Here is a 72,089-nt window from a genome sequence, read left to right on the forward strand (position 1 = left end):
TCCCGAACCTGATTTTGTATTTGATTCCCAAGCCCTTTCAATTCGCAGTCTTTATGTGGGTCAGAAGTGCTCAGTGGCAGGCTGTATCTTACAAGAGAACAAGAGTGAGTGGTTCTGTGCACCTGGGATGAGACAAAATGTACAGAATGAGGACTTCAGCACGATTCAGAACATGCCAACTAACATTTAGTATATCTTGAGAGAAGACACTTTTCATACAGTTTGGGTGAAATGTTTCAACAGTGATTGTGAGAGCATCTGCTCTTTGTACATATATTTGCCTGCTCTCTTAGTTTATGCGTCTCTGTGGACACGGAGCCAAACTAGAACTGTTAAATCAGAGTGTGCTGGTTTGCTATGCATTTCTTACAGTAAAGCCCTGTTTGCTAGGTTCTAGAAGCTCTGGTTTGCTTCCAACAGCCTGCCATGAGAGGGACAGACAGAAGTTCATGTGCCAGTGCCCTGCTAGCTTTGGCTGGATGGCCGGTTACATCCATTTTTCTTGTCCTGAGGTGTTAATGCAACTGCAGAAGCATGACTGGAGTTTTTGTGATTCAACATCAACAAAACCATTGGATTGGCTATTAACTGTATATTTATAACTTATAATAGAGAATGCAAATTAGGCCATGATCGCTGGAGGTATGAATCCAAGGAAAGCAGATGAAATGTGGGTGGCAGAGCCAGGAAGCTTGGTGCAAATCCTGCCACTTGCTCCCAGTGAGACTACAGATCACATTCTCAGGTCTCTGCATGTCAGTTTTCCCTGCTGTAGAAAATGGTGAAAGTAGCAATCTTTCAATGGGTTGCTTTGGAGATTAAATAAGAGAATTGACATAAAGCACTGAGCAGGGTAGGAGCACATCATCATTTTCAATGGAGACTCTTGAAAGAACCTGGTCCTCTATGTCTGACTATGGATGAAAGGAATGGATATGCTATTCCTTCCCTTTGTCTTTGATCTATACAAAAGGAAGACACAGAGTGTTCCATTACAATCCCTATATATCCTTTTAAGAGCTTTTTCTTGTTATTATTTTTGAAGCAATTACTCCAGAACTGAAATAGAAGTAACAGGACTTTACCAAAGAGGTAGATATTGTCAGTATAGGAAGAGAAATTCTCAAACTCTCCAGAAGTATGCAAAGTAGACATTTGTGATGAAGAAAATGCAGACATAAGATAAAAGTAGGTTGGTCATGCCCTAGGGTGTTACATATAGTCTTGAGCATACTTTAATAAAAGCAGCCCCTTTGTAGGAAAGGGGCAGAAGTATGGTATGCAAGAGTGATAATCAACATTTTAGAACTGGCAGAGACTTTGATCAGGCTTGATTGCCCACATTTTATAGATGAGAGTGAGCCTCAAAGAGATTACATGATATTCCGTTCAAGATGACATAGGGAGGGAGTGAGAGATTTAGGAGGCAGACCCCTTCCAAACAAGCCCAATGATCCGTGGGAGACAGAGAAGTGTTCTAGAGTCAAATGGACCTGGATTGAACCTTGGCTCTGTCACTTGCTAGCTAAGTGACCTCACTGAACCTAAATTTTCCCATGTATGAATAGAAATGATAAGATCTACATTATAGAGATATATAATGTGGCAAAGAATTGAGCCCAGCATCCTGCATAATTAGTGTTCAATAAATGATGGTCATTACTATTTCTGGCTTGGTCATGAGGTTCTGTATGACTATGAACAAGTTATTTCCCATGATCCACTTTCCACTAGTGTAAAATGACTGAAAGACCTAGATGCTGCAACCAGCTATATGGAGGACATTTGTTTAATGTTAAAAGGTGTTTGGAAGAAAAAGTGTAAAGTAATAATTAAATTTGTATTGATGTGGCACTTCTTTGGGGGTGCAGATATCACAAAGATTACATTGTGTGTCTGTACAGGACACAGGTCACAGAAACAACCACAGATAAGAGAGACTGTGGGGAATAATTCTGGTGTTAAGACCAGTCCTAAATGCAAGGGTAATACACTCAACATTTTGAAAAATTTTTTTTCAAATCATTTCTATTGTACTCGTGAGCTTACAATGAAACAAATATGCAAAGTAGTCTGATGGCTGATCTACTATGGCTTGTTTTAGGAGGTAGTTTGTTTGAAGATAAAGAAAGCAAACTACACTTAACACAGCTGGTAGCTAACCAAATAGAATTCATTGCCCCAAAGGGGACTATGCCTAGGTTGAAGAAAGGTTTAGATAAATCCATGAGTAATGGGTCTTTAAGGAGTTATCAAGGAAAAGCTACGAGCATTCAGTGCACGTGCCTGAATTTTGAGGTCAGTATTGTTAAGAACAACAATTTGGCTCTTCTAATGGAATTACAGTTAGTACCCTGGCCTGGGTGGACCTTTATTTGACTCAACATGGAGTTTCTTCTGTCCTAATGTAGGGCAAAAAAGATTTGTAGAGCAGTGATATGTGGCAATACTTGCTTGGCTTATTAAGTGGATTGCCTGTGGTTTTGAAAAGCTTCCTCCTCTTAATAGTCATATTGGAATCCACTGGGTGGCCAGAGCACAGCATACTACCTTAACGGTCACTCTTGCATAAGACGTTAATGCATCAGTCCCTAATTTGGAAACCTGTGGTCACTCAGCAAGGCAGAATTTGTCTCTCTCCCTTGGCGTAATGATTTTTATTTTGTAATCTCTCTTGGGGTAATTCCTTGCAGGCTTGGCATGTTGAGAATCAAATACTGCTTCTAACAATATGGTCATGATTCTCTGCTTGGCTGATTTAGCTCAGCATTTAAGTAACCACTAATCTTCTGAAAGCACCAGGGTCTACTTAGAGAAATCCCTGTTGTCTGCAAGGATGGAAACAAAATCAGCATGAAGGAAGCATTAGTTACTAAACACAAATCAATCTTTTTTTTTTTTTCTTTCCACCTAGTGGTACTCGATGTCACCATCAAAGACACATTTTCTGGGCAGTGAGTCTTCATTTTGTAGGTGCAAGAGCAGTTCGTGGTAAGCAGGGGAGATGAGTTGGGGAATCAGAAGGAGTAAAAAAGAGAGTTTACTGAAGTTCCTGAGTGGGAATCAGACCACATTCCAAAGGGTGAATCTCACAAACACAGAGTAAAAGAAGCCAGATACAAGAGAACATTCTATACAATGTCCTTTACTAAAGTTCAAAGCCAGGCAAAACTGATCTTTGTTGGGTAGGAGAGCAACAGGAGAGGGGTGCAGGGAGGCTGTCTGGGTGCTGGAAACCTAAGTGAGTTCATCTTGTGAAAATCCATTGAATTTTGACTTGTTGACTTCATGACTTGTATGACTTGATGAGTTCTGCCTGGACTTTGATGAGTGTGTGTTATACTTCAATAAAAATGTTATTTAAAAAGAACACATGCTAATATAGTCTCTTTAACTTGAAAGAAAATTACTTTGACATTTTCAAATTATTACACCTATGAGTTTATTTGGGTGATTCTTGCCTTGATTACCTTGGTATTCTTGGTTAAGATTTAGTGAGGTCTGACTGTTCTAAAATGATTCATTTCATGCAAATGGTACAAACTTGTCTCCTCTAATGAGAAAGAAACTATCCAACATAAACTTCAGACTTAAGAATATTTACATATATAGCACAGAGCCAACTCACAGGCCCATTTGTGTATGAACTCGTGGAGATGGGAACACAATGACTTATTATGTGACTGTCTCCCTTGCAAAACATCTGCTCAAAGAGGAGAGGAAGTGCATGCATTAAGAGCAAGTTGGCACTGAGTCAGGAGCCCTAGGATCTTTTTCTAGCTTTGCAGTATGGATATAAAACATCACATCTCTCTTCTCCATACCTCAGTTCTTTGTGTATAAAATTAAGGGAAAGCATATGAATGAGAGACTGTCTTGGAAAGAGTTTTGAGCTCTTGATGAAATGTTAAGAGATGTAATTATCATTATTTAAGACAAATGCTGAAGATTATCACTAACAAAGGCGATGACAAGAGGTGGGATTGTCATTTGTACAAAGATGGAGGAGGATTTTGATATGCAGAAAGAGATGGGAAGGAAAGAAAAGGAACCACAAGCCTGCATTGTATAGAATTCTTTTTGCCAATAAATTCTATTAAGTTGAAAATATGTTCCAGAGGGAAGGCCTGGGAAGAAGGATTCTGATGGGAACAGGTCAAACTGATAAATGACTGCAATCCTAGTTGGCCATGAGCACTTACAAATGCTCCCTCTGACATCCGTGTTTTTTCCTGATTTAGCAATTCTAGTTGTTAGGTCATCCTGATGTATGGTTACAGAAACAAGCCTTAGTTTCTATATCCCTTTGATTCTAACAATTATGTATATATCTTTTATATAATCAAAAAGTTGCTTTTGAGATGTTTAGGTATGTTCTGACTACAGTTACTGAATTTTTACTGTCTTCTTTGCCTTAAGAGCCCAGAGAATTTGTCTTTTAAATCCTTGCCAGGGATATGATCTTGAACCTGGCTTCAGCTCTAGAGGAACAGTGATTGGTTTAGGGAAGGAATGGATGACTCTTCCTATAGCAGATGTTCTCAAAGGTCCATGTTGCAGCAATTGTTCACATCACCATCTGTTATTAGCTCCCTGGAAGCCGGATTTGAGGAAGACTTTTGGCAGCAAAGGAAAGGCAGAGAAAATGATCACCGACACTCCACTTTCATGGAGGAGCAGTAATTGAGGCGTCAGGGAGAATATCAGAGAACAGAATACCTTAGAACAGAACAAAGATTGCTTCTGCAAAGGAGTAAAGAATTTCCTTAGTTTTAGGACTTTTCCAAAGAATCTATAAAATGCACATGTCTACTTGGTTGGGAAGTCCCACGCCCGGACATAAAAAAGTTCATCTGTATATTGGCTGAAATACAGAATGCAACTTGACTAATCCCTTTGTTATTTCGAAAACACCAGTAAAGAACATGGCTGAGCAATTAAGAATTCAGGGTTCAGGAAAATCGCTTTCTTCTGGTAAGCTTACCTTTTAGCTTTTGCTGAGATGGGCACCAAGCTTTTCTTTCCTGATCAAGCTTGCTGCATAGGGGATCTGTAAGATAAAAACAAGCAAGACTATTCAGATAAGCTAAACTTGAAGATAGATACATACCCTTCATCCTGCCTAACAATTTGAATGCCAGTGAATTCCCCTCTAAGAAGAAAAGGTCTATCTGTTCATCAACAGATATATATATATATATATATATATATATATATATATATATATATCAACAGGATATAGCAATTCCTGAGGCCTGTTAAAAAGCTTATCAAGGACAGTGGCACCTGGGTGGCTCAGTGGTTGAGCGCCTGCCTTTGGCTCAGGGTTTGATCCTGGGGTCCTGGGATCGAGTCCCACACTGGGCTCCCCTTAGGGAGCCTGCTTCTTCCTCTGCCTGTGTCTCTGCCTTAAGAGCCTACAGACCTCTCTCTGTGTCTCTCATGAATAAATAAATAAAAAAAATAAAATCTTAAAAAAAAAAAAAAGAAACCTATCAAGGATAGAACTGGTGATCACACCAGACTCTTGCTAGAGCTAGTCTCTGAGGTCAGGATGTGACATTTCACTTTCAGAATGTTTTATTTATTTAAAAATATTTTATTTATTCATGAGAGACACACACAGAGAGAGAGGGAAGGGGCAGAGACACAGGCAGGGGGAGAAGCAGGCTCCATGCAGGGAGCCTGACATGGGACTCAATCTCCGGACTCCAGGATCACGCCCTGGGCTGAAGGCAGGTGCTAAACTGCTGAGCCACCCAGGATTCCCTTTCAGAATGTTTTAAATTTGCATTTAATAATATGAAACTGTTTAGGTAGAAAACAAAGTTACGTTATAATATACATCCCAAGTAAAGAGAAAAGGATGTGATTACAAAGTAGTTCAATGTTATCCTTCATTTAATTACAGTGACAAGATATGCTGTCATTATAAATCACAGGTAAGCTGAACTAACTCAACACGAATTATTACTCTCAGTAATTTCCCAATAACTACTAAGAAGCATCAGAAATAATTGCACTGAGTGGAAAATATGCCCCTGAGAATGCTACCTGGATAAACTTGAAAAGTACTTTTCAGTGCTGGGACTTTGAAAGAAAGCCTATCCTATTTGATATGCTACTTTTCATTAGAAGATTCAAATAGCTGAAGTTGGACTACATGTATTATTTAGATTTACCTCTCCATTAACCCCAGTTAAGTTACTCTATCCTTATGTTACTTACCTTCATCATTATAAGGCTAAACTCAGGATTCTAAAGATTTGAATCTATTTTACACTTAAAAGAAATGAGTATTTTACACTTAAAGAAATGAATATTCTAGAATATAACTTGAAATGTGGCTGTTATGTAAAAGTGGTGAGGGAAATACAATTATTTTCATCCAATTAGGCAATGCTTTTTGAATACGGTATACATGTACATTCTCCACATTTCCAGTCTATCTGTGCTATGTTCTCCTGGTCCTATCCATAAATATGAGCCTTTTCCAATGGGAAGGAACTATGAATCTACAATGATGCGAGTGACTAAAATTATCTGGACCATTTTGCCGTAATAACTGACCAGTTGAATCAGTCTTTTTAATGGTAAAAAGAGGGAGAGAGAGAGGGAGAGGGAGAGAGAGAAAAGCCTAACAACCATATCAGTATTTTGATACACAAACACAACATGGATGCATCTGATAGGCTCATCTCTAATAAAGGCCTCAGACAACAGCATTAAAATTAACGATTCATCTAGTTAGTGCCATAAAAGGTTCAGAGTGCCAATCTCACATTTTAGGATGTGAGCTGAGATGAGCTGGATAACCGTGACACGGACAGTGACATAGGCACCTACTCTAGTTACCTCTTCTTCTCCCTCTAGGTTATGCTACACCTGCTATTAACCGAGACACACATTTTCCATCACGGTGTTTGTTGTGATATGCCAAAACACAGGGATCACCTCTCTCTTTAGATGCATGATATAACAGAGCCTTGAATGGAATTCTACTGCTTAGGATAACAAGCAGAAATGATATAAACCTTGAGGTATGAGAAATTACCTAATACAATGTATTTGTATGCCACATTCATTGAGAGTCCTCAACATCAAGATTTGGTGCCACAACAATTTAGAAAGTGTCTGTTCCGTCCCAGGCACACACAAGGTAACATCACCATGGACTGTCTCATCAAAGCCAATAAACTACTCATCCCAACCCGAAGAAAAGTGTCTGAAGGGCTCTGCTTTCAGATTTAAGTCAGAATGCCTACTTCTTTCCTTCCTTCCCTCTTTCCTCCCTCCCTCCCTTCCTTCTTTCTTCTTTCTCTTTCTCTTTTCTTTTCCCCTCAGAAACAACAATGTAGCATTTCATTAAACTGGGAAGCTGAGATGGAAAAGAAATAAAGGACCCAGGGGAGAAAAAAAGGACATTTCCACAAAAGCACATTTGAGTCCCAAATCTCCAGACTGGAATTTACATCTGTTTGAAGTATCACTCCCACTCAAACATTGTTGCATTCATTTCATTAAAACAAAATGAAATAAAAGCCAAACAAAATCAAAGACCAAAAAAGCCTAAGGTTGTGAGCTGAAGATCATATATTCTTAATGCTAAGTCCTAAATCATGAATGATAAAAAATATACTAGCACATAGCTCAGCTGTTCATGGAAATTACCCTATTTCCTCGATTCTAAAACATACTTTTTTTCCCCCTTCCCATCTTAACATCTCTTAAATTAGGTGTCTCATTATTGATGGTATCTTAGAAAAATAGTCGGGAGTTTCTTTTCTTGTGATACATCAAGTAATGGTGCTGCTTATCATTGGCAGTTCTTTGGATTCCATGAAATGCAATCCTGGATTCACAGAGACCTTGGCAAACACTCCCCAACCAGGTAGCTCTGGCTACTAGAGCTCCATTTGAGCAAAGTAGTCCACGTAAATTTCCTGTACTAGAACTTATAAAGCCTTTCTTTTCACCTTGACCAGCTTAGAAATCACCAAGATTGGCATAGAAAAAAAAATCCCTCAAAGTTATAGAAGTTCTAAATTAATTACCTAGTTGGTGTTAGTCTATCAAAAGTATAAAAAGATAACATCCTAGTTTGTGCCAAGAAAGAACTAGCCTGAGTTCAGACATTCAGGTGGGTTAACATGTCAAAAGGAGAAAGTGGAGTAGGCCGCATAACTAGGGAACCGTGATTGCCTTGTCAAGATACGTGGCAATCGATCAATAATCAGAAAAGGAGCCACTGTAGTCAAAGTCTGTCTCCTGCTGGAGAATGTGAAGGCAGCATCAAGTCTTCTGACTTGCAGGGACCTGCTTTTCTCACATATTTAGCCACAAAACCAACATCCTCTAGTGGCCTAGGGATGTTTTCCTAAAAACTTAGTGCCAAAAACAGTGCCTAACCTTTCAAAAAACATGTTAACCCTGTTTTAACATGGGTTGAGATGGCAGACGTTTGGACAAGTTCTCATCCTAATGAATCTTGGAGAATCTCCAAAGAAAGACCCCATCACCAAAGAGCTGTGCCCCTGCCAAAGAAGGAAGGCCCCATCCAGCAACAATCAAGACCTTGTTCCTTTCCCTGCGAGAAAGCTCTGTGCTCCCACCATTGGGAGGTTGTAAAACAGCTTTTTTACAAGTCCACAGTGAACAAAACATTAGTACTAAATCTATTGATTGAGCATAATTTTAATTGAGGCTTTTAATGAAGAACTTTGAGACCAGCCCCCCCCCTCCGCCCCCCGGCTGCATGCGGCTGCAGTGTTCTGGAGAAACAGCAGAGGGCACTTTGACACTAGCACATTTTCTCCAGTGCCTCTACCAATCCCGCAAGTTCAAAGGATACGAATCTGGGGTCTAGCCATTTATCACAGGCTCTCTTTTGCAGCTTCGCAATGTCCTCAAGAGCTATGAGTCCAGAAGAGCATGTCTTCAACAAACCTACAGTAGTAGCTTCTATACAGAAGCACTCACTTGAAAAAATTGTTGCCAAGTTAACATGAAACAAAAATTACCCAGGCATCATAATGTGTAAATTATATCACATTTCAGCCTTTGAAAAAAAACCGTAACCAAAAGTTTATACGCTGAGTAAAATATCCTTAGCTTCTTTTTTTAATCTTTAAAAAATTAGATAAAATAAAAAAGTTAGATAAAATCGATATGTAACATTGCATTTAACTTCTTCACTTTCTTAATGGTACAGGATGATGGGTTTTGTTTTCAACATTGAACAAGGTTTTCCTAGAATCACAATCCATTTGTGAATGAGATTTTTTTTTTTGCTCTGTACTACATACACTACATGCTAACATTTTCATGAACTTGTTACATTTTAAAACCTTTGTGTTTGGGTTCATAGTGAGAAGAATATATTTCTTTGCTTGTAGAAATAACTCTGGCTTAAGGGAAACATTTTAGGCATTTGTGTTTTTTTTTAATTTATTTATTCATGGGAGAAACAGAGAGAGGCAGAGACACAGGCGGAGGGAGAAGCAGGCTCCATGCAGGGAGCCCGATGTGGGACTGGATCCGGGAACTCCAGGATCACGCCCTGAGCCGAAGGCAGAAACTCAACCGCTGAGCCACCCAGGCGTACCCATTTAAGGCATTTGAAAGCCCAGGGCAGGAGAACACAAATGTGTGAAGTACTATATACTCTAATGTTAAGCTATTTTTTTTAAAAAAGTTAGCTTGCTGTCCATGTATAAATGTTAAATAAACTGCATATGCTTTAAATCTCACATTGAGAGATGCACATTTATAAATGTACAGACAGAGTCAATTATTTGACTATATAGTCATCACAACTCTGCATTTAACAAACTGAAAAAGGAAGCAGTGGTGCAGAAATTATAGTCAGTGGAGAATCTAAAAATGCAGAAGCCAAAGAAATTCATAAGTTTTCCTTCTATAGCAATGATACCCAAGATGCTTTCGATATAATCTTTTGAATAAGAACACTGTGTAACAGCATAGGATAAATGTACTGTGGGTCTATGGGAATTGTTATAAAATATGATGGCTTTAATATATTTGAATTCTCTATGATTGTAGGATGGGATGGGTTTTTATTTCATCTAGAGGGGAAAAAAAGTGCCTATTCTGTAGGCAAATGACTCTCCTGTAATATATGCTCTGTAAGCCTTAAATATAAAATAATTTAAATATAAAACAATCAAATAATATTGAGTGAATTCCCCTATTCTCGGGAAGCAAACCACGTAAACATATTTACTGTTGAATTAGATCATTTAATTAAAAATATTAAGAAAGTCAATAATTGTGATACTTAGTAACTTACTGAAAATCTTTAGATAGAATTTTCTAAAGATATTACCCTCTCTGGCTCCCTCCCCACCCCAAGTACTTAACAAGTAAAACAAGCTGAATAAGGGATGAGATACATTTCTGTTCAGGTAATCTTGAATCTGCTGCTTCAGTTCTAAAGCAGATGGCATAACGTGAACACAGGTCCTTTTTGCACAAAAATCTATCTAGCCACCAGGACTTGAAAAATCCCACTATTAGAGGTACTGCTTTGAAAGGGGGAGCATGAAATTGATTCCTCATACTGGCATAACACTGGATGACGTGCACGGGCATTTCAGGTTTATTATGCACGTGTGCCTTACTAACTTACTCAGTCAGACCCTACAATGAGTTGCTTTGGTGGAAGAACTGACTCTTCATGGAGTATATGGGAGCAGTCTTGAACTGAAGTGTGCAGATCCCAAGGACAGTGCAGTAAAACAGAAGCTCCCCCACAATTCACCAGTATGCCTTCCTTGAGTCATTTTAGTAGTTGTTTTTTAGCACAAAAGAAAATTTGAGGAAATTAAGAACAAGCCAGGGAAATTTGGAAAAGAATTAAGAGGATTATGTGATGAGAGTATCAGAGTTGACTCAGGGGTCATCGCTGGGTGGTGATTCATTCAGCAAATATTTATTGATAGCCATTTGATGCTACACACCATGCTAGGTCCTGGAGGCCACGTGAAGACCCTCCCCATCTTAGGGAAGGGGACACAGGAGAAGAAGCAGCAGGAGGGAGAAATCATGCCTTGTGCACCTATTTTCATGTTGTTGGCGTGGATGTGCTTTTATGGATTTCAGAAATTATATGGTACCTACAAGGGCTGGGGGAAAATTTTCTGGCTTCTCCCAAAGAATTTAACTTGTGACCAGGAGTAATTTACTATATAGAGAAATCTGAATGAATAATGCTTGCCTAGGTAAATGAATATATGATGATGAAGTATTTAGCAATACAGTATAATAAAAATGTTTAGTAATATCAGTTTCTATCTTCCAGGTACCAAATATCTCAGAAGACACTTTTTCTTCCATCAATACTGCCTGCCTAACACATGGATGCAGTATCATTTCTTCTTTTACTAAAGAAACCAAATGTCAAAGATAATTAAGACATTAAAGCTACATAACTGACTTTAAACAGTAGCACTGAAATAAATACTTAGTCTCCTTTCCTAAAGCCCATGGTGCTATACTTGACAACTGCCTCCCTGCAAATCACAAATTTTTCGTTGCATGTGTGGCAACTTTTGTTTTAAGAATCTGAAAGTGAAATCAGTAACATCTTAAAATTTTTTCATCCCTCTATCTCTAAATCTATATTTAAATTCTTCCTTTGGATGGGGGTGCCTCTGGCTCAGTCAGTCAACATGTGATTCTTGATCTCTGGATAGGGAGCTCGAGCTCATGTTGGGTGTAGAAATCACTTAAACATAACATCTTTAAACAAAAATAAATTCTTCCTTCGGACAACGAAAACAATAAACATATGCAGAGCAAGTAATTAATAGCTCTTATTACCTAGGTATCAAAAGCTAAGAGCAGTACATACATTTTATTAAACCTCTTTGGGGGCTTAGTTGTCAATCAATTAAGAAAAGTCCTTCTGCACCCCATCCCTTCCTGTGATTTTAGCTGCAAACAAAACGAACACAAACAAAGCCAAAACAAGAAGAAAGGTCCTGTTTAAGAGGCATCTTATGTTGAGGTGGCTTTCAGAACAGAGAATGTTAACCAGTACTTGAGACCAATAAAACCAGTGGGAATGTTAAGAGTGTAAGTAGCACTTTTAATGGAGCCCCACAATGGGGAGAAACCTCGTGAGCTACAAGGTTGTTTTAAAAATGACTCCCAGCAATCTCCATTAACACATGCATGATTTCTCCGATGCAGAAAGAAAACATTAATACCTATCTTCCTTGAGTTATTCTGATAGAGAGCTAGATATCTGGCTCTCTGGACATGACAGGCAGGTATGCATAGGTCCATGCTTAATAAGATAAAGGTAACGTGGACCAGCTCAGAAATGTCAAGCAACTCAAATTATAATAATCATGCTGGGAATATCACTAAGGATCAGTGTATGTCTTTATCCAGGTGATTAAAAATATCTTACAAAATGGAACAGAAATTGTTTTTCCCATTGTACTCATGTAAATGAAGACTATGGGAGACTGTTTCAAAAGCACTAATGATTAATACCAGATATATCTGCAAGGGGATGAAGGGTAGCGAATTCAATAAAAAAATCAAAAAGGCAACCAAAGCCCCCACTACATTTATTTACCAGGCACCTTCCTGCTTCCCTGGTCCCACATAAATACCTCTTAGTGTCCACTTTTCAATATGATTAGGAATAACACACTTCATTTGGAAAGAATCATTTCTTTTCATCACCTTTCAAGTGAATTTAATTGATTAAGTGTATTTATACTAAGTTTATTGGCAGCAGAGGGACTGGCTCAGGTCTGGGTAACAAAAAGAGAGACAGAAAGAAGACAATTGCCCTTCACTGAGCCTCTAGTGCATCCTAGCACCGCGTTCACACGTTTGCACAGTGGGAGATGACGCAGGTACCTCTGGTTCACCCACAGAGACAATTTACACATCTGTCTATTAACACATGGTAGGTAGTTACATTTCGAGGAAACGTACTGACACATCTGTTTATCCTGTATCTAAGTAAATCTTTTGGTAATTAGCATCTAAACCAGCTGAGAGGTAAGTGGTAGGTGGACCAAAGGGTTTCACGGCAAAAATGTGAATAGTTTCATACAATTGAGTGGTTTGAAAACAAACTCATCAAGTTGCATAGATTTTTAAGTAGAAATCATCTTACAATTTGTAACTGTTGCACCATTTCTTCTCGGTAGGCTAGTTCCCTCTTCATCTGATCCTGAAAATTATCTGGTAGGAGAGAGAGAAAGAGAGAAAGACATCAATTAACGTTGCAATATCTTCTCTTAGTATTTTTAGTAAAAATATTACTGATGGTCCCAGAGAGGCCCATCTCCCCTTTTTGGTATTTTTAGAAAGGATTATGGTATTTTCTAAAGTAAATAATATGGCCGTTGGAAGGGATGTTTTAAAGGCTCTACAGTCAGAAGAGACAGCAAATTTTGAGAGAGTAAGGTCTGTATCTCATAGTTCACAGCATTCCATAGCTCATCTAGATAGAGGACCCCTCGCTTACGATAACTAGTCAGGAATGTCTGGTGCAGTCATGATCTCTACCTTTGCCTTCCTGAGCAGGTCACAGGTATTGAGAGCTTCCACTGTCTGTAGAAGTCTAGTGTGAGTGGGTGAGGGGGTGAACCTTAGATACTTCTATGTTGATCATAAGAAATGTGGACCTTTGTGCATGCCATGCCTCCCGACTGATATGACAAAGCCTTGCTGCACTCACAAGAGAGTGATAAACATCCTCTGACTCTCCCAACCTGCAAACTCTCTTACTTCCTGTCAGCCTTATTTTGTAGTCCTTGTCTGCATCTGAGAACAGAGTGGGGGGAGCTTGAGGAGATACTGATAAGCAAACTATCTTTGCCATTCTACATAGTGATAATTTTCATTGGGAAATGACTTTCTAAGGTGTGTTGTGTCATTGCAACCTCTCCATGTGGTCTTTTTAAAAGAAGTGTGGACCTTAAAAAAAAAAAAAAAGCATGGACCCTGGCTAACTTTGGCATTTTCTGCCTTAAATGAGAACCTTGCACTATTTCCTATTGCATCTGTGGTGGATAGTCAAGGCAGTAGTTGGGAAAAACCAGAACTTTGTCACATCTTTCCCTCTGTTCTTCCTTTCACCTCAGTCTCTGGTGTGTGAATCCTTCCCAGTCTGCCTCCATACTCCACTCCCTTTGCCACTGTTGCCTCCCCAACACAGACCCCTCTTCCCTAACTAGCTTCCCAACTCACCACCTGGCTTCTGGTTCCTCCCTCTGCAAATCCGTTTCCTTCTTCTGCTGAAAAATCCATGATGGCTTCCTATCTCTTTCAAGATAATAAATCCTTTACCATTCAACCATTCATGAGATCATGGGTATTTGGAAATTAAAAACATTGTCCTTTTTATATTTTTTGACTTCTACCTTTCTATACTATTTGAAATCCTTTCCTACCCTCAAGCATGTTTTTTAAATTAGTTAATTTATTTATATATATATATATATATATTTTTTTAGGGTAGTTTTAGGTTCACAACAAAATTAAGGGGTACGTACAGAGATTTCCCATATACCCTCTGCCCACACCCCTGCATATCCTCCCTCATTATCAACACCCCCACCAGAGTGGGACATTGATTACAATGGATGAACCTATGGGGACACATCATAATCATCAGAAGTCCATAGTTTATCTTAGGGTCCACTCTTGGTATTGCACATTCTATGGATTTGGACAAATATACAATGACATATATTCACCATTATAATATAAGAATATCCACCAGTATGATAATAGAGAAAACATAGAGTATTTTTACTGCCCTAAAAACCTCTGTGCTCTGGCTATTCATCCCTCTCCTTCATCCACCCCTGGCAACCATTGATCATTTGTTGTTTCCACAGTTTTGCCTTTTATATGCATTTAAAAGACCCATTCCCTACTCTCACCTCTGAATTTGATGTGAAGGGTACTGTGATAGGGGTAAGTAAATGGCATAATGCAAAGGTTATCCTTATCCTCTTGGGGAGTTAGGGAGCAAGCAATGCTTGAGCAGATATATGTAGAGAACATTATTTTATACAAATATATGGGAAGAGGCACTGGAAAGAGCAAGTGGCTCAGTTGGTTGCAGCAAAGGGGGTAGAAGAAACCCCTGTACCCCATTATCCACCAAATACTGACTGTAACACCTTCTTTGGGATTCCAGAAGATGCTAAAAACAATTCAGAGTGGAATGGTGGTACTTAAGCCTTACTTAATTCATGCTCATTCGTCTATGATGGTACATTTAATATAATTCTTTAAGTCAAAATGAAAAAAAAAATAAAGCCATTAAAGTGTTAGAAAAAATGGTGAATATTTTTATAAAATTTGGGTAGGGAAGAGTATCAAAGATAGAAGAACCAGAAAAGGAAAAAACTGATAGATTTCATCAAAAATTTAAAACTTTGGTATGAGAATAAACTACAAACAAATTGAGCCCTCAATACACAAAAGGTCATGGTCAACATCTAAAGGTAACTGATACAAACAAAAGAATATTTGTGATGTGATGAAAAATTAATATATTAGTATTCAAAGAATTCTTGGAAATAAATATGAAGAACATATTAAAAGAAATACTAGAAGAGAATATAATGGGCATTCACAAAACCTACAGATGGAAAGTAGACATGAAAAGTGCTCACCATCCCTAGCATTGAAAGGAAATGATATGAGCTACCATTTTTTAAATTAGCAGAGATTAAAAGAAAAGGCAGGATGTGGTGTTCCAAGAATGGGAGTATAAATTAGTACAAATTTTCTGGAAAGCAACTAGAAATGATATATCAAGAACTGTAAGAAATCCCTAATCTTTAACACAGCAATCGTTTCAGGGGTTTATTGTAGGGGAATCATCATAGATATGTGCAAGGATTTAGTTTCAGTGATGCCCATTATCTAAAACTTTGATAACTTTAATGTCTAACATAAAAGTACATTTATAAACTCAAAATGAATTAAATACCTAAATGTGAGACCTGAAGCCACAAAGAGAACACAGGCAGTAATTTCTCTGACATCAGCCATAGCAACAGTTTTCTGGGTATGTCCCCTCAGTCAAGGGAAACAAAAGCAAAAATAAACAATTAGGACTACATCAAAATAAAAAGCTTTTGCACAGTGAGGGAAGCCATCCACAAAGCAAAAAGTCAACGTACTGAATGGGAGAAAATATTTGTAAGCGATATATTTAATGAGGGGTTAATGTCCAAAATGTGTAAGGAAATTTTACAGCTCAATGCCAAAAAAAGACCAATCTGATGAAAAAATGGGCAGAGAACCTAAATAGACATTTTCCCAAAGAAGATAGCCAGATGGACAAGAGACACATGAAAAGATGCTAAGTATCACTCATCAGCAAGGAAATGCAAATAAAAAACACGACGAGATGTGGTTACACCTTACCCCAGTCAGGACAGGTAAAACCAAAAGCAGAAGAAACAACTAATGTTGGTGAGGACATGAAGAAAAAGGAACCCTTGTGCATCATTCATGGAAATTTACACTTGTGCAGCCACTGTGGAAAACAGTATGAAGGCTCCTCAAAAAATTAAAAATAGAAATACCATCTGATCAAAAAATCAGGGATCAAAAAATTCCACTACTGAGTATTTACCCAAAGAAAACAAAAACACTAATTCGAAAAGATATATGGACCTCTACGTTTATTACAGCATTATTTACAATAACCAATATATGAAAGCAACCTAAGATGAATAAAGAATATGCGGTATAGATACATACAATGGAATACCGCACAGCCATAAAAGAGGATGAGGGTTTTTTTCTCCCCATTTGGGACAACATGGATGGACCTAGAAGGTATTATTTGTTAAGTGAAGTAAGTCAGACTGAGAAAGACAGGAAATGAATAAGGTATGGGAACTTAAGGCCCAGCATAGGGAATAGTCAATGGTACTATAATAGTATTTTATGGTGACAGATGGAAGCCATTTTTGTGGTGAGTGTAGCATAGCACACAGAGAAGTTGAATCACTACACTGTACACCTAATGCTAATGTAACATTGTGTGTCCATCACACTCAAATAAAAATGTTTTAAAAAGAAAGGACGTTTGTGACAGCTGTGTGGTAATGGAAAGAGGCTCATGTTAAGAGAAAAATAAGAGAGCAAAAAATGGGGTGTATACTATTTCATTTTGTTAAAAAAATATAGGACTCACTATGCATTGAGAAAGCTGAAACTCCAAAATGTTAACATTGGTTATCTCCAGATGACAATATTATGGGTGATTTTTTTCTTCCCTTTTCTTTGTATTTCAGTGTTTATGGTTTCCTACAACAAGCATGGGTATAACTTTTGAGATATAAAAATTGTTAATTGGCAAATGGAAAAAAAACACTTAAATTTCTGCTATGTTCTAAAGGTTGACGAAGGCACAATTTAAGGGGAGATAAAAAAATCATTAAGCCAATTTCTCTAATGAGAATCATTTAAAATCCAACTATTTCTGGAAAACAATAGAATAAAAGGAGGTACAGAGGAAAGCACTGATGTGCAGTGTGCCAGCCAACATAGTGGCAAGGGCTATGCTCTGCAGACACGGATAGTTTGAAAGCCCGGTATTTCACAAACAGCAAAAAAGTATATAGGCTATGTTCCCAAGACCAGAAAAAAGAAAACTCATATGGTACATCTGGTCCACCCAGTAGATCCTACTCATCAAGGAGTAAGCTTTGGGGTTTACTTTGTTTACATCTTTTTCATTTTGTTATCCCTACTTTTAACAACTGCAGGACCTTTTCATCTGTACCGTGATTTAGAATTCCCTCATCACTCCCTCTCTGGAGGATGACACAAAAGGAGAGAGAAAACCACTCAACACAGAATGATTGCAGTACCAGCTAGAGGTGAAAGAAAGATGGGATAACCATATTCAAGTGGATGAAATGTAGTTTGTTTTTTAATAAAAGTAAAATAAAACCTTAACAGTATCATGGAAGAGTAGCTTTTATAAGAATCTAAAATGTCGACATAGTCAAAATCTACTCCTGAAATATTTCTCGAAGCCCCTAGTCGAGGAAGTCCGTAGGGCCTTCCCTGTTGTAACTGACTGGACTTTCCTTTAATTCTCTCAAGTGTCATGAATTTGTCACATGCAAATTCCAAGGACTCCACCTATGAGCCCTCACTAATCTCCTACAAACCAGTTTTCAGTTTCCCAATCTTATCCCTCATTGTCGGTTTTAATCTTTTTGGATGTAAAACCAGAATGTGTATCATTTACTGAGAGGATGTCCTGTGCTCACAAGAAATGCCTACTGTAAGAGTAGGAAGGCTTCCTGTAGGTGGTGGCTCAACCTGTGTCCCAAACGATTAGGAATGCTTCGATGAGGGGAGGCATTCCAGACTAGAGAAACATAATCCGAGAAGGTGGAAAGCAAGGGGAGAGAAGTGATCTGTAGGGTGACTGGAGCTCAGCAAGGAAGGAAGTGGAAATAAGAAAAGAGAGGTTAATTATTGGCCAATTACAGAGGGTTTTGAAAGCCAGTCAGGGGTTAGATACAACACGATCAACAAGAGGCATCACTATGCTTTCTTGGGTGGAAGATCTGAAGCCAAAGGTAGAGCTTTGTAAGACTGGGCTCATGGCAATGGGCAGAAAGAGCTGGAGTGGAGAAGGGAGGAGAGAGCCCAGGGCACCCCACTGTAGTGACAGGGGAGGGAGGTAGCGGCCTTCTCCGCTGGTTGCCTCATCCCAGCAACTTTTTGGTAGGTCTCCAGTTCAGGGCCAAGTTGGTACCCGTGGCTAGTGGCAAGAGAGTAAAATGAATGAAAAAAGACCTCCAAGGACGGATGCCATAACAACGGAAGGTATAGGATGCCGGCAGAGAAGGGAGCATGGAGTGGGGGGAAGGGGACGCAATGATTTTGGTGGCAACAATGACTTCCAGACTGACAGCAAGTAGAGATCCTTGCTTATTCTTCCTCCACCAAATATCTGCCCCCAAGGATGGAGACTTGCTTTCTCCTCCCCCTCCTTCTGATCTTTGCCTTATCCTCTCTGTACCCAGATTTCACTCCTGCAGTCCTTATTAGCCTTCAGAACCACAGCAAGAAGGCTACAGGAACTCCGAAATCCGAAATCCGGAGCTAGTTTAGAAACGCTTTTCTGGAGCTCAGTGCTAAGAACCTCCTCCTCCTCCTCCTCCTACCTCCTCGCCACCACCAGCCTCACAGCTGACAGTATTGAGCCCTTCAGGCCCTTCCTCTCATTTACTCCTCGCATCCTCCCACGAGATAGGAATTATCTGGCCCACTTGACGGTTTCCAAGGTCCCACGGCCAGGAAGTGGCGGAGGCCCAGAGCGAACCCAGGTCTGGGTTCCTAATTCTCACACACGATAGCTGGGCCGATAGCTGGGCCGAGGTCCAGGGTGTTCTAAGTCCACCGCAAGGGTCCTGACTCAGTGTCCCCTTCCTAGTAAAAGGCTCTTTGAAACTCTGGCCGGGATCCCTCTACGCTTTCTTCTGATGTGGCTTCACCAAGTTCCGTGCCTCCCGCTCCATCTGAGTGAATCTAGATCCGCCTGCCAGCCTCACGGCCTCTCACATTTAGTTAACAAGCACGTAATGCACATTTGCTATTTCCATCGGTGTGAAATTAACTGCCTCTTTGTGGTGTGTCTAAACCACGCATTATTCAAACTTGGGCACACACATGCCACTTCCTTGGTCAGCGGAGGACGTTGCAGATAAAAAACAGGAACATTTTTGTTGTTGTTTAATTGAAGTGTTTCATGTATGTGGCAATCATAGGGGATTAGTTTTAATTCAAAAGGGTGAATGAATGATAGGTCTGAATCAAAATGGGCCAGTCGTACTATAACATTTGAACATCTTTTTAACAGAAACGTGTATATATAGGATGGCAGAGCAATTAAGAAGAAGTGCCAATCATTATAAATTACTTAATTCCTTAAAATGATTAATTGACTTTTATAAAGGGGATAAATTATGGATACACTGACTTTATGGGGAGCTAGGTGGGTACTTGAGCAGTTCAGTGGAACTTTGACCCTCTCTGCTGGATCTAAAAGCTAGGATTGCAAACTTAACAATGAGATAAGTATCAGCTTGTAGGGGAAACAAATAATTCAATATCTCCTCATTGCTGCAAAGAACTGGGTATTAAAATATTGTTTTAGAAATGAGAGAGGATCGTGGATCCTTTAGAAGCACTTGGCTTTTCCGATGTCAGAGATATTTTTTAAATGTTTCTTTCTCTTTTTCTCGAAGCTACAATGTCACGATGATCCTAACACACTATCTAAAGCTATAGGCCATTCTCCACCCTTCCATCTTACGTGGGGCCTCAGCAGGCAGTCTCGAGATTCAAAACACTGAAGCACTGCAAATTCCGAGCCTCCCCTGTGGCTACTGAGAGATCACAAACTTGGCAGACCCTATTGCTCCTTGTGGTCAGAGCTCTCTCTTCCATTGTGCATCCTCCTTGTTTTCTACCCCTGCTAAGTGTTCGGTGACCTCAGTTTGAGATGTGCCAGGAACCCAGTCCTCTTCAAAGAGGCTACCTGAGAAAGCATGTCTTTTAGCTGTGCTGACAATCTCATTTGAGTAGCCCTGGTGAACGCAGGCCTTCATGCTCATATTATTAAAATTGTCACAAGTACTGAAAAATCTTCTCCCAGATGCTGGTCTGTGGCCCTAGCACAGGAATTGCCAATGTGAGTTTTGTGATTCTTGGATTAATAAAGGAGGGGCATGCTGACATTTTAAAAAAGAGACCCAGAAAAAAAGCTAGTATTAAATTTACAGAATTCAAAACATACATTTATATACTATTTTCTTTCCTGCTTTCCTTTCTCTGGAACAAGGAATATGACTAAAGGAAACTCCAAAAAGTTTGAAAAAGCACCACTGTGACATATTTGTCCAAATGTGATCCAGCCCAAGGCTGGTGAATTTTAGAAATTTGGACACCTAGCATTAAATTCTAGGACTCTGGGAATAGAATTGACACATTTTATGCTACAGTATCTGCCACCAAATTTGGAATGGAATTTTAACATTAAATATGAATGGAGAATCTCAAATTGCTAAATTATACTAATCTCAGTCAATAAAATAAATATACGTACATTGAATCATTAAATTATAAATCTTCATATTTATATACATTTCAAGCACCAGGAAGCTCTCCAGCTATAGCCAAGAATAAAAAATAATTGTTCTTTTGTTTTTCCTACCTTGGAGAATAAAAAACCCTGAGTAATTATTTTGTTTTAAAATATACAATCTAAAAATAGAGTATTTAAATACGTCTACATATTTAATGATATATTTGCATGCATATTTTAAATATACATAGTACATACACACAGATACACATATATCAATATAATAAATACCAAAAGGTTCTCAGAAGAAATTTTATCTGTGAGCTGATTCAAAGCAAAAGTAACAGGCTAAAATTTCCAAACATGTAGACGGAGGCCATGGGAAGACCCTATGGCACTTTATACAAGCACTTCATACTCAGAAGCCTATTTTTAAGCCTAATAATAGAAACGTCATCACATATCATAATGCAATAAAATAAAAGTGATTTCTTACTGAATACTGGGAAAGACGTATTTCCTTTTAACACTTGGAATTCTTGTTCTAGTCGTCTCCGTAAATCTATTTGTTCAAATAAAACCTTCTGAAGTTCTTCTAATAAAGAAAAACAGAAGAGTCATTTTACTAATCTTTACAAATAACTCTCCAGAGAACTGTTATATATGGCAATTTATTATTATAAGACAAAATATTTTACCAGTTTAAAAAGTGTTGCATAGACATAGGATAGATTTTGTGCAGAAATCCATGAATATAAATCAATGTAATATATTATTTTAAAGTATTATATTACAGTGTCATGTATTGATTGATATGCATGCATTAATCTCAATTATATCCACCCAATGGTCCATATATTATTCATATGTTGCTTGTCAAGCTTAAAATATGGTGTAGAACAAAAATATCCTCCTATTATCTCCATGGTCTTTTGAAGCTATGAGAAGTTCTACAGAATTAAAACTTTTCTTTACCTTTCCCCATATTTTCAACATCCTTTTTGAGTGAATGAGGTGAATTTGTCTCTTGCGTGTGTTCACCTTTAAAAAAAAGGAGAAAAAAATATTGGTTCTGTGTAGTCTGTTTTCTGATTTTCTTTTTAAAAAAATATTGTATTTATTTATTTGAGAGAGAGGGAGAGGAAGAGAGAACTCAAGCAGACTCAGCACGGAGCACCTGCCCAACACGGGGCTGGTTCTCACAACCCTGAGATCATGACCTGAGCTGAAACCAAGAGTCAGATGCTCAACTGACTGAGCCACTCAGGTGCCCCTCTTTTCATTTTCTTTTACTATCTGTGAAGGAGCTTGGTTAATAATGACTTGAAAGTGGAAGTTCTCAGAACCAAATGTTGTCCTCACTTTCTCATGTGCAAATCCCCTGATGCAGCACGGGAGCTACAAGAGGATGCCGTCCACCTAACCTGAAGGGGCAGCCCCCTCCCAGCCCCCACCACTACCCACCCTCTCCAAGGCAGGTACTTGCTAGCTGGGCACAGAAGGAGGTTGAATTGTTAACACATCTGGAAGAATTCTGAACAGAGTTCCTCTCTTCCAGAAGCGAAGGAGCCTAGTGGCAAGTGGAAGACTCTCAAGGTTGTGGAAGCAGAAACCACCTGCCTTCTTGGGTCATCACAATTTGGGGCAGTTAGAAAGAAACAGGAGGCGGCTTTTGTCGTCCTCAGGAGAGAACGCATAAGCCTGGAGCGATTTCCTAATAATTGATCGTTGGTTGTTTTTTTAATCAACCTAAAACAGAGGCGTGAAATAAGTCATGTTACTTTGTAGTATCTCATGCTTGCTGATTGTTTTGGAACTACTCAGTCTTCAACCAATAAAGACTAGATTGTGGGTAAAGGTCAGATACCGTTCTTACCTATTTTGTTTATGTGCTAACTAGAATGATGACAAGCTAAGAAAATGTATTTATGGACAGTCATAAGTTGAGTCTACATAATCTAGAAGACATAAATAAACCAAAGGAATCCAAGCATTTAGCTAGCCAGAATTTGTTTTTCTAATTTCAACCTGCTATCTGCAAACATCCACACAAGGATATAATTAAGCTTTCCATTTTCATGTACAATAGTCCAGACAAAGGTGCCTTCAGGTTTCACAATTCCCTCTTCGTTGACCCCCTGGAGTAGCTCCTTCCTCTGTTTCCATGGTCTTATCTGCTTACTCACATTCCACATCCCCCAGTCTTTGTGCTACTTGAAGGCAGGGGTTCTGTGTTTCCTTCACGGCCAGTGCCTAGCAAAATACCAGACACTGAATAGGTATTCAAGAAAGTGTTTTCAGTTGTTACTGAAAGGAACCCCAAGAGGTCATAAGTTCTACACTATGGTGGGTCAGAATGCATCATTTCAATTTTCTCCTCACTCTTCACGCATTTCCCTTCCTCAGCAAGAAACAGAATGTAATGGCCCCAGGCACTTGTAGGAATACTGGGCGATTTCGCCATCAAGGTAAACATTCCTGCAAAAAGGGAAACAGAATTTCTTCATGAAGCAGTGGCCTACGGTGTCAAGGACAGACAGGAATATTTTTAATGTGATATTATAAATGGTGATTCTGCATTCTATCCAATGACCGTGGGGAGTGAGTATTCGCAGAAATGAGTGGATGCATATACGTCTATAGGTAGATACATGTATGTGAATTTACATATATGCAAATATTCCTGCATACGTGCATAGTGATGAAAAGGTGCTTCCTCTTCCCATCATCAGGACAATCCTATCTTAGGCATCCCCGAGTTCCTTAACGACGGGCATTTTCTCTACTACCTAGATCATAAATGTACGACCTCATTCTCACTTTGGTCTTGGACATGACCTCTATCGGCTTTGAGCATTAAAACCTTGGCTTTCTTCTTCATATAGAATAATGAAAATATCTGTGAAGCATTTTATATATACACTTCAATCTAATTCCTATAAAATTCTACCATCTAAAAGGAGAGTAACATGAAGGTTGATAATAAAGTATAAATATATAAACCAAGAATAATGGTATTTTGAAATGAAAATAAATGCATATTATGTGCAGTTTTATCTCTGTTTACTCCAGTCTCAGTCAACCACTTAAATGCATAGCTGTTTCATACTCACATACAATACTGAGTCTGAACAAGAGAAGAAACAAGCATGCGTGTACCTCTGCATCCACCTACAGGGCAGAATGAGACTTCACCATCCCAGCCACTTGAAACACGATTTAAATGAGATTGTTTGTTTCTGAATAGGCAACTCTGGAAGCTGTGTCCTTATCACATTACAGACCTTTTGATTCATGAGTGTGTTTTATAGACTGTTTATCTTACATTTTAGTTGGATAATTAAATTTAAAAATTGAAATATGATATGTAAACATGCATTTCTTTTCTACTTCACGGTTAGGAGGTTCACATAGGTGTGAAACCATTAAACAAATAGCTAGTTATGGAAACTACATTAACCACACACAAATCTACCGATGATATTAATAAGTTTTTCTCTTCATCGGCTTCGTGGAGCTTTTATTAATATTTTACAACAGTGTCTCTCTCAAATAGATATGCTGGCAATTTCCTGGTAAAACCTGCCAATGTGGAGCTTGGAAGATTTCAAATATCTCACTTATAAAGGTTTTTTTTTTTTTTAATGGTTTAAATGTTAGGTAAATAAAGAGCACAGACACTTCAGTTGCCTTTCGTATATCTTTTACTGGACTGTTGCCTTTTGTATATTACTAATCTGTGAAACCAGATTGTTAATGGTGGTTAAAAATGACCTCTGGGAGCCTGGATATGTTTGTTCAGTATTACTGCTAATGTTTTCCATCTGGTTAAAAAAAAAAAAAAGCAGTCTAATACTAGATTAAATAAATGAGATTTAGTTGACAATGAGCTTCCAATTTTTATAAATATTCCATTAGGCTAAATGCATTTTACTTTTCCAAAATTAATGAATGGGTTTGGAGACATCCAAAAATTACAACCTTCTCACTCTATTTCCCCTTAAAAAAAAAAAGTAACAAAAAAGCAGGAGGAGATCTTCATTGTGTAGAGTGATAGAGGGAAAATTATAATATGGAAGGATTATTTTTCTTAGAGGCCAGTCCTAAAATATATCATTAATTCAGACTGTAAAAGATAATAGTTGGGTGGCCTAGAGTTAGGGAGTAATGGATAATGAGGGCATAAAATGCATCTGGTGGACTGATGTGACCAGAAGCTGCCACTCTGGGACATGCCTGCAGCAGGACTCTACAAGTGCATGTTCATGGAGCCAGTTTGCTGTGACTCGCACCGCTGCCCATGAATCCAGGTGCTCAGGGCAGCATGGTGCCACATCTGGGAAACTACACCCCTGCAGCGCAAGCTGGAGAGCCTGGGGTCACATGCTTCCTGCTCCCAAGGTCTCTCCAGGATCCCCAGGCACCAGTGGTCCCACATTCCAGGTGAAAGTTCCACCCCACACTTGGTTCTGCCCTCACAGAGCCAGCAGAAACTGGAAGGGCAGGAGGGCTGGGCAGGAGAATATGCCACAGTAAAGCAGGCACGAGCAGTAAAAAGCAAATGAGGGGGAAAGGGGAATATCCAGTGGAAAACAAAACAAAACAAAACAAATCCAAACAGGTTCAAATAAAACCTTCTCCACCGATTCATTAGCACCACCTTTCAAGGTACAAGGGTAATTACTTTCTCTTAAGTATCATGACACACCTCTGCTTAAGAAACTCGCAGTGGCTTCCCATGGTCTACACTGCATAATTCACTCTAGATTACCCTGTGCCAATGCCTCTAGGTTCTCCTGTAACCTTGTTCCATTCAGCTACACCCAGCTGCCTTTCTCTCTCAGCAAGCACAAACCCTTTCCTCTGCTTGGAGCTTGGAAGAGTCTTCATATCTGCTGGCTCGGCCTTCTGTCTTCACCCTTCCCAAGGTTCCCCCCACCCCCACCCCCCCGCCGCCCCAGCCCTGCCTGTCCACCCAAGGCCCCTACTCTTCCATCAAGTCTTTCTCAACATCTGCAAATGCTGCTGAGCCATTCCTTCCTGGGCTCAAGTTCCAAGTGTTTATTGTCCTTACTCTACCACCTGACATTGCAGGGTTTCAGCTCTGTAAGTCCAGTTTCCCCCAGCTAGATAATTTGTTTTTGGAGGGCAGAGAGACCTTACCCAGCAGGTCACCCCATCATCTCTACCTCAGGGAGGGGCACAAACACTGTTTGCTCTTAACTAAATCCAATCTGGTTTGCAAAAGAAATACCAAGCAATGCTGCTTTAAATCCTCCATTGTTACAAGGCTGTTTAAGCACTAACTCATTCCTACAAATGAAAAAAGCACATTTTGATCCATTCAGATAGTTGAAGACATACTCTATATTTTTGGTTTACTGGGAGAGTTTGTGATGTTTCAATTTTTGTTTTTTTTTTTTAATTTTTATTTATTTATGATAGTCACACACAGATAGAGAGAGAGAGAGGCAGAGACACAGGCAGAGGGAGAAGCAGGCTCCATGCCGGGAGCCCGATGTGGGATTTGATCCCGGGTCTCCAGGATCGCGCCCTGGGCCAAAGGCAGGCGCCAAACCTCTGCGCCACCCAGGGATCCCTCAATTTTTGTTTCTGTCTGACATTTTGAAATTTGCTTTCAGAGCTAAAATCATAGCACTGACTTTTAACCAAGACACGAAAATATTAATGTATTAATGTATATGTCTGCTGTGGCCTCCAAGAGTAAAAATACCTTACATTTTCAGAGCTTATTTAGTTTTAAGAGCCAAATGAAGGTCAGATGACCTGTTAAGTTGGTGGTCATGGGACAGGACAAAAAGCTGATTAAATAGATAATTACTCTTCTCAGGCTAAAACTTGAATTTAAGAAACAAGAGCATTTAGATATTGTACCCCGCATGCATATAGGGTTTGTGAAGTATGCAGGGTACAATATGAAATGTACTCTTCATTTGTTTTTTTTTTTTTTTAAATAATTTTTTATTTATTTATGATAGTCACAGAGAGAGAGAGAGAGAGAGAGGCAGAGACACAGGCAGAGGGAGAAGCAGGCTCCATGCACCAGGAGCCCGACGTGGGATTCGATCCCAGGTTTCCAGGATCGCACCCTGGGCCAAAGGCAGGCGCTAAACCGCTGTGCCACCCAGGGATCCCTGTACTCTTCATTTGGATGAAGAGTTAAAGTGTTGACATTCACCCATCCCTTCTATGGAAATATCCTCTCTCTCACTTCCTCCTCAGGTCTCTACTCCCTGGAGCCTGGAACCAGCATTCAGAGGCACTGCCCCAGGCAACAGCCCCAGGGCCTGAGCTGCTTATCACTATAAGGGCTTCTATGTTCCTTTGGGACTGTTGTTGACAACACTTGATGACAAACATTTGGAGAAAATGTTCCCATTGTGCAAAGAAAGGGTTTCATTTAATTGTACACTGAAGGATAAATTTAGTCAATGAAACTATTTTGGTTTGGGGTTGTGCCTCTACATAAGGCACATGTGCCCTCTAACATTTAGATGAGGAGTGAAGATTTCAGTCAAACATCCAGATGTTTCCAGAGTTGGTGGGTGGGCTCTCCAGTGCTACCCTACTTGCTCCAGGGCCAGAGAGCAGATCCTGGAAGAGCAGTTGTGATTGTGGAGATTGTGGTTGTTCCTGGACTGAGGTTCTCAGCCTCCTAACTCTCTGCCTCTGCTTCCTAGCAACATCTGCCCAGGACCTGGCCTTCCGTGGAACAGACTCCACTTATACATGTTTAACTCCCAAATAAACGCTGAATTCTAATAATTAATCTTAGTTTTATATTCTGGTTTTAATGTCAATTTCCAGGAATTTTTACTTTCTCTTTTCTTACAACCAATCTTAGAGATACAATGGGGATGGGGTCAAAGTTCATCTGCAGTAAGCATAACTAGTACACTTAACAATTACCAGAATGTAGCACAACATATGGTTTAGAGAAGTTTTTAAGAACACTTTGCATTAGGGCATTAAAAAATCAATGACACAGAAAGCAAGGTTAAATAGTTTTCTCCTCTATCAGTAGGACACAGACTTCTGCCAATTTCTTGGTGTTAAATTCTACATTAAATTCTTCCCCTGTGACGTTTGGCACTTCAGTGAGGTCACAGAACAGAAGAGAAAAGAAAATCAATACCCCTGGAGAGGGTATGCTACCGAATGAACTAACTAAATATTAACTCCATTAGTGGGGAAAAAAAAGTAGTAAGAATAAAATTAATAGTAGGGAAATTATAACAAACAGAGTTACAGCGAACTTTATATTTCACGATCAAAATTTGTTGCAAGTTTGTATACACATTGCTTCTTGAATTAGTATATCTTGAGTTCATTTAAAATTCTCTGGAGTTTCAGAACTTGTACTTTAAATAAATGCTATTTTTTTTCTGGAGAATTCTTTACTGTCCTTCCCTATCTCCTTAAATTCCATACACATTTTTAAAAAAAACCATTAGTAAGAGGGGGGGATTTTTTTTTTAATAAATAAAAAGAGACTGATATCTGAAATATGGAGATAATTTAATTTTGAATACATATATTGAAAAACCTCAAAATTCATTGTTCACAAAAATGTCTACAGTAATTCAGAGGTGGGAGATTTTATCGAATTTTACAGGGCACAAAGCAATTAAGGTATTTATCCAAAGTCACCTAGTGAGAGAATTAAAACTCAGATCTACCAGTTGTACTTCCTAGAATTTTTCTTTTTCTTCTTTTCCTTTTAAAAAAATCGTAAGCATGTTCTAGGATTGAATGGAATAATAAATCAGAGTGCCTCATTCGCTATATATTCATGAGAAGTGTAACTGCTTCTTACTATTCTCAGAAATCCGTCCATAGCATATTAAGTACACTAGAGAATCATACCAGTGAAATCAAATTGATTTTAAAACTTCTATACATATAACAAGATGCAGCCACGCTCAGAGTCCAATGGTGCCAGCGTTTCTACAATGAAATGTATTGAAATCGGGGATGACTCCACTTCCGTGATTTCCTTGACCTGCCATAGCTTTGAGCTGTCTCACCAGCTTACCCCACTGCATTCAATTTCAAATCACTTAACTTCACTAAAGTTATTCAAAATGGATATGCAAAACCTTACTCTGGGATTGCAAGCAAAATGCTGTCATTTATATTTTTCAGTAGGTAATATTTTGACCAAACTACCAACCCCCCTAAACTATATTACTTGGCTTTAAGCCATGGGTCTAATTTTAAAGAGACCCATGGATAGAAGTTCTACAGGCTTCTGAGGAATTTTGGCTGTTTAAAAACTTCATATTTCGGCCTTCTATTTATATAGAAATACACTACCTGCTGTGTGTAAGGCTAATGATTCTTAGCAGGGAAGTTCTTAAAAATTCATTTGAAGATATTATCCTTTAGATTCCTGAAAAGTAATAGTTACTAATAAGGCTGAAAGGTTGAAGGGAGGGCAGCCCAGGTGGTTCAGTGGTTTAGCGCTGCCTTTGGCCCAGGGCATCATCCTGGAGACCTGGGATGGAGTCCCACGTCGGCTCCCTGCATGGAGTCTGCTTCTCCCTCTACCTGTGTCTCTGCCTCTCTCTCTGTGTGTCTCTCATGAATAAATAAATAAAATCTTAAAAAGAAAAAAAAGTTGAAGGGAGACTAAATTTAATTAAAGTGATGAACTAAAAAAAAAAAAAAACAACACAAAACTGGACTTAGGTATTGTTGCTAAACTAAACTTATACTGGGAAACAGTTGAAGCTAGAATCCATATTTTAAAGATATATCTATACCTTTACTTGTTTTGAGAAAGGACATAGAAATTCCTTGATAATGGCCACAGGAGTGAAAAATTCAAATCAAAATAAAAAATTGCACCCTTAGATAATTTGAAAAGACATTTCATTTTTCTATGTTATACTGAATATGTGCTGACATAAAATCCTGGTATTTTCCAATAATAATGATTGAATTAAACACTAGCTAAAGGAATACACAGTTCCATAAACCTTATCTGACCAATATTATAGGATTCATTTGGCATTCCCTTCTTTTAATTGGAAGCAACCAGAGGACATAGATTGGTATGGATTCTATCTCTGAATTCCCAGTGCCTAGCAAAGCATCTAGCACAGGATAGGCATTTGGAAGTACTTGCGGAGTAACTGAGTAGATTAATAAATTAATGTGATCATTTAGAGTGGAAGTTAACAGTTGTTGCATGGGAAGAAATATTGCTATTCATGAACAGAGTGTTCTGGATAAAACATTCTACTGCTACCACTTCAAAGCAGCTAATCACAGGTCTTCATAATTTTATTGGGTCTTCTGGATTTTTGACGCTTTGCTAAATGAATAAATTCTTGGAGTCTGATCACAAGTAAATACATTTAATACCAAAACACTGGCTAAGTAGGTGCTCACTCTGGGATTTTTCTCAAAAAGGCATTTCAATACAAAGACCATGAGTTAATCTTCCCTGCAAAACAGGACAGCTGAAGGTACACCAAGGTTAGTCTCACAACAATCCAAACTCCTTAACATTTTTCGGGCTTAAAACTCATCTCCACATGCTCAGCAAAAGAACCAAAAGGATGACATTCTTCTGACCCAAGATTCCAAGATAAATTTAACAAAATGAGCATTCGTTCATTTCAGTAATATTTGTCATCTCTTCCATGTCCCACCTGTCTCCCATTCAACATAGTATAATATAATAAAACCTACTACCTACATACATTTCTGAATAATGTGAGAATAAAATTGTAATATGGAAAATCAATGTGGAGCAAGTTTCTCTGGGAATCTGTATCAAATTAATTATTGTGAGGAAGGGACCAGTAATATATCAATAGTATGACTTGGTATTATTACCAACATAACTATTGACTGTACTACCCTGAGCTCCAGGCACTGTGGAATTTTTATGTATACACTGATCCTGACTATACTTTTCCTTAGTTCCTTTTGGCATTTGTATTTCTGTATGAATATCAAACAACAGTGGATTCTGTGGTTTCTATCCATTCTGGAGTTCTGATGGCTTTTCAGGGTTTACTGAACTTACTAAGCATGGGGGAACCAAACCACTTCCAAGGACAAGAGGAACATGTTCTCAAATGGAACCAGCCTACCCGTCCAAATTGGAGGAAGATGGAGAAGTTCAGTTTTTAACAGATCTACAGGGACTATTAATATACATGAAGAGAACATAACTTTGTGAAGGAATCAGTATGTTTCAAAACTTTAGATTTCTGATGGGTATGCACATTTGTTAAAATGTGAACTTGAAAATTTTATAACAAATATGAATACTAGCTATTAAGTGTCTTGTAGGAATTAAAATTCCTAAGAAGAAATTATTTCAGTTTGTGGAATTTGGATTTTCTCATTAAATCTATGGAAATTCCTTTAAATTGTAGCAACTTAAATTTCAAACTATCTCATACTTTTGTTCAAATAATTGCTACCTCTTGAAAAGCTATACATATTTTACATCTTTTATAGAAGATTTACAAATTTTTATTTCCTTCAAAATTTGCACCCGAATAGAGTAACAGCTTAGCACAAGCAGACTTACGATGATTTATGATTTACCTAAATGAAGTGTAAGGTCTGGTGTGAATTATTCTCTAAATGTGTTATTTTATATTAAATGCATGTACACTACAATTTGAGCTTTAATATCACCAACAGCCGACTCCGAAATAAAAACTTCTGAATCCAACCTTAAAATTAATGCAAGTAAATTACAGTGTACTAATTTTAACAAGCACCACTACATTAAAACCTGTCTTAAGATTAGTAAATCAAAAGTGGAGTCCATGTCCTGCCTCTGAATGGACTACATTACTAAAAAATACACAGTCGCGGCTATATGAAAGTTTTCTTATTTTATTGGACTTTGAGCTTCGTGGGGCCTCCTCACAAAACGAGGTCATACATAAAATAAAACAAAACCAAATAAAATCTCCCCCTCGCAGAGGAAGTGATTGATGGTGCCACCAGGATGTGACACAGCTTTTAAATTCTCTGAGCTTGGTGTATTTTGGTAGAGGGGTATGAGAATTACCTAAGCGCTCACTGCTTGTACAGCACAGACCCAACACAGGCCTCCCTCCACTTCAGCTGTTGAAACAGCCCGAGTTAATTTGCATTCACCAGAGTACATAGAGACTCCCATCTGCGGTTTCCAGGCATGGGAGAAATTGGGCTACTTTTAAATCTATTTTTAGCTATATAGAGCCGCTAAATAGCATTTGATCTGGGGCTGAGGAATGTTGCTAAAATTGTTTTTTCATATTCATGAATGTGTTGTTTCCAGTGGCTATTAATTTCTACACATATCAAACAAACAAAAGCAATTGACTATCCAGAAATGTCTGGGAAATGGCTAGATATTACAGAATCAATCGAATAGAATTAGGAACCTTTTCTTGTGTGTATGTGCTAACCCATTAGAAATTCCTTGGTAGCAATCTTTTTCATTTCAGGCCTCAATTTTGTGAAATATCACACTAGGAAGGGAGTAGTTTCTGGCCAAATATCATTGCCTTTGTGACCCTACAGTGTACACTTCAGCTTGTCACAGAAAAGAAGCCACATTTAACAACAGTATCATATTAGACACTTAAGAGTAAATTTGTGAAAGGTAATTTTATGAAGTTTCAAAGAGTGCAAGGCTTTAGTGTACTGAAATGATAATAATAAAAAAACACTGAAAGCGTGCTAACAAACAGGTAAAGCCAGCATGTACAAAAAAGCAACGCTGTGTATTTCACGTGGATTTAACCACAAGGATAACCAAGGATACACCACAAAATGATTCTTACTAACTCCTTAGCACTGTCAACCAAACTGGGATGTTGATCAATATTTATAGAATATATTCATGAAATAATTTGGAAATATCCGATGATCTAGAAAGCTCTCTTTCCACGATATAGAAAGCTAGGTTTTTCATGAAAATAGGTATTTGCCTTTTGCCATTTAAAATATTGAGGAGTTACTTTACGAGAAAATAAAAACAAAGGTTTGGAGACCTTTTTCATTGGACTTTGCTGTTATATAAGATTCCTTTAAGATCCCATTTTCTTTATTTCTGCGCCCCAAACCACTCTTTTCTCCCTCTCCCTCACTTCCTAGCTGGCTCTCTCTGTCTCATTTGACAGGCAAATTTGCAGACATTGCCGCAGGATAACAACCTCGTTTGACAGTCAATTAACCGTGAATACTCAAAGCCAAGGCAGTTTGCATTACATAAATGGAAAATTAGATTCCTTTTTCCCAAGAAACAAAACCCTCTCCTTAAGACACTGCAATAGACAACTTAGTATCAAAACTTCTAATCACGTCTTCCCCAAACCCCTTGGAGACATTTAGCAATCAGTAAAAGGTGGTTTCATTTAATTTGTATAATGTAATTTTTGTAAATGTATTATACATTTTGTGTAGAGATCATTATCATGGAGATAATATAAATGTTGGCATAGATGTCATAAAACACCTTTAATGTCTTTCTGACAGATATTAAAAGCAATAAGCTGTGATCCTTTTTAATGGAAGGTTTCTAAGAGAACATTTCAATTATTGTCATTTTATGCTTTTCCAGCCTGTTTCATTGTGTAACCTGATATATTTCTGAATTTTCTTCTGAAATATGCCCAGCAATTAATAATCTTATTGCTATTAATGTCACTGCTTTCCCATTTGTGTTTTTCTTAGTTATATCTACTAGGAATTGTTCTTCTTCTTTTTTTTTTAATCTTTACCCTTGTACTAAATATTCAGTCTTTTGATTATGAATTTCAGCCCCTCTCTCCGGCATCTGACTATTCATTCCTCCTATTTGTCCCCAGCATACCTGATCTTTCTCTCCAAAAATCTCCTCCAGAAGCATCAGAGTCTGTGATGAAAAAGCTATGCTCCTTGTTCTTGTCTAGAATCAAACAAAACACAAAATCTACAAGTGATCACACTGACAAGTGGCAAACAAAGACATCCAAGAATTTTAACCTGTATTTATGTATCTGTGTATGTTTCCAGTGCTGATGGTAAAGACTTAGGTTGAGAAGGGGGGCAACAGCACTGTTATTTGGAAAATCGCCATTGCTTGGCAACTAAGAAAAAAACTAAGTGTTGCCCTTTAAAATACACTACACACACACACACACACACACACACACACACACACACACACACACATATGAAAGGGCATGAAAATCCAATAGATGAAAATCCATGGAAGGGAGGCATGAAATCCAATAGATGAAAATCCATGGAAGGGAGGTGGGGGTGTGAGATGCTCCATATAAGTGTCACACAAATGGTGAAATGCAGGAAAGAAAACTCGTGGCTTATTTTTCTTTTACCTGAAAAGTTGCTGTCGTCCTTTGTAGGTAAAATAACTTGGTTATTTTCCTTAGCTTTCTGATTCTGTGTGGAGAGGAATTAGATACACAAATCAATGCCTGGATCAAACCATATGCTAATGTCAACAGTCAGCAGGAAGAAGCATCAATAAAAGTGACTCCATGGAGCCTCAGGAGACATCATTTTTTGATGATTATCTTCTTTGAAGAGTCGTGGTACCTAAATACATGCGTACAACTGCATGTACCTGCAACTGTCCTCTAAGAAGTAATATGTTAATTAAATACACACCTATGGTGGGCTCTGTAAATAAACGTGGCCCCTGATTTGTCAAATCTCCGTGACATTAGGACAGATTCACTTTACTCAGAAGCCCTTGAGTGTGTCCCTGTGCACACTCGAGTGAACACTGAATGCTGAGCCACTTAAACGTAACTGTGGTTTTTTGGGGGGGTCCCAGTAGCACTTGTGTGTCTGTGGAGATTGGTTTGGGAGAAGCTGGTCCTGCTGGAGAGTCTATCTTTTGTTTTACTGGACATGGACACAGTATTTTACAGAGGTGTCCATTCTGGCTGGAGAGCTCTGGATTTCAAACCTCGATTAAAGCAGTTCAAAGGAAACTGAATTTAACTTTTGGAGTCAATGTATTTTCAATCTTTTTTGGGTCACGGCGGGGGGAGGTGCTTAACTACTGGGAAGAAAGGGAACAGGACTCTTCAGGCTGCTCCAGTTTTGTGGTCTCACTGCTTTGGGGGGAACAATTCTGCTCAGCTGGGGCGGGGGGCGGTGGGGGGGTGGTGGTGGGGAACAGAGGGGGTCGGTGGATCAGAGGAAGAACTCGGTCAGTTAAGGAGTCTTCCAACTTGTCTAAGCAGCCAACTTAAACGTAGGAGGGAATCGAGGCCCCGAAGCCTTTGAAAGGCTTTGTAAAAGAGAGACCAGAAACCACCTTTTTATGGAGGACCACTGGCAGTAAAGAAGCCCTCCCAAACACACTGAATATTTCATTTCTGTGGGGAAATCTGGTGATTCATCTTTCCTGCGCATATGTAACTGATTCAGCCTAAAGGTGCATTTAAATAATAATAATTAGCTTGAAGGAGCCTAAAGGGGATATTTACATCTTTGTAGGAGGGCTGCTCCTCCAGTGATGGATGGTGGACCGGGCTGCCCGTGCCCGGGCTGCCGCCGCCGCCGCCGCTTGCTTTCTGCGAGGCCGGGGGCGGGGGCGGGGGCGGGGGCGGGGGCGGGGGCAGGTCGGAGCCGCCGGGGTCCCCCAGCTTCCCGTCCTCCGGCAGCAGCCGGGACGAGTTCAGGGCGAGCGGGAAAGCGCCCGGCGCGGCCGGCGCGCGGTCCCGGCTGCTCCCCTTCTCTGACAGCCCCCGGCCCTGGAGGTACCGGCCGCCCCCGACTAGGGGGTCCCCGAGCAGGACCCCCGCCTCCTCGTCTTCCTCCTCCTCGTCGTCGGGGTCGCGACCTTCCTCCTCTTCTTCGCCCTCGGGGGGCTTGTGGCCCTCCACGTCCACGTCCACCTCCTGCTCCTCCTCGTCGTCCTCGTCCTCGGAGCTGTCCTCGCTGGGGTAGCTGCAGCTGGTGCCCCCGGGGGACAGGAGGCCTCGGTGGTGCGGCTGCAGGGTCAGCGGGGGCGGCGGCGGCGGCGGCGGCGGCGGGCCCGGGTGGTGGCGCTCGGGGCCCGGCTCGTCGGGCTGCGGGGGCAGCAGCAGCAGCGGCGACGGCGGCTGCGGGGGGTGGTGGTGGTGGTGGTGCGGGTGGTGGTGGTGGTGGTGGTGGTGGTGCGCGGGGGCCGCGTGCGGCGCCCCCGCCGACGCCCCGTGCAGCTTGGCCAGGCTCTCGGCGTCGTCCTTGCCGCCCACGGGCCGGAAGGCGCTCGAGTGGTGGTAGCTGCCCCCGCCCGCCTTGCGCCCCTCCAGGAGGTGCGGGTGGTGGGGCGCGGGCACTCGCGCTCCCGCCGAGCCCGCCGCGGTGGCCGCGGCCCCGGCCCCCGACGCGGCGCCGGGGTCCGCGGGCGGCGTGGAGCCGGCGCTGCAGTCCCCGCCGCTGCCGCCCGGGGGCGACTCGAAGAGAGCGTCGCGGGCGCCCGCGGCCCCGGCGGGAGGCGGGGGGCCGGAGCCCGGGCCGTTGGCCACCACGGGGGGCGGCTGGCCGGGCGGGGGCGGGGGCGCGGCGTCGGCGCCCGCAGCCGCGCCGCCGGGCTCGGCCAGGTCCAGGAAGGCCTGGCGCAGCAAGGCCGGGCTTTCTCCCAGCGCGCAGCCGAGCGCCGAGGGCGGCTGGGGCGGCGGCTGCAGGTACGTGGGCACCGGCAGCCCGCCTGGGGTCCGCGGAGGCCAGAACATGCAGAACGGCGGGTAGAAAGCGTCCTTGCGGCCCGCGGGCCAGAAGAGGCCGGACAGGCCGGCCTTGGGCGCCGCGCCCGCCGCGCCCGCGCCCGCGCCCGCGCCCGCGCCCCCCAGGGCCTCGGCCGCCGCGCCCGCGTCCTCCTTCTTGTGGCACAGGCCGAAGGCGGCGGCTGCGGCGGGGAAGGTGTAGGGGTGCGGGAAGAGCCCCCCGCAGCCCGGGAACTTCTGCAGCACTCCCCCGAAGGAGCCCTTGCTGGGCACCGGGATGACCGGGTAGCTGCGCGGGCCTTTGGCTCCGGCCGCCGCGCCCGCGCCCGCGCCCGCGCCCCCGCCCCCGCCGCCCGCGCAGCCGCCCCCGCCGCCCGCGCCCGCCCCGGAGCCGCCCGAGGCCGCGGCCACCGACAGGCTGGCGGCGGCGGCCGAGAGGCTGGCGGCCGCCACCACGGCCGCCTCCTGCAGCGAGTCGTCGTCGTCGTCGAAGCGCGGCCGCTTGTGGTGGGCGAGGGGCGCGCCGGCCAGCTCGGCCAGGGGGGGCGGCGGCGGCGGCGGCGGGGGCGCCCCGAGCAGGTGCGGGCCCAGCAGGCCCCCGCCTCCCGCCACCGCCGCCGCCGCCGCCACCGCGGCCGCCTTGACGGAGCTGAGCGGGTGGCAGGCGGGATGCGCGCCGGGCTGGGGCAGCGCGCGCTTGCGGCTGCCGCCGTTGAACATGGCCTTGACGTCCTCCCAGGCGAAGACGAGCTCGTCCTGGGGACTCTTGTCCGTGAGCTTGAGGTGACGGCGCCACGAGTTGAAGTTGGCTGCGTCCGGCTGCGTGTACTTGGCGTCGGGCGTCCGGTGCGAGTGGAAGATGAACTTGTTGGGCGAGAAGTACATGCTGCAGTAGCTGCACTTGATGCACTTGGCGCGGGAGCTGTTGTAGCGCGCGGGGATGAAGCTGCCGCGGCAGCCCCAGGCGCACTCGTGGGACACGTCGAAGGCGAAGTTGTCGGGCAGCTTGGGCGGCCTGTTTTCGCCCAGGAACGACTTGCACAGGCGCTCGGCCTCCCGCTTGGTGATCATGCCGCAGCGGCGCGAGGAGATGGGCATGGCCCCGGCGCGCCGCAGGATCTCCAGCTGCACCGGCGTGCACTGCACGCACGTGATGCCCAGCGCCACGCGCCGGTTGTGGATCTCGTTGTAGCTGAAGTTCTTGAGGAGCGTGTTGGAGATCTGCGCCAGGCACAGGCGCTCCTGGCCGTCGATCACCAGCGACACGATGGGGATGCCGTAGAGGATCACCTGGCCCACCTGGTTGGGTTTGAGGTTGGCGTGGCCCGGCCGCGGCTGGCTCAGCGCGTCGGGCTGGAAGGCGCTCGAGGGCGATGCCAGCAGGATGTCGTTGGGCCCCGGCAGCGGGCTGGAAGCCATTTCCTGCGCCGCGGAAGCGCGGGCCGAGCCCTCCGGGTCTGTCTTGGAGACTGCAATGGAAAGGAGAAAGCGTTGACTAGAGCCCTTTCAGCCCAAAACAGAGGGGGTGGTTTGAGTCGCTTACGGAAGAATCAGAATAACTCCCTTGCTCTGGTTGAGACAAGATTAGCGCTGGGCCAAGCGCTGGTCCCTTGGGACCAGGTTTCAGGCACAGGGAGGTGGGCCTCCCTTAGTTGTCTTCAAGGCTGCCCTTTGGAAACGAAGAGATTGGGAAGCACTTTTCTTCTATTCTAGACACATCCAAACAAAGTTAACTGTGTGTCTTTAAAAAAAACAGCAACAGTCAATTCCTAAGAAACTCAAAACCTTATCCCCGATGTATAGAAGCTGATAGAATAAAATGGCATGCCTGCTAGAAATGAGGAAGTAATGATGACAGTTGTGACTATAACAAGTATCAAAATTATGGGGACATGGCGTTTGGCCATTGAAACCCAAATTTAAAAAGAGAGACTATTTACATTTGCTTGAAAATAGATTGATTTTTTTTTTAAATAAACCCAAACCTTAAAAAAAAAAGTTTTTGTGGTATTTGTGGTTTTTCCTTGGTGGGGGGGGGGGGGGAAACGCACTACCGGTTGAGACACAACTTATTAAAGCAAAACGAAATCCCTCCTCTCCCGTCTTTGCCGTTTAGATATTTTGATACCGTAATTAGAACTTTTTTGAAAGATGGGAAAATGTACAAAGCCATATGCGTGACTGCACCAGTATAGGTGGTCGTACTTCCAGTCTTTCAAAAGCCACTTGCTGAACTCAGTGGTTCTGGTTCCAGAGAAGCAGTTTAAAAGGATGAAGTTGTGGACGTGTAGCCATTTAAAAACTGTGTTCAGTCATTTCCATGACAATGAGCAAATAAGTACAGGCAAGTTTGCGAAGCCCAGAAACAGGGCAAAGAAAGTAACAATTCGTGGAGATCATTAGTGGCGGGCTTTAAAAGGCCAGGTTATGGGGATCCCTGGGTGGCGCAGCGGTTTGGCCCCTGCCTTTGGCCCAGGGCGCGATCCTGGAGACCCGGGATCGAATCCCACATCAGGCTCCCGGTGCATGGAGCCTGCTTCTCCCTCCGCCTGTGTCTCTGCCTCTCTCTCTCTCTGTGACTATCATAAATAAATAAAAAATTTAAAAAAAAAAATAAAAGCCCAGGTTAGTTGGGAGATGAACCACTCTCTGTGACACTTCTTTTTCTGATCTGTGTGGACATCCCTGTATCTTTAAGGGGGGGAGAGATGACCCACGCTTTAGATAATCCGTGGGCTAGGTCATCTGTGGGAGTGTTGAAAGCAGAAGCCCAGGATTGGGCCTGCTGTAAAATTCCTATCATCTTTGGTCCTGGAGATACCATAACGGGAAAATATCGAGTAATTTGAAAACACACAAGAAGTAAGCGAAAGAAATCTTTGTGATAAATGCTGCTAAGTCAAAAGCAACAAAGTTGTCCATTCCCTAGGAAGACAGACCACGGCCTTTCCACAGCTACATGTCATGTGGGGCGCGGCTGCCACTGCTACCCTTTGCCCTGGAAAATCACCGATGGCCAGTAGCATCGCCACTGTTGGCCAAGTACACTGGAGTTTGCCATTAGAGTGATTTCAGAGGATACATTACCCTACTCTTTCACCCAAACTGTCCTATCCTCGCCCTCTCTGGGCCCCTGCAACATCTATCCCGATGCCTTTGCCCTGATGCCCCCTGGATCCTCAGCTCTCATTACCCTCCGCGGCCTCCATGAAGGTTGAACAAACCTCGACACAATCAAACGAGGCGAGAGCCTGGCTTGTCGCTTCGGATGGGTCGGCGACAATATTTCCAGGGGACAGGGCGTTAAACGGCAGTTCAAGGCACGGCGATACCTGGGCCTAACGTAACCGGCCCTAGCTTTGCCAAATGGTCCTTCAAAGCTCATTTCCCTCCCAAACAGGATTCTTAAGATCGTAACACGACCCTGGGATCACGGGAACTCTCGCTCCGGAGCGACGGCGCAACGGCGCTCTAGGGCTCGGCCCTGGCGGGTACCCGCAGCCTTAGCAGCGGTAGATTGGGCAGGATGTCTCCTCCTGGATGTCCTCCACGTTCACCCCAAACCCTCCCAGAAGCTCCTATCAGAGCAGAGACACCAATAAGAGGGTTGAGGCTTTTTTTTTTTTTTTTTAAGCGAGTGAGGCGAGAAGAGACAAAAGTTAGTTGACCCGAGAAGGGACGCTGGCGAACTTCCCTATCCGACTCAGGAGCCAGCGACCCCCAACTTAACTCCCCTGGCTTCCCACCCAGTGGCCACCGCAGCCCGCCGCTGCCCCTCGGCCTCACCCCGACCACCCCGCGGCGGGACTCTGTGCCGAGGCAGGGCCGGCGGGGCAGCAGTACCTGGTAACCCCGAGGCGTCTTTACGCGCGCGGCTGCCGGCCCATCTTCCGAGGGCGCTCGGAGGCGAAGCATCCAAGCGGGTCCTCGAATCCAGCGGGCGGGACTCCGGAGGGCTCCGCGTGAAGATCCGGGCGCTCGTCGGCGCTAAGGGCGCTTGAACCCGGGGCCGGAGGAGAAGGACAGCCCGAATTGTGGCGGGGCGGCCCCTCGACCGCAGAAAGTGTGGGCGCGCGGAAACCCGCGGCAGGCGAGCCCCAGGTGGAGCGCAGTCTGACAGCGCCTTTCTCTGTCTCTGAACTCCTGTCGGACCGAGGGGACGCCACCCAGCGGGCAAGGTGACGTCACCGTCTCCCTGACACTCCACATTAAAGGGCTGGCGTGTTACAGGGAGGGAGGGGGGAGGGAAAGGGAGAGCGAGCAACCTCGAGATCCTTTCTCAGCAGGCAAGAAAGCTAACACCTAACCAGCCCGCAACTGACAACACCTCTCCACCCCAGAGCGAAAAAACGCAGCGATAGTGCCGGAGCCCCAGCTCTGATTTGGGAGCGGGAGTCCAATAGTCTGCGTGCATCCTGGGGACCTGGATCCTGGAGGCCCGGGATTGTAGAAGGGCGTCTCTAAATGGACTGTATCCCTGCCCGTTGTTGTCTCCTCCCCTTATTTCTCTGAGCCACCCTCCTTCGTGAATGATCCCTCTGGTACACGGTGCAAACCAGTGGCCTCACTGTGCCTCCGGAGATGGAGAAACCACAGTCAGCTGGAGAATAGATTAACTTCATCGCCTCGTTTGAAACGCTGTGAAATGAGAAAAAAGGGAGAAGTTTCTGCGTGGGGTTCCCAGTCTAAAAACTTGGAAGGAAGCTTGAAGAGTGTCCTTGCTTTCGAATGCATACGTTTGCTTTTTAGGACAAGATACAGAAAGTCATTGTAGCATTCTCTATTTTACCATATGTATGGTTAAGTAAGGACGCCAATGACTGCATGTGTGCACTCATCTCTCAACTTCATTCAGAACAGTTTTCTAACCCATTTTATAAGACCCATGCAGGCCACCTCAGCACAAGGAAAAAGTGAGTTAGGAAAGCAGGGAGGCCCCCAAACCCGAGTCAGCCTTCAAATAAGATAAAGGCAATGGGATGAGAACGAACCATTCCCCACAGCTTCTCCAAGGTGAGGCATACCCTAAGATATCGTGAAGTGTCAGTATATTGCCTCCTAATTGATCAGCTGTCAGGAGTCAAAATGACTACCCCTCGTTTACCAGAAAGGGAAAAGGCTATCTATTTGGAGGACATTCTAAGAAGGATACCGACAGGGGCTGGGATTGGGGGACCCTTTAAGTTTTTCCTTTAGTGTCACGGCTGAGTTTTCTATTGCTGCCTGGTAAACACAGGCTCAGAATAGGACAGTCACATTGTGGAAGTGACCAGGCAACCTCCACTACCTGGGAAGCCCAACCAGACTCCATCATAGAGCATTAACAATGAACCACCACTAACTACAAAAGGCAAAGTGTGCGATTTTAACACTTCATTGAAAGTCAAGAAAACCAAAGGAGAGTGGATCGAACCAAAAAGTGAGGGGTATAGGATTTGTGGCTGTCTTGAATCAAAATGCCAAAAACACAATTTCAGAGCCATGAGAATTGTTTTTCTTTTGGGGGACGTAAGTTTCAAACGTCAGTGAAATAACTTTTTCCCCCATTTCCTAGTTTCTAAAGGCATTTGCTGCACAAATTAGGCTCTGTCCAAAGGGGCTGGAGTTACTGGAGTGCTCCTTCCCCGTTGCTTTCAAAGCCTCCCATCCTAAAACAAAACAAAACAAAACAAAACAAACAAAACAAAACAAAAACTCAGGTTTTGAGCCACCCAGCCCTTTAGCCAAAAGAGCGTCATTGTCATCCACAAATCTCTTTCCTCCTAAGGCCAAAGGTTTTGTGTTGTTATGAAGATTCCAGAGCCAGGCCTGTTTTTTCCTACCTTTCCTGCCCCTACCCCCCCCCCCCAGGGGGGGTGGTGGTTAGGGGCTCCCACAAAGCAAAGTCTCCGCTTTCTTACTTTTCTAGAGCCCAGACTGCTAGAAAGAAAGCATGAGCTGCTTGGAAAGGACCTGACAGTGGGGTGGATTTTAAGACTTGAAAACAGGGAATAAAGTCGGAAAGTCGTATCAACTCATTAATGTACCACAGGGAAATGCCTGGAGGAGGAAGCACCATGGGGTCTTCCCTGTTTTATGGAACTGTTCCTATCTTTACCCACCGCACTCCCCACCCCCCCCCACCCCCTCTCAAACTCCTTTTCCTCTTACAGATCCTTATTTTGAAACACGTCTTCAAAAATATCTTTCCTTGAAAAGAGAAACAGGATCAATCTGTATCTTCCATCCCATCCCAGATTAACCTGAAAAGTGAATCCACACTCAGTGGTACCTGTAGCCACCTTCTTCCCTGATTTTTAAACACAAATATTTATACATTACATTGGGGTCTTAATGCCATACAAACCTGTGATTTTATTTTAATGCAATAACCCTTCATTGGAAAGAGAAACGTGTGATGTTAGGTTAAGTACCTTCACAAAAAATTCTAAGATAGCGCAAAATCTTATTTCCCCAGTGTGTCTTGGGCGCCTGTTTGGGCTGTCAGGCCAATTATATTTTTGGAAGGTGAAGGTAGAGAACAATTGTTCAATGCCAGACTCCATGTTCCAGAGAATCCACAGCTGGACTGCAAAATTGCATCCTGTTTATATGTTTTGAGTCTGTGAGTAACTTTTTGCCACCCACTCTCTCTTTGACTCTTTGCATTCTCCTCAGTTTGAATCACTCTCCTGGTGGTCCTCCACTGCCCTTCTATTTTCCTCTCTCGGACCAGGGGTGCCTGATTCTTGTCAGTCCTTGCTCTCGCCCCTGAGACCCTGGCAGGCTCAGGGAGGAGCCGGCAGTGGTGGGAGGCGGCATGTCGGGGCCGAGTTAATCAATGCTTTCCTATTCGAGCTGACATGCATTTTACACGTCGGGACTCTCCTCGGCCGGCTAATTGATTCAAATTGTTTTATTGGTTAAACTGGTGTCACCCGTTTGCATGATGTATCACCGCACGGAGGAGAGCATTTCCACTCTCATCTCCGTTCCGGGCGGCTGCGGTTCACCCAGGCCAGGGACAGGTAAAGGAGCCCAGACACCGGACCCAAAGGAAAACCGCAAACCGAGCCGGGCCCCCCTCGGAACTGGAGGGGCGACGCCTGGATGCAGACTCACCGGGCCGGCGAGGCAGCCTGGATGGAGGTTTCCAGCTACAGCTTCTAAGAACTGGTCAGAGCGAACCCAGACCTGGCCGGGAGTCCTCCACTTTGGACGCGGGCTGGTCCCCACCGGCGGTGGTGGACCTTGTGGGTTCGAGCCCAAGACCAAAGCAGGGGCAGGAGCTGTTCGAGGTGCTGACGCGAACGCGCCGCTCAGAGGCGTAGCAGATCCTACTGCATGCAAGGCCCTCCCCGGAGAAGGCTCCCATCCTGTAACCAACAGGGCCCTAGATTCGGCTCCGGGCTCCACACTGGCTGTGTAGACTTAAAAGGCAAGCAGAGTGGGGGCACAGAAACATCCTCCGGACTCTGCCACACTTGCCCCATCTCCGTGGGCTGTTTCTACATCGACCCACAAGGAAGATAAAGGCCTTCATATAAAGTCATCACAGCGACAAATACCACATATTTTCTCTTCCTCCAGTCCCAGGTTTGGTAATGGAGAACCCATGACAGCCACAGATAAAAGAAATATCTCCTATCCCTCTCATTCATTCCCTCTTACCCCATTCTCAGCTCTTAGGCAGAAATACTACCGCTTCAGTGTCCCTGAGATTTAATATTCCTGCATCGGGTAGGGTGAGAATGTTCCAAGTCTGCAAAAGGAGTCTCGCATGGCCCAGAAGGGAACTGGAAGGTTGGCAGAACTGGAAGGGATACAAGAATTCGGGTATATCAGAAAGTACAGGAGATTCAGTCAGATGAGATGGTATGATTATCTCCACAATCACTTAGTAGCTGTGGAGTTTTGCTTTTATGTCTAACCTCCCTAAGCCCCAATTTCTTCATCTGCAAAATGAGGAGATTGATATGTAACTCACAGGGGGTGTTTGAGAATTAAATAAGGTAATACATGTAAAGTATTTGGCACACAGTAGTCATTTAATATGTGGTAGCACCTTCCTCAGAGGATGGGGACAAGAGCTAGGCCTGTACTGTTACAAGATAACATTAGAAATGTTCAACAGTCCCAGAATAAAAGACATCAAAGGCATTTTAGCTTAGGGGTGAGTAGAGAGGGAACCAAGTTCTCTGGAGGAACCTTAGTCCCTTTCATTAGAACTTTATCCTGCCTTTAATTGGTCTAGTGTTTATTTTGTATACAGGTAGTCAGAACACCAGCTAGTGTTTCCTTAACCCATTTTAAATGTGTTGATAATAAAAATTAGCAATGAAAATGACCATAATGATAATAACTGCCGATAGCCCTCAGTTCTCACTTTCTATCCAAAGGACCTTTCTGCAGCCTGGCAAGCTCAGCTCAGGCTCCTTGGTTTTTCCTCCATTGCCATAGCTGGAGTACATGAAGCAAACACAGGACCAGGAGCAAACTAAAGACTCATCCATGATGGAAGATATGGAAGAAATGAGAAAAGCCTCTGAGCATTCTGAGGCTGGCTCTTGTTCTTTGAGGCTTCTCCAAAATGTTGTCTATAAACAAGGGCCTTTTCCCCAGGGCAGGGAAGCCTGAGAGAAGTGCAATGGGAGCACAAGCATAAAAATCTAAACCGTGATTGGGGAAAGGAAGGGAAAATGAATACATTTGCACCTGTATCCCTGCCCCAGTGATCCCCTGAGATCCTCATGAGCCAATGACTATGGAAATCAGGGAGACTCCTTATCCTTCATGCAAACAACTGTATGAAATAGACTGTGGGAGAAGGAACCAAGACTTAAGTCCCCTTAATCAAAGGAAATCATTCTCACAAGAAAATCTGCCCTTGGGTAAGTGGCAGAGAAACCTCCTACCCTACCAGTTCACAGAGTCCAGGGACTAATGGAAGCCTTTGCTATTGAACTCTCTTTTTTATAACAAAGAATTCACATTTCTTCACGGATCCTCACAAACTTGTAAACACAGCAAGGTGCACACAAGTGCACATAGTTTACATGAAGTAATAAAATCCAGAATGGAACATGTCCTTGCCACACTTGATGGTTATTTAGCAAATATTGCTTGACCAAGATAAAATTCAAAGGCACACAAAATACCTGAGGATACACATATGCCCATGGATACATGCTCCTTGAACACACCTGTGAATGTGCATGGAAGAGGAACTCTGGCACAAGGAATAGCCCACTAGGCTCTCTCCCTTCCCTCTCCTCTTTCGCTTTCTGTGCATGCATACACATATGTACCCGCCCCTTCCACTTCCCTCCTCCTCATATTGGGAAGGAGGGGGGTCCTTTGAAATGGAGGTGGTCCCAGCTGGAAAACCCCAGAGCTCATTTAGATCACATCACTTCAGGCTTTTGTCTCTGCTCCTGAATAACCTAGGTCGCTACAACAAAAGGATAGGCATCTACATGGAGTTTTCATTGGCAAAGATGCGTCTCAAAGATGCTGCTATAATAATGAATAATGAGGCAAGATGCTTGCCTTTTTTGATTGCCACTCCTAAAGAAGGGAGAAAAAAGGGAGAAAAGGAGAGGGAGAAAGTGGAGCAAGAAATAGAGGTCTGTGGGAGAGAAAACCAAGGCAAGTATTTGGGTGGATTTATGCAAAAGATTCTTTAATTGTAGGAAGATTCCAACTAACACCAAGAATAAGAAATGTGATTTGGGACTTTTTTTTTTTCTTTTAAATACCTGGCTCTTTTGTTTCAAGGAATCAATTTAAGAAGCAACTGAAGCTGAAGAAGCATAAAGGGTGTGGAGCAGGACCTTTTAAAGCTTGGGAGGGGAGGCAGATGAGTGGGAGTTGGGGGAGGGGGTATGTATTGTCTGTTGACATGTCACAAGAGAGAAAATGACATAGATATACATTTAACATCTTCCCAACTGACACTGGTGGAAGGAACATTGGATTTTATTTCCTGGGGAAATGAAGGCATTTCCCCTCCTTTCCTGTTCTCTTTCCTCCCATCCTTCCCTGTTAGAAAATTCGCTACTTTGCCATTGAGCTTGATCCCATTAGCTAATACACTATTAAACTATCATGTGCTCTCTGACTACCCAGTGATCATCATGCTTTCAGCGTTCCTCCTGCCTGCAGTCGTTAACTCAGTGGTAGCAAGAGGTGAAATTAGATATTAGCAAAATAAATCCCAGGAAAGAGGGGGGTAGAAATCTGAGTCATTGATTTTTTTTCCCCAAAAACATAGCAACCAGTGAACATTCCGAGGCATTTTCTATTTTTGTGTATTTAAAAGTAATTTCTTTTAAACAAAAAAGGCTTTTATCCTTGGGATTAGGGGCTCAAAGTGAAAACAGCTAACCAGACCAAAGGCAATACCAATCCCAAACTTTTTCAAGATGCATTATGATATCATCGACAAACTCTTAATGTTGGCAAATAATTAAATTTTCTATCTTTTAGAACTGTGTAACCTTGGGTGTCTTAGAAACAAATTGTACAAACAAACCACGGAGATGAGCACTGAGGGTTTCAGAGGAGATATAATGAACCAACTTTAATTACTAACTTGAAATTAAAAATGTAATATACAGATTTAAATTTATTTTCACCTAAATTGTGTATAAAATTATATGGCTTTTGCAGGCTAAGAAATGCTTTGTAACCAGCCATGCTACTAAAAAGTCTGAAGTAGTTTCCAAAACTGAGTTCCCAGACTCACACAGTAATAATGATACATTTATCATTACTGATGACCACCTACTGGGTAATTATTGCTTTGTTACTACTATTACAATCAAGAGATTTCTTTATTTACTGTTAACATTCACTTAAAACTGAATGTTAATGACTGTTTTGAATTCACCAAAGAGAGTTTTCTGTTATATTTCAGAAGTACTTATGTTCTGGTTCAGAAATGGAAAACCATATTATAACAGAGTGGAAGGCTGGATGAACACTTGGCTCTCACCCTCTCTTGAGAATGAAAACGGCATTCTGAGGAATTCTGGAGCAAAATTTTCCAGCTCAGAGTTGCAAAAGGTTAACATAATGCAACCACTTGACTTGTGCTAATTATGTAAGTATTTTATTACAGGAGATTCATTCATTATTGATTCTTGTTTGCAGTAACTTCCTGCTTGGGGGAGTTATATTTTATATGAGAAGTAAACAACCCATGGCTCCAGGGCTACCCGCCCCCCAACCCCCTAGATCTGACTTCTTCTCACCCCTTTGTCTAGTTTCACAATTCTTCTGGGTTGTTCTATCTCTGTCGAGGCAGGGAGACAATTTCCTAAAACCTTCCTATTCTCTCTTCATTTCCCTTCCCCATCCAGAACTTCTCAGTTGTTAAAAAGGTAAGAGCTCAGGGTTTGGAGAGTGTTGGGTTGGGGATGAAGTGGTCAAGAAAATAAGACTGGTTTCAGTGTTTCCTTTTGTATAACATAAAGAGAAGAAAGAATTTTCATTAAAAAAATCTAGGCTCCTTGAGGCTTGGCCACCAACTTTCCTCTTTGGAAGCTACCCTCAGCTCCCAACCCAGAAAAGCAAGGATGACCTTTGGCATATCCAGAGGTCAGGAGCGGATCATGAAGGAAGGAGGCGTGGTGGAAGTTGTTAACCAATGGAAAGTCTCAAAAAAGAGGCTCCTGCTAGCCCCGAAATCAAAACCTAATCTCACAGCCAGTGGTGGCTGGTACAGTCTCCAATATCTTCTTCCCAGGGCCTATGCCAAATTGTACTAGGAAAAGACATGGCTTTGCTTGTGGGATGGCCTCAAGGAGCCCTTATGAAGGACTGTGCTGGCTGCTAGGCTGAGGGACCTTCAGTACTTTCACTCTAAAAACATGCACTGGCCATTTGAGGCTGACTGCTGAGAGGCCAATGTCTCCTAGAGGGGTTCAAAAGGCCCTGGCACAGGCCTCCAACCTAGGGGCAAGGGTTTCCTTTTGGACTCTCTTCCACGTTCTGGGACCCCTGCCTAAGCATCTCAGTTCAGATAGGATGGACACAACGTACCAGCAGTCAGTATGCTCGTCTCATAGAAGAAGTGAGGAATTGGACATGATGGAAGGGCAGTAGAAGAGCATAGAGCTGCGTATGTGTGTGTATGTGTGTGTGTGTGTGTGTAAATACCCCGTTCTTCCAGGTTCTGGCATGGGCAGATGGAAGAGAAAAGCTTGAACCTGGAGTCTCAAAACTCTGGATCAGCTGGAAAAGAATGACATGGTATGGTCTGGGATTGAGGGTGGTGGTTTGGGAAGGTGCCTGCAAATTATTTGGGATTTACCAGGACCTGCCACAGGCCTGGACAGAATTGACATAGCTCAAAGTCCAGGTTCATCCCTGGGTCTCTACTATCTAACCTAGGATTTTTGCACTTTGGGCGTGGGCGGCTGGGGGTGGGGGAGCGGCGGGGATTCGGGATGACAGATGACCAGAGGGTGAGTAGAGAGGTTCAGCGGGCTCTGGGAAGATGAGTCCTGGGTGGAAGAGAGGGGACGGCTAAGGTACTGAGACCGGGTCCTGAATGGGTGCTCCGGGCTTGCTCTGCACAACCCCTCCCTCCCCTGGGCGCCTCCCCTCCCGGCTTTTACCCCAGGTCTGGATGGAACCGTTCTGCGTGATCTACGGAGGAATGCCGTTCCCAGCAAGGCCTCCTTAATGGTCCTTTAACAAACTCTTCGATCTCTCTTTGGCCGCCCTGGCTCTCTCTCGCCTGCCTCCTCCCTCTTCCCTTCTCCGCTGCCTCACATCAGTTATTTATGACGAGCGTTAATTATTCATGAAAAGAGAAAACTCTAAGCTTTAGGAACTTTTCTAGGAGCGTGTGGGGGTTTTCTCCTTTCCCCCTCTCTATTGGGTCGGACCCTGCCGTGAAGTGGTGAAAGGGAAGCCCAATGGTTGGACCGAGGACAGGGCGGAAGGGGGGAGAGTTGGGGGGGGGGTGGGGGGGAACCTGCCTCCGGGCCAGCTCCGGTCCCTGCCTGCCAAGTGTAAACTCCTGGAACCCGGAAGTTACCGGGCGCGCTCGCGGGAGCCGCTGTCCAGGCTTGGAGGTGCTGAAGCCGCGCAGCGGGCGCGGGGCTGCGGGCTGCAGGGGTGCGGGCGCGAAGATGCAGCTCCGGTCCCAGGAGGGGTAACCTCTTTCCACAGTTCTCCAAAAAAATCTCATTTGCTTCTTACTCTATCTCTTTCTATACCTCCCCCCCCCGACACAAGTGACACTAGAACGCTGTAACCAAAGATTAATTGCCTTAATCAAATCGACCCACCCTCTGCAATTAATCTTTTAGCAACAAATTAGAGACAATTTACCTGAACCTCCCGGGTCGGGCAGAGAGAGGAGGTGGGATGGCTGAGGGATGGGCAGGGTGGGAGAATTTGAGAAAAAACCCACCAACGATGCCGGGTGAGGACGTGGGAATGGGTGTGCGTGTAGGGCGGGAGGGGAAGGGTGGAGGTAGGGGTCAGCTGGGGGCTGTACGGGGCCGGAAGTTCCTGGAGTGCCTTTCCACCCAGTTTTCTCCAAAGAAGGGGAGGCCGAGGGCGGAGGCCGAGGCCACTTACCTGACTGCGCCGCCCTCGCGGCCTCCGGACCCCGCGCTCGGGCCTCCCGGCCGGCCTCTCGCTCCGCGGCTCCACCGCGCTCTCTGCCTCCCGCGGCGCCTACCGCCTCCCCGGAGCGGGATCCGCCTCCGCTGCCCTCGGCCCGCCGGCCTCAGCGCACTCCGGCTTGCGGTCGGGTCTTCCGCCGCGACTCTGTCCCGTCCCTCCTCTCCCCCTTCTCGGAGGTCCCCCGCAAGCCACCCAGCTCTTTCCACTCCTCGCCCGGGCAAGTTCGTAAGTTTGGGGTGAGGGTCGCTCTCCTCGCGCCCGGCTTCTCGGCTTAGCTCGCTTAGATCCGCACCCCCCACTCCCCAGCTCAGACCTAGATCTCCGACGCCGCCTGTTGGTCAGGCAGGGCAGCGCAAGGCGAGGAGCGCAGAGCCAGCCCCAGCCCCCCACCCCCACCTTTCCACGCCCCGTGGTCCGAACAGCAGAGAAAGGAGGCAAGGGTTGGAGGCCTGATAATTGGAGTGGGGCCAGGGGCAAGAAGGAGCAATTTGCCTTGGGGACGTGCAGCCCGGGCTGGCAGCTTGGGCTCCCTGCCAGGAGAAGGGTTATCCCGGGGCGCGCAGGTGCGCCTCTCCCACGCGGCCCTTGGGCAGTCACTACTAGCAGGCACCCCTCCCCCAGTGCCCCCGGGGAACAACCACTCGAGGTGAGGTCTGGCCGGGAGGGCGGAGCCCATAAGGAGCACGAGTTAAAGGTACCCACTGTGTGTCTCCAGAACCAGAAGATGTGAGTGTGTGTTAGGTGTGTGTGTGTGGGGGGGGGGGGCGGTGGTGGGAATACTGGAGACAGTAGTGAGTTCTCAGCACAGCCGGGAAGAAAGGCTTTAGGGCCAAACTCTTATGTTGCTTTAACAAGAAAAGTTAGCTGAATCCATCTGATTGTGAAGTGTCAGACCGCTTGTTGGGGCGAGCGCCGGCCTGGGGTTCCAGTGGGAGTCCAGCGCTCAGGGTTAGTGGTGGTGAGAATATGGGATGCCGGCTGAATTCGGGAGGAGCGCGCGGGGTTACAAAGGCAGCCTTTCGGTTCCGGCCTGGTCCCTCCTTTGGCAACTTTCCAAGCGCCGGCAGCGCTCACCGAGCCACTCTACCCTTGGAACGTCTTGGAAGCCTCGATCTAGCCCTGACTCCGTCAAGATATCCACGCAATGGAGGTCGCGTATCCCCCTTTCCACTCTCACCCTGTCTCTTTCCTTGAAAGAATTGATGGGCTGTTTCTCCCCTACCCCCTCCTTCTCTAATAAACGCTTCCCATAGATTATTCGACGCGGAGAAGGAAGGCGGCTGCTTAAAAAACAAAAAGCCATAGCCCTAATGAGTTCAATTACAATGTGGTAAACACATTGCCTCTACGCTTTAATTAAGCCTGCTGCCCAATTTTAACTCATTAGTAATTCATTAAGAGAACAGCCCGATGCTGGCGGGTGGAAGGCACCGCAGACCGACTGTGCGCCACTAGTCCACAGCGCGCCAGCCGCCGCCGCCGGCCCTGGTGGAGCAGGTGAGCGGGTCAAGTTTGCGACCCAGCGACTTGAGTGCCTCCGAATACTGGAGTCCCCGCTCCCAGATAAACCGGGCTTTTCGTCTCAGAGCCCTGCAATGACCTCTCCTGGCTCAAGTTCCTCCCGCTTGACACTGGGTTTGCAAACCTGTTGGGTGGGAGGTGGGGTGTGCTGGCCCAGAGTGTGGAAGAGAATCCCCGGATTAAACATGCTTTTTAATCCCAAGGTCAATTCCAGTCTCCGGGTTCTGGGCATCGTCCCTCCACTCCCTTTACTTTGCACTGGTTTCTGGAGAAAAAAATCTAGGTCTCTGGCTACCTGCTGCAAGCTTCGAGACCCTCTGCTTGGAGACGCTTCGCTACAAATGAGAGTGTTTTTTTGGGGGTAGGTGCGTGTGAGGTTGGAGGAGACAAGTGTTTTAGGCTAGATCAGTAGAGATCTGATTGGGGGCTCAGATCTCTTCTTTCCCCCTTTTTGCTCTCTGCTCCACTGCTTGGGAGCTGATGGGATAAGGGCAGTATTTGTGATAATGTCCGGGGGAAACTGCCCTCTTTATGGAAAAGAAATGGAGACAGGAGAATCTCGCAGAGTGAATCACGCCCAAGCAACGAGAAAACTGTATGGCCATTCCATTGAATAACCGAGAGGAAGCGTGCAAGCAGTTCAGCCCTAACTGGGCGGGTTCTGGGAAGAAGGTGCCCGCGTGTTCTGAGCATCCCACGGTTTGGATGGGACTCAGCTCGGAGGTCCCCAGGCTGCGTGGAGAAAGGACGAGCGAGTGTTAATGCGTGAAGGTATGGTTTAGAAAAGGACCTTTCGCCTCCTCCTCGCCCCTAGCTCTGCTTTCTCCCGGTAGGAGCAAGAAAGCAGCGCCGCACCGCTGCCCTAGGCGCCCCCTGCGTAGGAGCGACAGGAAACTTCTAGCTCGGCACTGCAGCTGGCCCGGCTCCCGCAGGCTGCGGGAGACTCCCTCCACCCCCACCCCCCAACCCCGGGGGTGGTCCAGGGAGAGCCCTGAGCCCTGCCTCTGGGCCTGGAGCAAATGCCTGAAGGCACTTGCCCTCCTTTCAATCTGAAGCTCCTAATCAGGGTGGCCCGTTGCTTCCGCAGGCGCCCTGCCGCTCGCTTCCTTCGCGAGAGCAGCAACTCCTCCAGGAAGCCAGTGGACGGACGGGATTGCCTCTCCGCGAAGGGTCTTGAATTCTGCAGGCGAGCGCTGCCGCGCCGAAGGGGCGGCCGGAGTGCGTTGGGCCTTTCTCTGAGGCGTGTGTGTGCCATTGGGAATCTTGGGAGGCAGGAGGGGAAGGTTTTTAACTGTCGGTCTACCCCCACCCCTTCCCTTTTTCAGTCTGGAGTCAAGAAATGCTGCGGGATCAGACTGGGTGCACCGCGGAGGGTCAGGCTGCGCTGCGCGCCCCGCATTCCCGGGAGTCGGCCGCTCCCCTGCGGAACTGCTGCGGGACCCACCGCGCGGAGCAGGGCGGAGGCGGGCGGGAGCTTCCCGGGGGTGTGGGCCCAGGGCCGGGACGCAGGTCCCAGGGGCAAGGCTCAGCCCGGGGGGTCGTGGCTGTGGGTCGCTGCTTTTCTCCAGCTCCGCGCGGGCCTCGTCCTGCCCCTCCGCTCGGCTCTGCGGCGACAGCGCCTTCTCGCGCCCCGTGCCCTGAGGACCGCCGCTCGGGACTTGCCTGCGGAAAGGCCACTCTCCAGCCCACAGTGCTCTGAAAGTATATTAAAAAAAAAAAAAAAAATCCCTACCCCAGGCGATCAGGGTGCCTGAAATAACGGAGGGCAGCGATGGGATCAGAAATGCGTGCAAGTTGACTGCCCTGCGGGAGACGCGCCTCTTTCCCGGGATTTCCGAGTTTGGAATCCAGTTAGATGTCTGCGGGGAGCTCCAAGGCTCGCACCCAAATGGAGGCATTTCTTTTCCTCCACTCTGGGAGAAAAGTTGTTGGGGCAGACGTTTCCCAAAGGTCCCTCTTGCCCCATGTTAGTTATACCGGAAATAGATTCTCTTCCTTTATTTTTTTCCTTTCCTAATGCAAAGACCCGGAAGTAGGATAGCCTTTATTTCTATTGACAGTAGGATAAAGAAGCACATTTTTGGATCACTAAGAATTGACTGGTGGAGGAGGACCTCTTTGGGACAGTCCCAGCTGGAGACTTTAGAATTGACTCCCTCTGTCAAGTGCTTTTCTTCAAGCACCACCCAATAGTTCTTATCCTTATTCTTTCCAGATCTGAGATATTGAGAACTAGGGCAGAGGAGGCTAGAGGACACACCTGCTAGAGATTTGCCAGGACCAGCTTAAGCCAAGCTTTTGGGTTGCCTTTCCTTTATTTCTTTTGCAATCCTTGCTTGTACCGGCTGCTGTGAAGATGTATCCTGAGATATCAATGGTCGGTTAATATGCTAGAATATTTTTAACATTCTTGATGGGTGACTGTGGTGGCCATGGTGGCAAGGCTACTACCCCATAGTTTAGGTCTGTATGTGGAGATAGAAGATGTGGAGTAGGGGGGACTAGAAGAGAATCAACTCTTTGGAACTGCTCAGAAAGCAAAGATACCAATTTATGAGTCCTGAGTAAGCAGCCTAGAAACTCTTTGCAAGGCTGTCTTAATAGGAACTGAGGGGGCCTGGGCCCTTGCTTATGAAGGCAGGACTTAAAACAGAACTGAGAAGTTTTTCAGGAAAAGAGACTCAGTGTGGTACTAAAACAGGAGGGATGCTCTGACTCGAGTCTGAGATATTTTCTGGAGAGGAGGAAAAATGTGCCCACGATTGAAATATTTTCCACATGCTGGGCATACGTGAAATGTTTTACATACACGCTTTATTTAATTTAGTCCTCATGTGGTTTCCAGGAGCTAGGTATTATTAGCCACATTTTACAGACTGAAATTTGGCATGTAGAGGGGATAAGTTTTCTCAAGGCCACATAGCTGGTAAGTGGCAAAACCAGGTATCAAGCACAGATCTGTTTGGATCCCAAATGTGCTGCTAATCAATAAGTCAGACCATGTACTATTTTAACAGACCCCATAATATTTTGATCCTTCTAACAATCTCATTAAGCATATAGGGCTTGTGTTAGTCCCATTTTCCAGATAATAAACCTAGAGGCCTTTGACTCTGGTTCTCAAATGGAAATTCGGTACTCCTCCTAGAGACTGACTCTGTCACTCAGCCTGGAATGGAGCCCAGATCTATAGCAGGTGATTCTGAATCTGGAATTCTGGAGTGTATTTTGAGGAACCCTGCCATAGAGGCCAGTAACTTGCTCAGGGGCATAAGGCTTGGGCCAAACTGGTGCCAGACTGTTCTCCTTTCCTCTCCATCAAAGTCTCAGTGGAAGATGATGACTTCTCTATTGACATCCACATAGTCAGAACCCAGGGGCTGAGTGAAGGTGGGGCAAGTAGACGGTGGCTACAGAAGTAGGTTGTACCTCTCTGTCGCTTCCCAGCAGCCACCAGCTTAAGCTTCTTCACGGATATCAGTAACCTGAAGTACCTTACTATCACACACATCCTGCCTACCTGCCTGCCTAGAGAGGCAGACTCAGGCACTCCACAAAGCCAGGGCTACCTTATAGCTGGGACTCAGCAACACACTCTAAAAGAAAACTGAGTGGGGGGAAATTAGAGAGAGGAAGACAAACCAGGAGAGATTCCTAACTCTGGGAAACAAACAAAGAGTTGCAGAAGGAGAGGAGAGTGAAGGTGTGGGGTAACTGTCCTCAGTGGACAGACACTGAGGAGGGCACTTGATGGGATGAGGACTGGGTGTTATACTATATGTTGGCAGATTGAAGTTAAATAAAATATTTCGAAAAAAGAAATACTGAATGGAGAAGAATGAACCACAGGCATGGACTTGTCTTTCTCCACAGGGTGTGGCCTGGAAAGAGGTGGGCAGCATTGTCAAAGAAGACAAATATCTGGACCCAACTGACACACACATTTTAACCTTATACCAAGGGCTGTAGGAAAGTGCATGTGATCTGCTCCATCCTAAAAGGTTTGGACTTTCTCTCGAGGTGTGTGTGTAGCCTGAAATATATCCAGAGTTCTATTTAGGGAAGCAGACAGGCTCTGGCCCCACTGAGCACCAGTAAACCTGCTGGTTGATGGCCCCTTGTGTTCTTTTGTCCCACTAAACTCTATACACTGTCACAGGGGCCTCCCAGGAGCTATTCCCTTGTTGATACCTGGTTTTAGGTCAATGCAAATCTTTATCACCCAGATTAAAACAAATCACTCTCTTAACCCTTGAAAAATGGGATCTGTGAGAGTAGACAGCAGGAGATTCTTACCTGCTAAGTCATGCCTGCGAGGTAGTGGCAGAAACCCAAATACTGCAGGCCCATAATCTAAGCTGGCCTTTAGACAGCTCAGGATTGTCTGTATTCATCTGTTCAGGCTGCTGTAACAAAATGTCACAGACTAGGTGCCTTACAAATAACAAAATTTTCTTTTTTACAGTTCCCAGGGGGCTGGGAATTCTAGGATCGAGGTGCCATCAAGGTCAGGTGAGGGCCCTCTTCCGGGCTCATAGCTGGCACCTTTTCACTTACATGGTGGCAGGGTCTACAGATCTTTCTGAGGCCTTTTTTATGAGGCACAAATCCCATGCATGAGGCTCTCACCTTCAGGACTTAAAACACCTCCTAAGGGCCCCAGCTACTAATACCATCCCTTTAGGGAGTTAGTATTTCAACATGTGAATTTGGCAGAACACAAATGTTTAGACCATAGCAGTGTCTTAACTGTGATGTATCATATATTTGTATTATGAATGAAATAATTTGACAATACAGTTTTAATAGCACTTTATTAGCTCCAAACGGAGAATTTATCTGCCCTGCCTTTTGGGTGACATACATTCTGTATTCATCTGGCTAATAAAGCAACTGACATGTATTTAATATAACATAATTACATAATAATATAATATTTAATATAATCCAGATTTATCATTATATGATGTGAACTTATTTGATAGTCAAGCTATTCCACTGCAATAAGGCACTTGAAAGAGGGGCTGATGACGTTTCCATCTTTTTTTTCTTGCCCAGGAAGACAATAAATATCCCACAGATTTTTTTTTTTTTTTTTTTTTTATAATTTAAAAGGCTGGCTCTAGCAGGAAGTAGGAGGTAGGAAAATAATTGATAGATAGGCTTTTGTATAGACCCAAAGAGTTAGATGCAGGACTCAAGTGGAAATTCTAGAATTTCAGAGGCTTCTGCAAAGCTCTCGGCCCCTGAAAATCATGTCCTTGCCAACCTGGTAGTACTTGAAATTCTAACGGTGATATATTTGTGGGGGCATTTCCTTAAACTCAAGCAACCATTTCTATATTAGAATGAATTAGTTTATTGGATATTTCCCAAGATTTTATTTTGATTAGCTTGAAGGTATAAGAAGTCTGAAGCTGCCAGCTACCTGGGATCAGGGAGGAAATGGCACAGCTCATAAAGGGACATGTGAGCAAACATAAAGGGCCCTCGAGGAAGAAACACTTTACAACTTTGCCAAGGGTTTGCCCTGCCTGGAACCTGTGAGGCTCCATGTGGGGGTTCAAGCATGGTGCCCAGAAGGCCCTCATATTTTACTTGGCAAGACAGGGTTAACATTGACATTACAGAGACAGTACAGGACGGGCCAGCATGCACTCAAGTCTGTGTGATTCAGAATAAAAACAATATAGGGGTACAGAGAAGATAAACCCTTTCTGTGCATTGAAGTTCTGGGGCAGAGATTTGGCAGACTTTTGTGGTGCCAATAGAACACACATGATTCTAAAAACACCAGAACTCCAAACCAAATAAATACTTTCTGGATTCTGCATTTCTTGTTACAGAGATACCTGAAGAAATGAATCTTCCTACTGTGGTAGAGAAGGAAAGAAACAAGAAAGAGACCTGGAGAAAAGTTAAACACAGCCAAGTGTCAGCTTTAGCAATCCCTGCACCTGCCATCCAGAACCAGTGAAGGCAGACACTCCTCTCTATTCCTTCTGGCTGCCGGCCTGCCTCTTAATATATTGGTAGAAACCTCTTATGACTCTGGTTGCACTTGGCAATGTATGGTCCAGTTGGTACATAGTGCTCAGGCATTCATCTCCATTCTCCTCCCTTCCTAAGGAGGAGGAATGATAATTGAATCAGTCAGCTCTTATGAAGCAGATAGGCCACGTTCATCGGTCAGTGCGTGGTTGTGTTGGCATTGCTCTGTTTTTCATAACTAAGACGATGGTAAGATATGCACTTGAGAATGGGCATTGACAAAAGTGGAGCTGAATAGGAGGCTTCCTGGCCTTCAGCTTTAGTTGGAGGCTTGACCAACTTAGGAGAAAGAGTGGGCTGTCAGGCCTAACTTCTCACTAAAGTATTTTTGTGTTGGGATTTGGGGTCCAAACTGAGGTAGTGATAATGTGTCACTTGGTGGGATATTTTCTTCTGTTCCTCCCTCTATCACATTCCTTGGGAACCTTCTAGGGAGGGTAGTTTTGTTCAAGTCCATACCATTTGTAAAAGTTTTCTCTCTCTTCTCCGGGGATAATTTTGGGTTATCAGTTGAGGTTCGGCTTTAATTCCCCTCCTTCAATACTACTATTTCAATCCTTGTCAGTTTTTCCCTCCTCTGATCTTTTCTAGTACCTGGACTCTCCACCACCTGCCTTATCACTTACATACCACCTTATGGTTTGCCAGAATTTGTTATCCATTAAGTGTATCCTAAATGGCCAACCAAAGCACAGATATCCTTGTGGCTCATCACTGCCTTTTGAAGATCAGAGGACAGGCCATAGCTATCTGTTCTATATAAGCCTTTGTACTGGTCTTTGATTATTTAGATGTTTAGATATTGTCTTCCTGACCTTCAAGGTTATCTCCTAGCCTGGCATTTGCTAGCTCATAGCGGAGAGGTGAACACATAAAGGGTGGTCAGTAATGCTTGCTGATGATTTGATTCATCCAAGATGCATGTCCTAACATTTTCCCATATCCGTGACCCATGGTGGAGTGGGCTGGACTTGATGAAATTTGGGGGAATGCCAGTACTCAGTTTCTAACCAGAGTAGAGGTCTTTAAATGGCAGTGGGGTGCTTGGTGTGGGTAGTGAACACAGCAGTGACCTAAACCTCTCGAGATTCTTCCCAATAGCTTGACTTCTTGGGCACAGGCTCCATAATAATCCATAACTATCAATGTCAGTTAGCATAACATCTAATATTCTCTGAAATTTTATTGATTCTTAGGATTGTATATCATCCAGGTATTTTGTGGTTTCCACCTCTCTCCTCACCTAACTAGTTCACACTTCAGTAGCATTTCTAACTAATACTCTTTTTTTTTTTTTTTAAAGTTACCCTTATAAAAGGTAAGTTACCCTTACCCTTAAGTACCAGGGGACTCTGACAGGTTTCAGCCTTCTCGTTGTTCCTACTAAGATGAGGCTGTGTTAGACCTTGCATCTCCCATGACCCAGCAGAGGAATGCAGCTCTGTGAGTAAGCACAGAACTGCCCAACCAAACACAGTATCATGAGAAGTAATAAATGGTTGTCGTTTTAGGTTTAGGGTATTTTTTTTTGAAGCAATAAATAATGGAAGCAAAGATCTCTGTTGTAAGCTACTAAGATTCTGGGGTCACATTTTTAAAAAAAGATTTATTTATTTTGAGAGGTGGGGGAGAGGGGCAGGGGGAGAGAGAGAATCTCAAGCAGACTCCCCACTGAGTACGAAGTCCAAATGGGACTCGATCTCAGGACCCTGAGTTCATGACCTGAGCTGAAATCAAGAGTTGAACACTTAACTGATTGAACTACCCAGGTGCCCCTGGAGTCACTTACTTTTAACCTCAGTGCATCTTGGCCTATATTGACTAGTATAGCCAACAATGTGTTTTAACCAAGTAATTCTTTTTTTTTTTATTAAGATTTTATTTTTTTATTCATGAGACACACACACACACACACACACACACACACACACACACACACAGAGGCAAAGACACAGGCAGAGGGAGAAGCAGGCTTCATGCAGGGAACCTGACGAGGGACTCGGTCCTGGGTCTCCAGGATCATGCCCTGGGCCGAAGGTGGTGTTAAATGGCTGAGCCTCCCGAGCTGCCCTTAACCAGGTAATTTGATGTATTGAAATGGATTTATTTTGATTAGTGATACATTTGAATTTATATCTAACATTTCACCTTGATATATTATCTGCCCTGCTTTTCTGTTTTATTCATTCTTCCTTTCTTTTGGGTTGAGTTAATTTTTTAAAATTAATGTTCTCATCTTATTTTGCATTTATTTTATCATTTATATGCTACTTTACAATTATTATGGTTATTTTATTTTTAAAAAGCTTATTTATTTATTTAAGTAATCTCTATGCCCAAAATGGCACTTGAACTCATGACCTGAGGTTGAGATCAAGAGTCACATGCTTGGGGGTCCCCAGGTGGCTCAGTGGTTGGAAGCCTGCCTTTGGCCCAGGACGTGATCCTGGAGTCCAGGGATCAAGTCCTGTGTCAGGCTCCCAGCATGGAGCCTGCTTCTCCCTCTGCCTGTGTCTCTGCCTCTCTCTCTCTGTGTATCTCATGAGTAAATAAATAAAATATTAAAAAAAATAAAAGAGTCATATGCTCTTCCAACTGAGTCAGCCAGGTGCCCCATTATGGTTATTTTAAATTGTCTAAGTAACTTAACAAAGTCTAAATATCTTTATCATCCTCCTGAGCAATACAAAGACTATAATACTTTAACTCAAATTATCTCTTGCCCAATTTACCAGCTACTGTTCCTTTCTACTCAGTTCTGTTGCATTTTATTCTTGTTATTTAGTTATGCAAGTTGGACATTATTAATATTGTTGCATAGAGCCAGTGATTTATTTATATTAATGTAGCTGTATAGTCATTGACTTTCACATATGTCACCATTTTTGTCTATTGTTTATTCACTCATTTAGCAGGATTTTTCATTTATTGTTCCTTTTTCTTTGCCTGTAGGAATTATTTTCTGCCTGCCTGTAGTATATTCTTTGGAATTTTCTTTAATGAGGATTTGTTGGGGGTGTGTTCTCCCCTTTGCTTTCTTTCTCTTATTTTGTCTAAAAAATATTTTCAGTTACTGCATGAAAGATAGTTTTTGTGGCTATAGAATTCTAAGTTGACTGTTACTTTCTCTCAGCACATTGGCAGTATTAGCTCATTGTTTCCTGGCTTTCATGGCTGCCCTGAGAAATTAGCCATCCTTCTAACTGCCATTCCTTTACTGAGGATCACTCACTCCCTCCTGCCTATTTTCAACGTTTCTTTTCTTTTTTTTTTTAAAGATTTATTTATTTATTTTAGAGTAGGGGAAGGGCAGAGGGAGAAAGAATCTCAAGCAGACTCCCTGCTGAACATGGAGTCCCACTCGGTGCTCAATCCCACAACCCTGAGGTCAGACCTGAGCTGAAACCAAGAGTTGGACACTCAATGACCAAGTCACCTAGGAGTCCTATTTTGAATGTTTTCTTTTTATCCTTGATGTGTTTCAATTATGCTATGATAACTAGATTTGTTTTCCTTGATTAGGATTATTTGGGGACTCCTGATTTTGAGGACTGATTTTTTTTTTAACAGTTCTGAAAAATTCTTAGCCATAATCTCTTCAGTTACTACCTCTTCCATGTTCTCTATGGTCTTTTTTAGGCATTCTGGTTCATCATGTAGACCACCTTCTTCTCCACCTATCCGACATGTCTTGTAAACTTGTTTTTTGCTCTGACTTCTGATTAATTTCTTTAGATCTACCTTGCAGTTTGATAATTCTTTCTTTAGCTACTATTATTCTACCATTTAAGCAGTTTATTAAAGTTTCCATTTCAAATATGCATATAAAATTTCTGGAATATCTCTCTGATTCTATTTGGTTGTACGTAGAGCCTTGTTGCTTGCATTTATTTCCAAGTGTCCCTTTTACTGCATAGTTTTAATGAATAAAATTATAGTTATTGTTTATTTTGTGTTAATTCCATTACATGAAGTCTTTGTTGGCTGGATCTGTTATCTGTGTTTTTGTTAGATCTAACTAACTCATAATATCTTGGCTTCTTGTGTGTTTTATGATTTTTAACTATGAGTTGCTAATTTTATTTGGAACTTTATTTATTTAAAGATTTTATTTATTTATTCATGAGAGACACACAGAAAGAGGCAGAGACATAGGCAGAGGGAGAAGCAGACTCTCCTCAGGGAGCCCGATGTAGGACTCAATCTCTGAACTCCAGGATCATGCCCTGAGCCGAAAGCAGAGCATAACCGCTGAGCCATCCAGGCATCCCTTATTCGGAACTTTAATCTGTGGGAATTCTTTATGAAGTTATAGTCCTGCAGAGAGGACTTGCATTCCTTTAGCTAGCCACCCAGATACTATCAGCCCAGGGCAATTTTAAAAACAACTTTGTTGAGCTATCATGTACATATTGTAAATTTCTCCCATTTTAAGCATATATAGCAGTGAGCTATCGTATTTTAAGCATACTATAGCAGTGAGCTATAGTACGTTTGCAAAGATGTGCACTCATCACTATTACCAAATTTTAAAACTTTTCTGTAATTCTTCAGAGATCCCTTTGACCATTTAAAGTTATCTGGCATTCCCACCCCTCAGCCCCAGGCAATCACTAGTCTACTTTCATCTTCTGTAATTTTTGCCTTTTCTGGCATTTCCTATACATGAAATCATATAATATCTGGCTTCTTTCACATAATGTGTATAATGTTTTTGAGGTTCATTCCTGTTCCCAAGATCATTTTCAACTGAAGCCTAATCTTGAGATTAATTGGACCACATAAGTAGCACAAATTCAGACCAAAATCCTGTGTGAGGTCCAGGTTATAAAATACAGATTCTGATGGAAGAAAATTTTTTTTCCCACCCAATGGTGGCTGAAATAGACACATGTCTCAGCAGCAGAATTATTTGTCATTTGCTGTTTATAAAGGGTGTAGTTCTTTGTGATTCTAGTTTTATGTCAGGGTCTCCGACCTTATCTCTAATGCAGCCAACAAAGTGGAAACTTGGAGGGTGCCTGACTGGCTCATTTGGCAGAGTGTGACTTGATCTCGGAGTTGTAAATTCAAGCCCCACGTTGGTGTAAAGATTACTTAAAAATAAAATCTTAAAAAAAAAACCACAAGAAGACAAATGAAAACAAAGTGTAAACTCAGGGTGTTCAGGTTTCAGAAGTGATCCCCATAGCAGCCCTGCCACTCATTTCCCCTTGGAATTCTTGCTTTTACTTTATTTTTGATGTTTGTGTGTTTTGTATGATTGTGTCAGTTCACCAGTGCATTTAGAAATGTAATTTTTACATTTACCCAGTATTTTAGACGTTTTCATGAAAAGAGATCTTCAGATATTTCATCTACCTGAAATAGAAGGCTGACAAATGCCTCTGACTAAAGTCACGTGCTCACCTGTTCAGATCTCAGATAATGAGGGGAAATTATTCGCATTCTGAGCAGAAGGCCATCCCAGCCTTGCCTGCTACCTCCTATCCTCCCTTACCTGCATAGTCTCATTGGGAGTCTTACCTTTGGGGACACTTTGTTTAGCATGTGCTTCCCTCCTATACACCTGTATATACTTCTCTTATACAGCTTTGCTCATCCCTTTGCACTTGCAGTGGGTTGTTAAAAACAACCATTTCTTAGAATGCATTGGGAATTGCTAAAGTCTCTGACCAGCTTAATGCATGTCAGTATTTGTAGTTGAGTTGGCAAGGGCAGGAATCAGAAGTGAGGGACTGAGGCCCAGGGAAGTGAGGAGACCTGCCCAATTTCACAGAGAACCAGAACTGGAGCCCAAACCCACCACAGACTCACTGGGACAATGCTCTTCCCACCACCCGTTCTGCCCCATATTGGTGACTAAGGGAAATGGAGCAGGAGAATGTGGTCTTGGTTTATCCATTGATTTGAGAAGTAAAGCTTTTGGAGAGTCTCTGGATTTTCCTTCTCTTTGATTTCTCAGTTCGCACTGCCTCTTGTTATGTGAGAGCAGCAGTTGATAAAGACAAACAAACAAGCAAACAAAAAGCCGCTGCTGTTCTTTCTATTTTTAAACCATACGAATCATTTTAGAGGGAAATTTCTAGCTTCTCAGCATGTTGTCACTGGCTGGCTGGCCTGACCCATTAACTGGAAGAGAGGGAGGGAGGTTCCCAGAGTTTCAATCCCAGACCATCGACCCCTTTTCAATGAGTTTTTTGCCCCGTTTTGGGGGAAGGATAGTGTTATTATTATTTTGAAAAAAACAGACAAACATGGCTTAGAGAGAAATCCTTGGTGATTGAAAATATCATTAGAAACAAGCTCCTGGTGTTCGCTCTGTCATTTCCAAGTCTTCTGATGAGTTCCTTTTGAGCGCTACACTGTATGGAGTTGGCTGAAGCCCATGACAGTGAACGTGTGTGTTGTCGGTGGAGGAGGGACAGGCAGGCAGGTGTCATTTAGTCACCTGCGTTTGAAACGAAGACAAGCCCCAGACAGAATCTGCAGATTTTCTTCTGGTGCAGTTACCAGTCACTGCCTCCAAATCGCCTCAAGCTGTGTCTGCACAGTGCCAAAATGATGCACTGATGAGTGAAAAAAAGCAGCCAGGATGGTCATCTGAGTCATGGATACAATCACAACAGCAGAAAAAATCACAACCAAAACACCAGCTGTTGGACTGAATTCAATAGTTTAAAAAAAAAAAAGAGAGTAAAAGAAATGTAATGGAAATTTGATTTTTATTTCTGATTTTTTTTTAATATTTCAGGGGGAAATCTGATCTTTGTTGTTAAAAAGGATGCCTATGCCTACGTAGGATTAAAAAAAAATCCAAGGCAATATCCAAACCCCTTTCTCCATCCTAAGGAACCTTCTCAGGGGCTCATTTGCATGTAGGTAGATTCAAAACAGGTGAAGTTTTATACATCTAATTAGGATGGAATTCGAGTCCTTCCCTGAAGCTGTAAAAACAAACAAACAAACAAACAAACAAACAAACAAACAAGAGGGGCCCAGAAACATGACAAAGTGTTCTTCAGGTGAGAAAGATTTGAAACTGCCGCTCTGGGCACTTCCAAGAGATTCCGGCATAGCCTTCAAGGTCACACCACCCAGGAGCTGCAGAATCGGCACGTTTCCCTTGTCTTATATAAATAAGAAATGCACAAATAAACATAGGTGGAACAATAAAAATCACAATGAATAATTTCAGCCATTGCCAGATCTTGAGACCTGATTTCATTTGCTTCTGACTGTCTTGGAAAGAGCAGGACAAAGAGCAAGAGGTAAGGATGCACCCGGTTAAGTCACCAGGTTGTCGCTGTTGGTGTCCTGCCCCATATCCTTTTGACACTAACTGTTCTAGTGGATGTCCAGGCTTCCAAGAGAAAGCCTGTGTGACTTCCCAGTAAAACGGACTCTCCTTGCAGGCTGGGAGTGTTGGGGACTTCATGCCCTTGGGTATGGCTTTGAGGCAACGATTGATGGAAGCAGGTATATAAACGTCCTGAGTACCTGAGTACTTGTCCCTCAAACTGGACAACTCTGGCCTGTTCTACACTGTCTATTGGCATGACTGAGCTTCCCCTCAGTGGTCACCTGATTGCTGGCTCACATGCTGTTACCTGCCTTTTCTTCCCTGTGTTACTTTCTTACTTCCCTTCTGGTGCTTGTTGGAATCAACTCCCAAATAAAGTATTTGCACTCAAATTCTTGTCTTCCAGGCTGTTTCTGGGGGAAATCCAACCAAGACATGGGGGAACTTTTTCCATTCACTAAAAGTTCTTTGTGACATCTGATTCTTTGTCCTACTGATTTGGCCATGGATTCAAAGCATGTTGAAGCTGAGAGTGCAGAAATCACTGCCCCAGTGGTGTATTTTATGTAAAAGGAAATGGAAGCTCATAGGACACACAGCCAAGTGGTTTGATTACAGAACAAATACTAAAAGCCAGTGGCCCTGCCCCCCCCCCGCCCCCCCCCTCCCCTGGCTGGCCTTCCCTGGTCCCTACAACTCACTGCCCTAGACACCCTTTAAGAGTCTTGTTTAACCAAGAATCCTCATGGCAGGGTTGCAGCTTGAGAAATCACTGATTATCTCCCTTTCTCTACCAGGCAGGACTTTAGGTAAGTCAACATTATTATTATTATTATTATTATTATTATTATTAAAATATTTGTTTGAGAGAGAGACAGAAAGAGAGAGCATGAGAAGGAGGAAGGGCAGAGGGAGAGGGAGAGAAAATCTCAGATTCTCTGCTGAGGGGGTACCCAACATGGGGCTTGATCCCAGGACCCTGAAATCATGACCTGAGTTGAAATCAGATCTTGGTTGTTAAAAAGGTTGTGAACAGGCTGTGGGGAAGAGGAAACAGAGGGGAAGCAAATTATAATGCAGAGTGCTCTGAAAACACAGTGGAGGCGCATGTAACCCAGTGCAGGGTTTTCCAGAAAGTCTTCCAGGAAAAAGTGGTGTGTCAGCTGAGACCAGCAATTGAGTTAGGAGAGGTGGGTGGGGGAAGTGTTTCAGGCTCCCCCCAAAAGGCCTCTGGAAGGCTGTAAGAGAGAGAGCATAGTTCCTTGAGAAGGACTGAAAAATATTCAGTCTGGCTAAAGCTTAGATGGAGTGGGAGCAGGTGAGGCCTGGGAGGAAGGAAGATCCACATCACCAGGGGCCTCTGAGGCAGGGAGTGAGACTGGGTATCATCTGGAGGACAACGAACAGCCACCCAGATTACCTGAAACAGAGGAGTGACATGACCGCAATTACATCCTAGAATTGATGCCTTGATGGTCTGTGTAGAACACATTGGAAGGGTGCAAGCCAGGAGGCTGGTTTGGCCAGATCAACAGTGGCCCGAGCTGGGGGTGGGTGGCTGAGGGGGTGGGGCGATGACAGCAGAGCTAACTAGGAGGGAAATGGAGGGGCACCAGGAGGTTGGGTGAGGGGTCAATCCCACGGCCAGCTTCAGCAACTGGGTAAGTGGCGTTGTTGCCCATGTGCCAGTCCTATGATCAACGGAGAGCTCAGATCTGCTGGGATCCTGTGGGAGGAAAGAGCGGGAAGTCTGCTGTCTTCCAGTGTAGTCTGGAAAGAGGACTGACACATGGAACACACAGCAGGGAGAAAAATCAAGCATGAAAATGTAAAACACCAAAGCAATAGGAGAGCAGAGAAGAGAAGAACATATGCTTTATGATGTGAAGTTTCCAATACATACCAAAGTGAAGGATACAGTGTAATGGATCCCGGCTTACCGATTGCCCAGGCTCAAGGCCAGTCTTAGCTCATCTCTCTCTACTCCTCATCCCCCAGCCCCACTGGCTTTTTGAAGTAAATAGAGACACGGTAGCATTTTGTCTGTAATTATTTCAGGAAATATTTCTGAAACAAAAGTAGTCTTTAGAAAAAAAAACATAACCACAATACCTTTATTGCACTGAAAACATGACACCAAATATCCAGTGTTTAAATTTTCTTGGTATATCCATATTTTTACAAACATTTTATATGTGTGTGTGTGTGTGTGTGTGTGTGTGTGTGTGTTTTGGTCTGAATCAATGTCCAAATAAAGTCCAAATGTTGCACTGGATGTAACTTAAAAAAAGTAGACTTTATTTTAAAACAGTTTTAAGTTCACAGCAAAACTGAGAGGAAGATGTAGAGATCTCCAATATGGCCCGTTCCTGACCCCTGCCTCCTGCACAGCTGCCCCCATTATCAACAACCCCCACCAGAGTGGGACATTTGTTACAATCTGTGAGCCGACACTGACACATCATAATCACCCAAAGACCACAGCTTACATTAAGGTTCATTCTTGGTGCTGTACGTTTTGTGGGTTTGGACAAATATATAACAACATGTACCCACCATTATAATATCCAACAGACTAGTTTCACTCTTCTAAACATCCTCTGTGCTTTCTTGTTCATGATTCCCTTCGCCCAATCCCTGGCAACCACTATTTTTACTGTTTCCGTGGTCTGCGCTTTATGGAATGTCCTAGAGTTGAATTCCATTGTCACAGTATGTAGCCTTTTCAGAATCACTTCTTCCAATTGGTAATATGCATTTAAGTTCCCTTCATGTCTTTTTGTGGATTGGTAGCTCATTTCTTTTTAGCACTTGAATAACATTCCATTGTCTGGATGGATCACAATTTATTCACCCATTTACCTATTGAGGGACACCTTGATTGCTTCCAAGTTTGAGCAGTTATGAACAGAGCTACAAACATCTCTATGCAGGTTTTTGTGTGGACATAAATTTTTAGCTCCTTTGGGTAAATACCAAGGAGCACAATTACTGCTTGTCTTTTAACTTTTAATCTATAAATCCCCCTTCCATCTCTTCTTATCCTTATAATTTATTTTCGAAGAAACCGAGTTGTTTGTTCTTATAGAATTTTTCTCAGTTTGATTTTTTTTGGCTGCATCCCTGTGATCTTGTCTATGTGTTTTCTTTATCTGATTTATTTTCTATAAATTGGTTGTAAAATCTAGTGGTATTATCAGATTCAAATTTGATTTTTTTTTTTTTAGGTAAAAATACTTCAAGGGGGTGTTCAGTGTGAGTCCAGGAGCCTTTTCATCAAGCTGCCCTGAAGATGGTGTCGTGAGGCTAGTGAGGGAGATTGCTTCAAGTGACGTGGCCAGAGATGTTTCTAAGGTCTTCAACTTATAGGCATCTACTGATTGCACTGATGCATAAAACCAGCTACTATTTGGGTGCATGTGTGTGTGTGTGTGTGTGTGTCTGTGTGTATGTGTCTTTATGTATGGATTTGCTCTCCAGAATGAGAAAAATATGGGAGTTTAGATTGCAGCTTAACCAGGGAATGCTAAATTTTCAGTCTTCTCAAGGAAACGGAGCTTAGTGAAGAGAAGACATCCTGATGCCAACAGCGAGGATTGTACAATAATAATAATATCACCATAATAAGGAGCTGGGGCCACAAGGAACAAGGGAAATGTGTTTTCATTTCTGAGCTGACTATACTGTGGCAGGCATTTTCACTTTCTACCCGGGTCCCTTTTTAGTTTTTCCATCTGTATTTGACAATTACATTAGTTGTTACGTTTAATACCTGGGATAGGGGATCCCTGGGTGGCTCAGTGGTTTAGTGCCTGCCTCTGGCCCAGGGCGTGATCCTGGAGTCCTGGGATCAAGTCCCGCATCCGGCCTGCTTCTCGCTCTGCCTGTGTCTCTGCCTCTCTCTCTCTCTCTGTGTCTCTCATGAATAAATAAATAAAATATTTTAAAAAATACCTGGGATATTTGTTCTTAGACTTCTATGACTACTGCTAATTCATGGAGCAGTCTTTAGTCAGTGGTTGAAGTTCATATTACTGCAGTACTAGGAAGTTCTAATATTGTTCAGAATGCATTGCTCCTTCATGGATTGCCAGGTTTTCTGACTCAAGTCACAAACCCCCGTGAGTTGGTATTCATTAAAAGAGGACACTCCAGTTTAAAGCCCTACTCCTAAAAAAAAATAAAAATAAAAAAAAAAAATAAAAAAAAATAAAGCCCTACTCCTTTTTTTGTTAGGTGAACAAAGGGGGTAGAGAAATGATTCCTTGGAACTGGGTTAATGCTGGACAGCTTTTTTTTTTTTAATTAATTTTTATTGGTGTTCAATTTACCAACATACAGAAAAACACCCAGTGCTCATCCCGTCAAGTGTCCACCTCAGTGCCCGTCACCCATTCCCCTCCAACACCCGCCCTCCTCCCCTTCCACCACCCCTAGTTCATTTCCCCGAGTTAGGAGTCTTTATGTTCCGTCTCCCTTCCTGATATTTCCCAACATTTCTTTTCCCTTCCTTTATATTCCCTTTCACTATTATTCATATTCCCCAAATGAATGAGAACATACACTGTTTGTCCTTCTCCGATTGACTTATTTCACTCAGCATAATACCCTCCAGTTCCATCCACGTTGAAGCAAATGGTGGGTATTTGTCGTTTCTAATTGCTGAGTAATATTCCATTGTATACATAAACCACATCTTCTTTATCCATTCATCTTTCGATGGACACCGAGGCTCCTTCCACAGTTTGGCTATTGTGGCCATTGCTGATAGAAACATCGGGGTGCAGGTGTCCCGACGTTTCATTGCATCTGAATCTTTGGGGTAAATCCCCAACAGTGCAATTGCTGGGTCATAGGGCAGGTCTATTTTTAACTCTTTGAGGAACCTCCACACAGTTTTCCAGAGTGGCTGCACCAGTTCACATTCCCACCAACAGTGTAAGAGGGTTCCCTTTTCTCCGCATCCTCTCCAACATTTGTGGTTTCCTGCCTTGTTAGTTTTCCCCATTCTCACTGGTGTGAGGTGGTATCTCATTGTGGTTTTGATTTGTATTTCCCTGATGGCAAGTGATGCAGAACATTTTCTCATGTGCATGTTGGCCATGTCCATGTCTTCCTCTGAGATTTCTCTTCATGTCTTTTGCCCATTTCATGATTGGATTGTTTGTTTCTTTGGTGTTGAGTTTAATAAGTTCTTTATAGATTTTGGAAACTAGCCCTTTATCTGATATGTCATTTGCAAATATCTTCTCCCATTCTGTAGGTTGTCTTTTAGTTTTGTTGACTGTATCCTTTGCTGTGCAAAAGCTTCTTATCTTGATGAAGTCCCAATAGTTCATTTTTGCTTTTGTTTCTTTTGCCTTCGTGGATGTATCTTGCAAGAAATTACTGTGGCCAAGTTCAAAAAGGGTGTTGCCTGTGTTCTCCTCTAGGATTTTGATGGAATCTTGTCTCACATTTAGATCTTTCATCCATTTTGAGTTTATCTTTGTGTATGGTGAAAGAGAGTGGTCCAGTTTCATTCTTCTGCATGTGGATGTCCAATTTTCCCAGCACCATTTATTGAAGAGACTGTCTTTCTTCCAATGGATAGTCTTTCCTCCTTTATCGAATATTAGATGACCATACATTTCAGGGTCCACTTCTGGGTTCTCTATTCTGTTCCATTGATCTATGTATCTGTTTTTGTGCCAGTACCACACTGTCTTGATGACCACAGCTTTGTAGTACAACCTGAAATCTGGCATTGTGATGCCCCCAGCTATGGTTTTCTTTTTTAAAATTCCCCTGGCTATTCGGGTTTTTTTCTGATTCCACACAAATCTTAAAATAATTTATTCTAACTCTCTGAAGAAAGTCCATGGTATTTTGATAGGGATTGCATTAAACGTATAAATTGCCCTGGGTAACATTGACATTTTTACAATATTAATTCTGCCAATCCATGAGCATGGAATATTTTTCCATCTCTTTGTGTCTTCCTCAATTTCTTTCAGAAGTGTTCTATAGTTTTTAGGGTATAGATCTTTTACCTCTTTGGTTAGGTTTATTCCTAGGTATCTTATGCTTTTGGGTGCAATTGTAAATGGGATTGACTCCTTAATTTCTCTTTCTTCAGTCTCATTGTTAGTGTATAGAAATGCCATTGATTTCTGGGCATTGATTTTGTATCCTGCCACGCTACCAAATTTCTGTATGAGTTCTAGCAATCTTGGGGTGGAGGCTTTTGGGTTTTCTATGTAGAGTATCATGTCATCGGCGAAGAGGGAGAGTTTGACTTCTTCTTTGCCAATTTGAATGCCTTTAATGTCTTTTTGTTGTCTGATTGCTGAGGCGAATGCTGGACAGCTTTTTGCACATTCCATGCCAGTGGCCGGTTTTCAAGGAATTCTGGAAACATCTGTGACTGGTAGAGAAAAACCTTTGTAATGCCCACCCCCACCTCCTCCCACCGTCCCTGGTCCTGATGGGCTTTTCCTCCTCCAGCGCACAGCTCACACTCATTGCCCTATCTCAGCTCCAAATGTCCTCTCAGTGGGAAAGTCTGGTCTCAACTGCCCAAAGCTCTCAGATCTAAACCACAGTTTAGCATGTACATTTAACTTGTGTCATTCATTAATTGCCTCTTGTGTGGTACCATCATGACTTTAATTAGCAATAATCGTGCCTCGGATAAACCTCATTGGCTACGATGCTGCCACTGCGCAAAGCTACCTTCATGACTTTAACTGGAATATAAACTCTGGGAGGA

General features: G+C 43.4%; 1 protein-coding gene and 1 pseudogene across 1 annotated transcript; both read right to left on the reverse strand.

The window, feature by feature from the left end:
* Positions 1–4,987: 4,987 nt before the first annotated feature.
* On the reverse strand, positions 4,988–40,712 carry SKOR2 (SKI family transcriptional corepressor 2). The gene is made up of 8 exons (XM_041758970.1): positions 40,684–40,712; positions 35,617–38,309; positions 34,495–34,558; positions 33,987–34,061; positions 22,106–22,171; positions 21,627–21,725; positions 13,160–13,227; positions 4,988–5,050 (listed from the first exon to the last, which is right to left on the reverse strand). The coding sequence occupies exons 2-8, from the start codon at positions 38,257–38,259 to the stop codon at positions 4,988–4,990; spliced, it is 3,078 nt and encodes a 1,025-aa protein (XP_041614904.1). The 5' UTR covers positions 38,260–38,309; positions 40,684–40,712.
* A 31,225-nt stretch (positions 40,713–71,937) lies between these two features.
* Positions 71,938–72,050, reverse strand: LOC121475508 (annotated as a pseudogene).
* Between the last annotated feature and the right edge of the window lie 39 nt (positions 72,051–72,089).

Source organism: Vulpes lagopus, chromosome 1, assembly GCF_018345385.1.
Source record: "Vulpes lagopus strain Blue_001 chromosome 1, ASM1834538v1, whole genome shotgun sequence".
Taxonomy (NCBI): domain Eukaryota; kingdom Metazoa; phylum Chordata; class Mammalia; order Carnivora; family Canidae; genus Vulpes; species Vulpes lagopus.

What these genes read in the sequence shown, in the direction of transcription:
- SKOR2 (XM_041758970.1), bottom strand. Translation starts at nt 38,259, where the DNA reads ATGGCTTCCAGCCCGCTGCCGGGGCCCAACGACATCCTGCTGGCATCG. An exon ending in GGACGACAGCAACTTTTCAG is followed by an intron (nt 34,062 to 34,494) that starts GTAAAAGAAAAA and finishes GTTTGATTCTAG; the next exon opens with ACAAGAACAAGGAGCATAGC. An exon ending in TGTTGAAAATATGGGGAAAG is followed by an intron (nt 21,726 to 22,105) that starts GTAAAGAAAAGT and finishes TTTCTTTATTAG; the next exon opens with AAGAACTTCAGAAGGTTTTA.